At 43.1% G+C, this 72,089-nt stretch overlaps 1 protein-coding gene across 1 annotated transcript; it reads left to right on the top strand.

Moving 5' to 3' along the window:
- The first annotated feature begins 14,656 nt into the window (after positions 1-14,656).
- Positions 14,657-54,192, top strand: LOC130120530 (5'-AMP-activated protein kinase subunit gamma-1-like). The gene is made up of 13 exons (XM_056289103.1): positions 14,657-14,992; positions 27,782-27,830; positions 28,492-28,625; positions 29,074-29,155; positions 43,121-43,179; positions 45,365-45,410; positions 45,623-45,677; positions 46,133-46,259; positions 47,278-47,443; positions 49,753-49,790; positions 50,516-50,662; positions 51,313-51,406; positions 53,731-54,192. Exons 1-13 carry the CDS (start codon positions 14,909-14,911, stop codon positions 53,760-53,762), a joined length of 1,113 nt encoding a protein of 370 aa, XP_056145078.1. The 5' UTR covers positions 14,657-14,908; the 3' UTR covers positions 53,763-54,192.
- Positions 54,193-72,089: the final 17,897 nt, after the last annotated feature.

Below are 72,089 nucleotides of genomic sequence, written 5' to 3'. Positions count from 1 at the left end.
ACAAGAAAGACATAAAACTGGTGCGTTTGGGTTTTGTAGTTGAACAAGGGCACATTCAGGCCCTCATGTCACCCCTACTGAAGTGCCTTTCAGCAAGCAAATTATTCCCTACCAGTTCCAGGAATACTGTTTTCACTAACCGTCTGACCTTCCTTTGGGGAAGAGCAGAGAAAAGATCATCTCCCTTCAGGAATCAATAAAGTGTAGAATTGTTTTATGAAAGAGCTCCAGAGAGAGGTAGAAAGATATTTTGGGCAGGAAGAGGGAATTGAGTTCAGGTGTTAGGGGAGAGGAGATCTGGAAAACATGGTGATTGGTGGTGTGATTGGTGGATGTTTGAAGTGGCCATGTCCCCCCATATCCTGGTCCAGGTCAGACCCTTACGTTAACAGCCTGCTGAAGATGAACGTTCGCTCCGCCTACAGCTGCCACGAGCTGTTCGGCTTTGACATCATGCTCGACGAGAACCTCAAACCCTGGGTGTTGGAGGTCAACATATCACCCAGGTAACGCACACACACTGGGTGTTGAAGGTCAAGTAATGTCTCAAGTAACATACTTTCACACACCCTGGGTCCTAAATGTCAACGCATCACCTAAGTAACCCCGAATTTACACACACACACACACACTCACGAAGGGTATAATGGTACACATATTCGTACCGGAAATGTCTGGTGTGGGTCTTTCAGTTCGGCACATATGCGTACTGAACGAATGCAGCATTGTTTTAACCATGCACTTGCAGAACTTTTTTATATGTGGAATTTGATTTAAAACTCCGAGTTTGCCCACTAGCAACTTTCTCAAAGGGCTGGATGTTGTATGTTCAGTCACCCCACTAAGCATGCACACCAGTGATGTGCGGCAGGGGGGCAGTGCCTCACCCAGGCTAATAAGAAAACAAAATGAAATATCATGATAGTTACAAATTTATTTATTTTTACTTAAATTTGTTAAGATTGTTGTAAAAATAATTAAAAAAGAAATCATGTAAAACTTGTTTTATCAATAAAACGCATGCCCTATTCAGGATGGCTTGTTCCCAAAGCTAGCATTCGTGAATGCAGGCTGCTGAGGCAGAGTCTGCTTGTGCCTCTCTCTGGCACAAATAAATATAGCTCACTGCCTACCCAGCCATGGACCTCACTGCACGTTACTGATGCACACTCGGGCACGCCACAGAGAGGCTCATATTTATGGCAAACACAGATATACTAGAGCTTAGTGCCAGCAGATCTGCCCTTTCTGCAAATAACGTAGACAAGTTAATTTTTCTGAAAAAAAAAAAGAATCTCAGTACAAGCTGGGACTGTTTCACCATCCTAATGTGAAGCTGAAAGCTGCTTATGTTATTACAAGTACAGTCTAAATGCTGCACCTTAATGTATTATTTTTATGACATTTTTTTATTTTTATTTTATTTATAAATAAATATCCATCCATCCATCCATGGCCTGGCGGCCTGTCCAGGGTGTCTCCCCGCCTGCTGCTCAATGACTGCTTGGATAGGCTCCAGCAACCCCATGACCCTGAGAGCAGGATAAGTGGTTTGGATAATGGATGGATGGAATTATAGATATAATTATTATAAATACATTTTATTTATTTATTTAGAATTTTATTATTTTTTATTTAAGAGTATTTATTTTGATTTACTTATAAGTAAATTTTACTTTATTAGTAGGTTGCAGCAGTATTGACAGACTTATTTTTTTATTTAAGAAAGACAGAGCCATAGTTTGTTCAGTAAACCACTGTTTAATAAGAAAATAAAAAAAGGAGCCATTTTATGTTTTGCTTCTTTTCCCCCCTCTGTACTGAAAATGTACCGAACCGTGACTTCAAACCAGGTACCTACCAAACTGTGATTTTTGTGTACCATTACACTGCTAACACACACACACACACACACACACACACAAAGATACATCGAAGGCCTTGAGTTATTCTGAATGTGACAGTCTTTGTCTGTCCAACAGTCTCCATTCCAACACAGCGCTGGACGTTGCAATTAAGGGACAAATGATCAGGGACCTCCTCAACCTGGCCGGCTTTCTTCTTCCTCAGAGAGAAGATGTGGTGGCTTCCTCCGGCAGCAGCGCCACCAGCTCTACCAGCAGGTACGGTGGAGGTACTGCAGTATGGAATGGCTGCTTTATTTGCGGATGTTGTCAGATACCAGACCATATTTTCATTTACCTAATCCATCTGGAAAATAATAGATCAGAATAGAATGAAACTGAAATTGAGGGTTTTCATTTGGCTATACTTTCTGTCTGGTATGTGTGCGGGCGTGCTTGTAGTTTAAGTGGGGGGAGCAGAGATAGGACCAGACCTGAACTCTCCGTTGATGAGAAGGTCAAACGAGCCTTCTACCTCACACAACGCTTCGCAGACCAGGTAGGTACACTCACTCATTTACTCACACACTTACTGGTCTGGGATTCAGTAGGGGAAAGTGAATCTCAAATTCTCCCCTTTCCTTCAACACCTGCTGTTAAAATTCCCTTGGGCAAGATCCTTTACCTCTGCTTGTCCAGCAGAGCTGCTCAACCTGCAATAGAAGTCTGTGGTTGCACTGAGCACACCCCAGTTTCCGAAGGTAGGAGTCTGGTTGTATTGGGCAGCTACCAAAGACTACCGGTAAAAGTCCGTGGTTGTACTGGGTAGCTGCTAAATGTAAATCAGAATGAAGCAGAGATGCTCACAAGTCATTTTTTGCATGTCCAAGTCAAGTCTCAAGCCTTTTTTTTTTTGTGGATTTTTTCTCCATTTCTTCTCCCCAATTGTATCCGGCCAATTGCTCCACTCTTCCAAGCTGTCCTGATCACTGCTCCACCCCCTCTGCCAATCTGGGGAGGGCTACAGACTACTACATGCTTCCTCTGATACACGTGGAGTCACCAGCCGCTTCTTTTCACCTGACAGTGAGGCGTTTCACCGGGGAACGTAGCACGTGGGAAGATCACGCTATTCCCCCCAGTTCCCCCTCCCCCCAAACAGGCGCCCCCACCGACCAGAGGAGGCACTAGTGCAGCAACCAGGACACACCCACATCTGGCTTCCCACCCGCAGACATGGCCAATCGTGTTTGTAAGGACGCCCGACCAAGCCGGTGGTAACACAGGGATTCAAACCGGAGGTCCCTGTGCTGGTGGGCCATGGAATAGACAGCTACGCTACGTGGACACCCAAGTCTTTGAGTTAGAGTCCAAGTCAAGTCTCAAGTCTTTGGTCACAAGTCCAAGTCAAGTCTCATCAGTCAAATATCCACAGACACAGTGTCTGTCTTTTCTAGTTTGGATTTTATCGTGGGCTCTTTGTCTGCTGCTAGCTCACTCAGATGTCTGGTTATGGTGCTTTGACTTACTGGACAGTATCTCTTTACCACTGACATGAAATTCTTTAAGCTAGGCTCGTCAATCAAAGACAGAGGCAGCTTGCATGAAATGATGAGGTCCTGTATTATAGATTCAGTAATGGCCTTGTGTCTGGGATTGCCCTGGTTGTATACTTGCACACCTCTGGCCTGAGTCAAGAAAAAATCAGTGCTGCTCTAGCCCTCTGCACTGGCCCCCTTTTATTTATTTATTTTTTGCTTTGTTGAATTCAGTAAACCTGTAGACAAACAACATGGAAAATTAATTAGGTTGCTAATTATAGTACTAAGATCTGGATGATATCGCTAACATTTTTTGTGTAGCAAAACCTATTTGGAACCACGGGGTTCTGAGAAGAACTGGTCCTAAGCTAATGTTGCAGGCTATATCGGTCTTTTTTTCTGAATGTAGTGAGGGTGGCTAAAAATTGGATATAGACTAACGTTACTCAGGGTAACAGGAAAATATTGCTAACATTATTAGGCATGCAATAATAATTGTAACATAATTTTCAATAACAGTTAAGAGTGCAACCATATTGTATAATTACACTGGGTCTCCCAACTAATGAAAGCTTTTAATCTACTGTAAATTAACGCATCCCTCTAGCATCTCAAACCCAGTGTAATGGTAAACTAATAAGCTTGTAACGTTATGTGGTCAGCAATAAACCTGCAACCTGCCTGCAGCCGACGTTAATAATTAACGTGGTCTTTCTCTCTGTTTAACGTTAGCCAGCAGATGGTAGCAGCGGAACGTGGATGGTTGTTACTCGACCATTTTTAGAGTCATGGCAAAGCCAGCACTCTGTGCGAACAAGTGTGGAAAGCAAACAAACCCTCACTCATCTTTTCAAAATATTCAGCGAACACCAATCTAATCAAGTTAAACCTCCCTTACCTACAAAGCTAGTTAGAAACTAACGTTAGATAGCTGATGCTGAACTAACATGTTTGCTAACCATCCATAGGCACTAACGTTAACTTGTCTTTCACATTACCAAGTGACGGACTGACCCATCTGGGTGTGTTTTGAGGTGCCTGATAAAATTTGATGTGGTCGATGCTTTGTTTTGATACCGCACACCTTGCATTTAGCCATTCTTTTATTTGGGCTTTGTGTGAAGGCATTATAGCCAAAGGTTATCACAAATGGCACAGCAACTACAGGTGTGCTCGCCATGGTCATGGTGTTGCTCCTGCAGCTTACAGTCGTCTGTGGCCGCGCACATGCGTAAAGTTACGCATGATAATAAGGGAGGGAATGACATTCAGCTCGTCAGACATTTCCTTAATGTTAATGTGCCAAAAAATAAAACAAAGATTCTTCACGAGTCACAAATCTTGAGTTGAAGTCGAGTCTCAAGTCTTTTGAGGATGAGTCTCAAGTCAAGTCTCAAGTTGCTGTGTGTGTGTGTGTGTGAATTAAGTGCAAATCGAGTCCAAGTCACAAACTCGAGTCCCCGTCTCTGGAATGAAACTGAAAAGGGAAGATGCATTCACTGGAGCACTGCTACCAAATTTACTTCTACTGGTAGAAAGCATGCTATTTTTACTAATCCTAATAATGATAACAATCATAGCACTAATATGAGTGTGTCCATGTCAGGACTTCAAATCCACTGTGATGGATATCCTGACTCCAGACGACGTGCGTGTTCTGGCAGAGAGCGAGGATGAACTCAGTCGCAAAGGAGAGTTTGAGCGAGTCTTCCCTTCTGCATCTTCCTCACGATACCTCCGCTTCTTTGAATGTCCCCGATACCTCAACATACTACTGGACCAGTGGGAGCAAAGATACTGTAACGACAGGACCAAGGGTAGGTCACAGAGAGGAGCTGTGGTGGTGGATTTGCATATTCTTCCTTAATATTGGAATTGCTATACGAATTGTGACATATTGTCCAAACACACTGTTTTATTAGTGTGCAGAAATGTCCCTAAAATTGCTGTCAGTGAGATGTTTTAGTTTAATCATAATAATTCAATTGTTTTTTTTTTGTTTTTTTGAATAAAAGTAAAGATATTTATACTGCCTTGTAAGTTAGTGTACTCTGGGAATTCTCAAACATTACCCTCTGAGGAAATATTTTGATATGGAAATTTCCTGAAGTATTGCTCCATTCTGATCATTTTTTTTTCAATTTATTGTACTGCTTCTGCTTCTTTACTGCTTCAGAATGCCTATCTCTGGAGAGCTCAGATGTCTGCTGTGTGTGTCTGTGCACGCACGTACGTGCGTGTGTGTGTTTGTGCGTGTGTGCATGTGAGAGAGAGACAGGCAGTTCACATTAGGGCTGCACAATATTAAGAAAACATGCGATATACGATAATGTTGTTGAATATTGCGATGACGATATGACTCGCGATAAATAAACAAATATTGAAGTATACAGTTTTAATGTCTTTCTGCTTTAGGTTTGCTGCTAACATAGACCCCCAGACAATGAACAGCCTATGCACACTGAATAAAAAAATGAAATGCATTATTTCCTTTCCAGCAACATAGTTTTATTGAGAGAAAAAAAATGCGCCTGGCTACAGACACAATATTGACAATGAACAAATACCACCAACTTAGTTGCATGGCAATACAGTTTCTTCATCACGTTAACAGAACATCTGGGCATATTTAAAGCAGCTACTAGGAGTTTATATGATAAATGATTACGTAACAGTCTCCGTTTAAAGCTGATGTCTTACCAGTTATGCAGAGTGAATAACTAATGTTAGAATTTTATTTTTTACATTATATTTTGTTACTGAGGCAGAATCAGCCAAGTTTTGTCCAGAAGGGGGCACCAAAGTCAACCCAAACTGCATATACCATTTATCGCAGTTCACTCTGTCTTTTGCGATATGTATATTGATATCGCGATGAAGGTGACATTTCAACATATTGTGCAGCCCTAGTTCACGTCTTGGTGTATATCCTTATGTTTATCTCTTCTCAGGTATCAATCTGCTGATGACTCTCTGTCAGAGAGGAGTTCACCTTGGAACTACTGACCCTTCACACATTGTAAGGAACTGGGAAAAATGTGTCCTAAAGGGAGGAAACCGAAAGGAGTCACATGACAACAGCACCACTATGAGCCTGGCTCTGTGTAGACACTAATCAGAATTCATAGAAATGTAGTCAGATTTCATTAGCAGTATTATTATAAGTCTTTTGGAATGTTGTGCTTGATGTCAAACTGCTGACTCAAAAAAGGTTGAATCGGTTCATCTGGAAACAACATTTATTGACAAATATGTTTCATCACTCATCTAAGTGACCTCTTCTGTCTAAACTGACTGCTGGTGTCCCCACTCCTTATAACAATATAGCTGCATAATGACATAAACCAATGATCAGTTTCATATCCAAATATGGGCATGACCATTAACTAATGTTTCAGTGGCCATGTGTACTATTCACAGAGGATTTGGGAATGTTTGCAATCACAGCATTGTAAGATGGCAACAGATGTACTCGTGGGCCCCCCTTCGGTTCAGGGATGGTTGTTCCCTCTTAACGTAGATGGCCTCTTTGACTCCCCGTTCAAACCAGCGTTTGAATGGGGAGCTAACACATCAGGCCAGCACTCCACAGTCTACACCCATCTACAGGTCAGTGGCCACTCTTAAGGATGAGGATGTGCACATCCTTGATAGGGAGGAACACTGGTTTGAATGGGGAGTCAAAGAGGCCGTCTATGTTAAGAGGGAACAACCATCCCTGAACTGGGGGGGGTACTAAGAGTACATCTGTCACCATCTTACAATGCTGTGATTGCATACATTCCCAAATCCTCTGTGGATAGTACACATGGCCATTGAAACTCTAGTTAATGGTCACGCCCATATTTGCATATGAAACTGGTCGTTGGTTTCGGCCGTTATGCAACTGTATTGTTTATAAGAGGTGGGATACCTGCAGTCAGTTTAGAATCAAGTGGTCACTAAGGGCCCAAACACACCAAACCGGCCAGCGGCGACGAAGGTCGACTGTTGCGTTGCCTCATGTCACCTGCCGTCTGGGCCAAAAAGTAGCACTTGAACACACCGCAAAGACTACAGCCAACGGCCAGCTAGCATGTACGTTCTGCACTGATTCGCTAAGCTGAACGGCCAGTCAGAGTGATCTCTCTCACCGACGGGCTCCACCATCAACATACTGAATCGGCCGAAAAGCTGCCGACAAGGGTCCGACTAGTGCTGACAGTGCAGGACACGCCGCAAAAACTAGGGTCACAGACGCTCACCGACAGCCCGACATTGGCCGAAGGTGTCGGCCTGCTGTTTCAGGGCCCTTAGATGAGTGATGAAACGTATCTGTCAATAAACTTTGTGTCCAGATGAACTGATTCAACCTTCTTTGATTTTCTTACTTGGATTATTGAACATGCATCAAGATAGATACTGCAGTGACTGTTTGCCTTCTTGTGTCTAGTGGTCCAAATGCAGCTACTTCTCCAGGATTGAACCCAATACACAGGACATCAGTGTCAAAGCCAGATCTGGGTATATGCACACATACACAAAGTACAAAGATACAGCTATTTTTACGGTATTTTTGTTTTTTCTTTAAGGCTTTTCTCGTAGAGGTTAGGGTCAGGGTCATGGTGCTGCAGTGTGGTTTTATTAAAAGCAGGGATTGTGTGGATGTTGCTCCTTTTCATTCTTTATGTCCTGGTTTTAGTGCTGCTGATATTATTACATTGAGATTAACCTGATTAATTGTTTGACATTTGTATTTGATTTAGTTTTTTTTTCTTTGTTGTCATGTGGTTTTGGCTTCCATTTGTTTCTAAATGTGTCCTTATTATTACTGAAGTCTTCTGGGGTTTCTTTGATTCAGAGGAACAGCTTTCCTCTCATTTATCTGTTCTCTCATGCCTTCACACACAAAAACTAATTTTTTTCTCTGTCCTTTCCTTTGTGTTTCTCCAGTGTAGTGGTCAGCCAGCAGTGCCAGTCCCCTCCCGGGGATGAGGAGCAGGACTGTTCGAATAGAGACATTCAGTCCATCTCCTCCAGCGTTCCCGGTAATAGCCTGCCTGCTTCCCCCAGTCCTGGCTCCAGCGCCGCCACCAGCTGCTCTAACAGCCGCTGCCCCACCCCTAACCCCAGCTGCAGTCTCACCTAAAGCCTCCCCCAAGGAGAGTTTGTTTAGCTCTGAGGAGCCAGTTCAGTAACCACAGCAGACCCCAGATCTGAGGTTCTGTAGTTTTGTCTTAACCCTTCATCCAGGTCCCAGAGCTAGCCTTATTCATGGTCTAATTCCTAGTAATATAGCCTATATCCAATGTCAAAGAGTTCTCAAATTTGTTTTCTGGACCAGTAATGCGCCTGAAAATGGGGGTGTAGCCTGAGCCCCAGCGTTAACCCTTGTTCCTCACCCATGACTTTGGCTGGAAGCTGCCAGTCCTCTGACTTTAAGTCAAACTCAAAATTTTTATGTTTCCTAAATGATAGTTTCAAAACGGAACCAGTGGGTGTCCGGGTAGCGTAGCGGTCTATTCCATTGCCTACCAGCATGGGGATCGCCGGTTCGAATTCCTGTGTTACTTCCAGCTTGGTCGGGCGTCTCTACAGACACAATTGGCCATGTCTGCGGGCGGGAAGCCAGATTGTGGGTATGTGTCCTGGTCGCTGCACTAGTACCTCCTCTAGTTGGTCGGGGCGCCTGTTTGGGGGGGAGGGGGAACTGGGGTGGAATAGCTTGATCCTCCCACGTGCTACATCCCCCTTGTGAAACTCCTCACTGTCAGGTGAAAAGAAGCGGCTGGCGACTCCACATGTATCGGAGGAGGCATATGGTAGTCTACAGCCCTCCCTGGATCAGCGGGGGGGTGGAGCAGTGACCAGGATGACTTGGAGGAGTGGGGCAATTGGCCAGATACAATCTGGGAGAAAAAGGAGGCAAAAATAGAAATCAAAAATGGAAAGAAAAAAAAAACAGCCAGTTGCTGGGGGCTTAAAGTCTAGCTCTGGCACGCACACACAGGACCCTGTAATGGGTTAGCCTGGTTAATTTCTGTTGCTCTCCCTGTTGACAAAAGTGTCAGAATGTGTGTAATGAAAGGCAGTATCCTAGGGTCAGAGGCTATTTTAGTCCTTTGGGTTTTTGGCTGAAGTTTGACAACCTCTTGTCTCAATTTGTAAATTGTAACAGTAGCGTAAGAGCAGGGCTTATGATAACTAACTAGTCGTTTTAATTTGGCTGAATTATCCTTACCAGATTGAACATAGATCAAATGTCCTTGGTTTCTTTGAGCTGTGTAAGGATAATTTGGTATTCTAAGGTTTGACAACAAGAATAATATATATGCCTTAAAGAAATATCCCTATTTAAAATGGTGTTTGCTTAGACTATCTATGCGTGTATTGTTGCACTGTGAACCTATACAACCTGGTGTGGTTTGGAATGGAACTGAGTAGTATTGTGAGAAAGATCCTGGTATCCCGGTCCAGCCTGACCCTTGGCCCACGCTAGCACCTAGAGGCTCTTACGAGGTATTCTGTGAACTCGTACAAATGGTGAACAATTTTTTTGTAGAATTCTGGATGCTGAGTGGTCTTAAGAGCGATCAGGTGCTGATTTCAGTGGGTACGGGTTCATCACTGATGACTACACATGTTGGCTTTCTTCACAACATTGGGCACAAAATAACCTGTGTGTGTGCGTGTGTGTGTGTGTGTGTGTGTGAGAGAGAGTTTGAGTTCTTTAACTCTTCTGCCTGCCAAGTATAACAGTGCTAAAACTACAATAACTAACAGTTTCCCAGTTGTTAGAAATTGGAAGCTAACTGCAACATTCCTACATGAGAGAACTGTGGGACAGTGTTCAGATTTAACATGGTGTGGTCTTTACTCATTAGACGGAGTGAAATCGATGTGGTTTGTCAACCTGACAGCTGAATTTAGTGTCTTAGGGCTTCCAAACAAATGATTGCACAATACTCACATTCCTGCCTTTTGGGAAGTGTGTGTTTGTGTGTGCGTACGTCTGTATGTTTGTGAGACAGAGTATATGTCTGTGAGTGTGATTAATCCTCCATAAACAAGGTTGAGAGGCATACCCCCCCTCCCCTATGTCTTTCCATGTGTAGAGAGAGCTGGATTGAGCGATGGGTGAAGGGGGAGGAGACATAGAAATGGATGTTGAGTAGTGGATGTCTGACTAGCAGACTGTTTGCCACGCTTGCCAAATTGCTGACAGTCATCTTATTGCAGAAATTTGTCTGTGTGCATGAAATAAATAGATTAGGGGAGAAGATGAGGGTGTGGCATGTAATACAGGCTCGAACAACCTCTGACTTTGTTCAGAAGGAGAAAAGCGCACTTGAAAAATGATCGTCTGATCAAAAGGTTTTTACCATGTGTTTAGACTTCCAGTTTACAATACTGTTGTGTAATTTGTGTAATTTTGTCAGCTCATTTCAATTCATTTGCTTCATACAACGTAATTTATACACATAATAATAATAATAACAATGTTAATTTGAAAATCGGCCCTGTGATGGCCTTGCGGCCTGTCCAGGGTGTCTCCCTGCTGGCTGCCCAATGACTGCTGGGATAGGCTCCAGCATCCCCGCGACCTTGAGAGCAGGATAAGCAGTTTGGGTAATGGATAGATGGATGGAACAAATATGTGTATAAATAAATAAATAAATAGTTATGTCATAACTATATATATATTTATGAGTATCTTTAGTAAACAGTAATATGATTTATTGAAAGTGGTGAAATCTGTGTTCAGTATCAGAATTTGACTTCAGTTTCATCCATCCATTATCCAAACCGCTTATCCTTACTCAGGGTCGCAGGGATGCTGGAGCCTATCCCAGCAGTCATTGGGCCTTCAGATATGACTTCAGATATGTTGGGAGAAAATGCTGTGTAGATCTGAATACAAGATAAAACCTTTTGGTCAGATGCGCTTAAAAAAATCCCTCTGTTGAGAGACTAAAACCGTTTTTGGTTTTTTTTTCATTGCTACTCTTGCCTTAGGGATGTATTGGCCTGAATTGTTGTTTGCGGGTGTTCAAAAATGGTCCTGAGGTTGACCCTGTTAAACCTGGGCCTCTGCATCCTCTTGCCTGTGCAGTAAAACTAACCAATCCAGGATGGCTTTCTTCGTTAAACTATTCCTATATACAGTAGCAAAAATGTGCTTCTTTTCAAACGGTATTGTCAGGTTGGTTGTTTGAATAAAGCATTTTGTCCAGTGACGCTATCTTTTCCTCAGGAAGAAACTCCTCCACCTCAGAAAATTATCATTTTCAACATATCTGTTTGATACGATCGCACACTGGGACAGAAACGCCAAACTACTTAAAGTCAAGAATGGTAGTAACCCTGATGGCCGCACCTCATACAGGCAACGCCTCACGTTTATCAGGCCTCTGGGAAAAGGAGTGCTACCCTCAGTGCGGGTGGATACTCAGACCTGTATCCACTCCCAGAAAGTTAAATCAGTTCATGTGGACACAACATTTAGTGGAATGAACTGATTCAACTTTCTGGGATTTCCTGACCATGCATCAAAACATCTGCATCCACTGTTATGACCAACTCACAAGTGGAGCTGGTGTCAGATCGGTGCCACGTTCCGTCACATGGAAACTTGCCTCCAAAAATCAATACGGGTTTCCTTGTGGCCACCATGCAGTTTATTTTAACGTTTACAGATTTCGCCATAGCAGGAGTTTCACTTTGCTAAACATCTGCTGCACTCTAGACTCATCCCCAAAGAGGTTATGAATGAGACTTTATTTTCTTTTAAGCCATCAGAACCAAAAGCAGTGGTTTGATTGAAAAGACATAAGGGATTTATTTACAATAAATGGATACTTAAACTGTTGTATTCAACGATATTTGGAGAAGAGCTGTGTAGCACCAGTGCAGGGTAGCTGCAGGATAAAGAAGAACGTCTGTAATGGCTCTGAAATACTGTGACAATGAATGGCCTACCATTGTGTCAAAGTGATTTTGTGGTCGTCGGTATCATGAAACTCTGTCGGTACCTGATTGATTGTGCAGTTTTCCAGTTGCAGTGGAAAGTTTGGGAGGGGAGTAGTAATGTGAGCTGGCGGTAGCTGGTCTTTGCTCGGAGGCGTTTGGCTAATGAGTGTTTACGCTGTAGCCAGGCTACAACTGAAGAACTAGTTAGCTTCTTTTTTTTTTAATGGTACTTTATATATTACTAACAACAATTAACAATACCTTTTGAACTTTTAAGCATAACTGAAGTTGTAATAATTGTTACAAAAGTTAAGAATTGTTACAAAGAGATGTTTTTTGTATGATAAAAACGTGTCACTTCCTTCAAGGTAAGGGCTATATGAACAACTGCTCAGGTTCATAAGAATTTAATAATAAAAGGTGATATTTGAAATACTAATACTCTTGTTCATGAGTTTTATTTCATATTTATATGGCTCTGGCAATTCATAGAATAAGATGGAATAGCTGCTTAATACTAACTGCAAAAATAAGAGCCTTCTATTGTTGCTATTTGAATGAGTGAACGTTAATTGTATATTTATAATGGACAGTTAATAGGCGGCATGGTGACCCAGTGGTTAGCACTGTTGCCTCACAGCAAGAAGGTCCTGGGTTTGAACCCCAGGCTGTCCCAGGTCCTTTCCGTGTGGAGTTTGCATGTTCTCCCCGTGTCTGTGTGGGTTTCCTCTGGGTGCTCCGGTTTCCTCCCACCATCAAAAAGACTTGCATGCTAGGGTTAATACTCCTGTCTGTGCCCCTGAGCAAGGCAATGGAAAGAAGAACTGGAGTTGGTCCCTGGATACTGCAACTGCTCCTATACAATAGGATGGGTTAAATGTAGAAGACAAATTTGTTGTAAACAAAACAACTGTACAATGACCCCAGAAAAAAAAAAGTGGCTTTGTTTTCTAAAGTGTGGATGAGCTTCCATATCCTGTCAGAGTTGTTGGCGCTGTAGTATCCAACATGTCAGTAACCTGAACTTAGGTTTGAAATGTAACAAACCTAAAACATAAATGGGTCAGTGTTATGTGTGCCATACTGTGGGCCAACAGACGGTCTGTGTTGGGAATGAGCCCCCTCACAAACAGACATTCACACACGGTGCTGTGGAGCGACTACTAGCAGCTCTGCTGGGGTATTTATGGAGAATGGAGGCTGTGGTATTCTGCATGCCACCACACTGTTATACACTATTAATATCTAGTGGTCAAAGCGATGGCTTAAATTAGCCTTAAGGCTTTAAGCCTGTCTAACTACAAGCTAAAGCTAGTTTACAGCTAGTAGTGGTAATTACATTGGTGTTTGACCACAGAATCCTAAAAATCCATTCAAAATGTAACCCAAGTCCGCGGTGCACCTTTCCAACCTGAGCCCGTTGTATTATCAGTTGGTAGCGGCTCTCTGAGCATTATCTACCATATCCTCTTGTTAGCCACTGCAACTGAGCTTCTTCAAACACTGACTTATTTTGCCACATTTGGCTGCAATGATGTTAAACGTCACAACTTGCATCATTGTCATGGGCCTTCGAACAATAAAAACAATAGGCCGGCCCGACTCCTGTGTTTTCAAATGCAGATATCTGCGGTGGCGGCCCTCGATTATCTTTATGTTGTTACTGACATCGCCAACATTTACAGCAACCCCCTACTGATATTGACAACTCTTTTTCTATTTTTATTTTACTTATTGCACCTCTAATATGCTGTTTAAGATGACAGCATCAGATACGTATGTTTAATGTGAGGCCATTGTGTCCCATTAGTGGATTATGAGGCTGCAGCAAATGCACTCAGAGGAGTGTGTTGTGTCACTGTGTTAAGTGCTGGTGTGTGTATAAATAGTCAAACACATAATGGTTCGGTGAAACCTTAACACCTCCCAGAGCAGGCTAGGAGAGGAGCACTGCCAGGGTGCTGCAGACCCCGACTGGACGCCGCTTTCTCCTTCCTCCCCATTTTTTTCTTGTCCTGCTCTCCGTGTTTCCTTTGTGCAGTTGTGTTACTGGTTTAGTTCCTAGCTTGTATTTGCACTTGCTGAACACACACACACACACACACACACATATATATATATATATATATCTTCACTGTATGCCACCACCACCCACCTCTTTAGTTGGGGGCTGACCAGAAACCCGGAGACCACACCTGTAATAGATCTCCCTCTCCCTCTCACTCTTATTTCACCACTCTGCCCTCCTTTCTCCTCCCACAGTTTCTGTCTGTCTCTCTTTCTCTCTCTCCCCCCATTAATGCCATAGTCTTCAACCCTCTTTCCAGATTTAGCGAGCTGGCCTTCCTAGACACTGAGACCCAGTTGAACCTCCTCCTATTGCCCAAACCCCTCTTTCACCTCCTTTGTTCCCTGCACTACCTTTTCTCTCTCTCTCGCTCTCTCTCTCTCATTTGGACCCTTCTACACCCCCAGCCTGCACCCTTTCTCTCCTACCTTCTTCTGATGTGATATATAAACTGTGTGGATGGTGTTGTTGGATTGCAGCAGTAGTCGGTCGTAGTCCTGGCTTTGATGGCAGTCCCCCCGTCCGCCGATTTGGTCTCAAAGAGGCTGGCCCCCTTCACCTCCTGCCCAGACATGGAGCCTTATCCTGAGGTAAGACAGTCTTTGTTTGCATTGCTACAGTGAGAAAGTAGGTGACCAAGTAACATGTCTTCCCATGTGGTGTTTGTTTCTGTGATTGATAAGGTATAAGACTAAACTGACCCCTAGGACTGTAAAGCCTTAAGTGTCCAGAAAGGAACTAAAGGTCCAGTTCAGTTGAAGTCATGTATGTTGACTGATTTTTTTTTTTTTTTTTACATTGGTGGAAGGTTTTGTTGCCCTGGTTGTCAAGTGCACTTCCATAGATTTTGGTTAATGATGCTTTTTTACAATCAAGGAACCCTGTCATGCAAAACAAAACAAATACCAAATAAACATACATTTGTTAATAAATGTATATTCAGATTTGCCCTGAATCAATGAAGGCTTTAAGAATGTCAACATGCAGTAGATCACTGTGCCAGCCTGACAGACCTACCTCTGTTCATCTGTACATGAATGACGCCTAAGCAAAGTGTATGTGTGTGTGTGTGTGTGTGTGTGTATGTGTGTCTCCTGTGAGTTAAGATGGGGCATTGTGAGATGTGTGATTGGTGCTTCCCTATAGTCTACTGTATGTTAACATCAGACCACAGCAGCCTACAGGAAAACCCTCAGGTTACCACCTGAGGAAACTAATACCAGGTTCAGCATTCAACTGTCTGCAACAGGGTGGAGAGTAGCTGAAAAAGACAACAAAAAAAAACAACCTACATTCAAATGTTTACATTGACAGTCACACTCTCTCAACCTCAACCTATAAGGATTTATAGGCTTTAATCCGTTAGCATTTGCTACGGAGTCAATGTGTGTGCTCTAAGTGCTAACAATTAAAATTGACTTGACTTTATATTGGTCTCCATAATGAGCTTATATGAATTATACCAGTTATGATATGGTCTGTTCTATAGATTACATCTTCATAATAGTTTTATATAGATTACACTTATGTCTGTAGCATCTGTGAGATATATAGAGGCTATATAGAGGTTGCATAGGTCATATATATATATATATATATATATATATATATATATATATATATATATATATATATATATATAGCCATCCATTATCCAAATCGCTTATCCTATTCAGGGTTGCAGGGTGCTGGAGTCTATCCCAGCAGTCATTATATATATATATATATATATATATATATACACTACCGTTCAAAAGTTTGGGATCACATTGAAATGTCCATATTTTTGAAGGAAAAGCACTGTACTTTTCAATGAAGATAACTTTAAACTAGTCTTAACTTTAAAGAAATACACTCTATACATTGCTAATGTGGTAAATGACTATTCTAGCTGCAAATGTCTGGTTTTTGGTGCAATATCTACATAGGTGTATAGAGGCCCATTTCAAGCAACTATCACTCCAGTGTTCTAATGGTACAATGTGTTTGCTCATTGGCTCAGAAGGCTAATTGATGATTAGAAAACCCTTGTGCAATCATGTTCACACATCCGAAAACAGTTTAGCTCGTTACAGAAGCTACAAAACTGACCGTCCTTTGAGCAGATTGAGTTTCTGGAGCATCACATTTGTGGGGTCAATTAAACGCTCAAAATGGCCAGAAAAAGAGAACTTTCATCTGAAACTCGACAGTCTATTCTTGTTCTTAGAAATGAAGGCTATTCCATGCGAGAAATTGCTAAGAAATTGAAGATTTCCTACACCGGTGTGTACTACTCCCTTCAGAGGACAGCACAAACAGGCTCTAACCAGAGTAGAAAAAGAAGTGGGAGGCCGCGTTGCACAACTGAGCAAGAAGATAAGTACATTAGAGTCTCTAGTTTGAGAAACAGACGCCTCACAGGTCCCCAACTGGCATCTTCATTAAATAGTACCCGCAAAACACCAGTGTCAACATCTACAGTGAAGAGGCGGCTGCGGGATTCTGGGCTTCAGGGCAGAGTGGCAAAGAAAAAGCCATATCTGAGACTGACCAATAAAAGAAAAAGATTAAGATGGGCAAAAGAACACAGACATTGGACAGAGGAAGACTGGAAAAAAGTGTTGTGGACGGATGAATCCAAGTTTGAGGTGTTTGGATCACAAAGAAGAACGTTTGTGAGACGCAGAACAAATGAAAAGATGCTGGAAGAATGCCTGACGCCATCTGTTAAGCATGGTGGAGGTAATGTGATGGTCTGGGGTTGCTTTGGTGCTGGTAAGGTGGGAGATTTGTACAGGGTAAAAGGGATTCTGAATAAGGAAGGCTATCACTCCATTTTGCAACGCCATGCCATACCCAGTGGACAGCGCTTGATTGGAGCCAATTTCATCCTACAACAGGACAATGACCCTAAACACACCTCCAAATTGTGCAAGAACTATTTAGAGCAGAAGCAGGCAGCTGGTATTCTATCGGTAATGGAGTGGCCAGCGCAGTCACCAGATCTGAACCCCATTGAGCTGTTGTGGGAGCAGCTTGACCGTATGGTACGCAAGAAGTGCCCATCCAACCAATCCAACTTGTGGGAGCTGCTTCTGGAAGCGTGGGGTGCAATTTCTCCAGATTACCTCAACAAATTAACAGCTAGAATGCCAAAGGTCTGCAATGCTGTAATTGCTGCAAATGGAGGATTCTTTGACGAAAGCAAAGTTTGATGTAAAAAAAATCTTATTTCAAATACAAATCATTATTTCTAACCTTGTCAATGTCTTGACTCTATTTTCTATTCATTTCACAACATATGGTGGGGAATAAGTGTGACTTTTCATGGAAAACACAAAATTGTTTGGGTGATCCCAAACTTTTGAACGGTAGTGTATATATATATATATATATATATATATATATATATATATATATATATATATACTTTGTTAAAAGAAACAATGGTAGGGAAAGTGCTCAACAAATAAGGAGCAAAATAATCAAGTGAGTCAACTAAATTCTTTATGAGATAGTACAAGCCTGTTCATGCCATAAGCAATCATCATCTGTCAAATTGACAGCTGATGATTTATATATATATCAATATAGATGTAGGTTACAAAATTTTTTAATACATAGCAGACAGTATGTATTTTAAAAAAAAGTATGTACTGCTATGTATTAAAAATTTTTCCTACATCTACATTGATATTCCGCTCCTGATTAGTTGAGCACTCTTATCAACACCATTGACGATTTCTGGAGGAAAAAAAACGCTATTTCCGCTCCTTACCCTGTTGAGCACTTTTGAGACCACCATGGACCCAGTGAACTGCTATGTATAAAAAAAAAAAAAGAGTCCTACATCTATATTGATACTCCGCTCCTCATTAGTTGATATAGCATTTTTTTCCGGAAACTGTCAATGGTGTTTTTATAAGTGCTCAACTAATGAGGAGTGGAATATCAACACCGATACAGGAAAAAAGTTCTAATGCATATATATATATATATATAGCGGGTTTTTTTTTTTTCGGAAACCGTCAATGGTGTTGATAGAAGTGCTCAACTAATGAGGAGTGGAATATCAATATAGATGTAGGAAAAAAAACTTTTAATACATAGCAGTACAAGCTTGTTTTGTGTGTCGCTCGCTCATCAGCTGCTAATGTGATTCAACAAAGTATTATTTCTTTTTTTTCTTTTCTTTTTTTTTTTCCAATACATTTATTTCTAGTTTTTCCCCTTATCCCACCCGATTAACCCAATGGCATATGGCCGGAACTCTTGTCGAATAACTCCCCTGACTCACGTTTCCACAGGAAGGAGATAGTCGTTACACCAGCTTCCTTAAAACTCGTGTCGGCTGCTCTCTCTATTTCACACGCTGAAGCCTCACATTGATTGCATTACCTTCAGGCCGCGAAGGCGGCATAGGGAGAATGCTTTCAGTTGCTTGGCTGCAGGCGGCTGGGTGGGCCAGAGGGGTCGCTGGAGAACGACGAGTCCCCGAAAACTACACTGATCTACACCCACTATCCCTTGGGTAAGGGTGGCCTAATGAATGCCTTACCCCGTGGATACTCTGGCCGTGACCAGTTACGGCGAGTCTGGGATACGAACCTCCCAGCCGGTGGCAAGAACGGCGGTTTATTCCACTCAGCCACCAGAGCAGCCAAAGTATTATTTCTAAGGTTAGAACTGGTACATACAGGCCTTAGAAATGGTACATACAGGCCATGCATGAAGCTCAATAATATACTGCAATACATCCACAGAGAAAGCAATCATCCGCCCTCTATCTTGAACAATATCCCAGTGAGCATAAATAAGACTCTCATGTTTATCATCCAGCGAAGCCATCTTTAATGAAGCAGCCCCCCCCCCATACCAGGAAGCCTTACAAAAATGAGGATATCATTTCAGGCTGAAGTACAATCCACCACCAATTAGCGACAGCCAGCAACAAAAAAAGCACAGCAGAAAGCAGAACATCACCTGATATAATCCTCCCTACAGCGACACCGTGGCCTCTAATATTGGAAAACTATTTTTCAAGCTTTTGGATGAGTGCTTTACCCCAGACCATCTATTGAGGAAAATATTCAACAAAAACACAGTCAAAATGAGCTACAGCTGCATGCCAAATGTCCAGCAGGTTATTTCATCCCACAACACAAGCATCATGGCCAAGGCACAGACCCCCTCACCGCAACCAAACACCTCCAACTGCAAATGCCGTGTTAAGGCATCATGGCCTCTTGAAGGAAAATGCCAGACAGAGGGAGTCATCTACCAGGCATCGGTGACAAGAGAAGACAACTACAATATGGACACTTACGTGGGGTTAACAGAGGGCCCTTTTAAAATGAGGTTTAACACCCATATGAGTAGCTTCAGAAATGACCATGCAAAAAATGCAACGGCCCTAAGCCACCACATTTGGTCATTGGTAGACAAGAATATCGGTTACTCTATTTCATGGAAAATCCTTATAAAGAGCAATGCATATTCAATTAGCGGTAAAAGATGTGACCTGTGCTTGGCAGAAAAGTATTTTATTATTTGCAGACCTGATATATCCACCTCGAATAGTAGAAATGAATTGGCCACCAGCTGTAGACACCGAAAAAAATATCTCCTTTGTAATTACAAGTAAAATGTCTTTATTATTCTCTCTCTCCCCCATTAGATGATACACATTTGGCATTTATTAGATGTTGTATTTTTTTATATTTTAACTGCCTGCCCTTCCAACTGTGCCCCAACACCACCCCACTATATGATTTACATAAATTACCTTGTTATATTCTAAATGTATGCTATTTCAGCAGTGCCCTGGTCATTTAAATGCTTTTTCGAAACAAGCCCCAGCCCCTTACCCCATTGGTTGTAATGTTTTCTACCCCACCATTGGTTGCTGTGCATCGTAACTACCTACCCCATTGGTTGTAATAGTTCAAATGTTTTCTCCTCTGATTGGCTGCTGTCCACCGAAATAAGGGGCGTGACGCGGGGAAACGTATATTGTGTGTTTTTAGTGAGGGAAAGTTAGCAGGAATTTGACCAATCTGGGAAGTAAAGTGTTACCAATAAATTTCTTCACCAATGTGTTCCTTAAGGTGTATAGTAACATGTATTAAAATGTTGAAATTCAACTCCCGGGGGTAACCTCCGAAAAAATTGCTCAAAGTCAGGGTACCGATAACAGATTTTCGAAAATTGAAAAAAGCTTAAATTGGACTTAACTTACGTTTGAGGAGTCAAACTAGGAATTTGTCATGATTCTAAGTTGATTGCAAGCATTTATTTTTCACCAAGACCCTGGTAGAAAAATATTCACATCCACTTTCCCACTCATCATCCCCCCCCATGCCGTAGAGGGCACCCGACATGTTGAAGCCATTTACATCCTTTTTCTCTATTGATCACGGGCTGACTGAATATACTGCTTTCAACACCTGATACGTACGTATTCTCAACAATTTTTCTAACAAGCTGAAGTGTTTCTCTGCACAACACTGATGATTCTCATTTGTTACATAAAAGATATAACTTTGCTTGTTCTTGTTAGCTAGCTAACAGTAAGTAATATGATCGGCTTACGTAAATGTTAACTTCCACTAAAAGTTGTCATTACTAGCTTAACAATACTTGTTAGCTGGCTCATAGTTGTCATAAGTTGTCTGACTCTCATGTGTGTACTATACTCCAAAACCTACATCTGATTTATTTATTTAGTTAAATGCTAGCTGTCTGCTCCATTAACTACCTAGCTAGGTTAAAGTGGTGTAGCCTGTACTGCCTCAGATTTTTTTTTTTATTTATTGTTACGGTTAAGCAAATCTATTCTTTTACACCTCAGTACAATATTTCAGAAACTATATATAATTGTGTAGGCTATGGGTCTTCAGTAGGCTAATATGGAAGATGATGTGAACCCACCTCTGCTCAAGTGCTTCTTCTGTGAAGCCCTGGAAACGCCAGGTGAGAGGCTTTTTCAAGGAACTTCTGAAGGCTACGCTACTTTATTGAAACATGCAGAAGCCATGGAAAATGCTACAATTTTGGAACGTATGAAGAAGGATGAAAATGAAGGAAGACTTAGATACCACATAGTGTAAAGATTATTTGTACAACAAGTTTGTCAAGGTCACCAAGACGTCAGCTCAAGCATCAAAGGCAGAGGAAGAGACAGCAAAGCTGAAGCGAAGGCGCACTTGCTCTGAGTTCAGTGCATCAACTGCATGCACCTCTTCAAGTCCCCGGTCCGTTCAGCTTCTGTACAAGAATGTATGCATTCTTTGCAACCAACCCACTCATCTCTACGAACATAAACCAGCAGACGCTAGAAAGAAATATTGAGTGCCTGATAATGTGACTGCAGATAGACTAAAGGCAAGCTTGCTGAAGATAGCAATGACTTAGTAGCAGAAGAAACCTCGTATCATTTGCGCTGCAAACTTCTTTTTGAAAAGGGTAGGCCTTACTCCAAGACTGCAGATGAAGGACCAAGGAAGAGAGGACAAAATAAAATAGATGACGAGCGAGAGGTTGTTTTTATTGAATTATGCAAATGCCTAGACACAGAACTCGAGCATGGGGTGATGACACTTGACCAAGTCCACGAAAAGATGCAGCAGTTTGATCAGTCACCCGATAAGAGCCTCTCTTATTCAAAGAAATGGCTAAGGATGAAACTTCAAGAGAAATATCATGACACACTGTACTTCACATCACAATCGAAAAGGTCAGATGTACTCTGCCTCAAACATAACACAAGCAACATTCTGCGAGAGCATCATGCTAATCTTCAGCAAGGAGATGAGAAGACATAAATCATAAAGACAGCACTAAAGTTCATATGCAACGACATCGCCATGATTAATCTAGATCCAAAGTCATACCCCACTGCATACAGTATGGCTGATATCCAGAGTCAGCTGGCACTTGTTCCTGAGAGCCTCCAGATGTTCTTGAGACCAATAGTGAAGACCAATGAAAGAGTAGCTGTGGGGGCAGAACTTTATCAAGGCTCGTTGGCCTCGATCAGGAGTATTGCCATACCAAATGGGGCTTGCCATACAACTTGATCATAGATTTGGGTCAAAATGGATGATCGACAAGTTACACCGGCTAGGATACACTGAGTCTTACTCAGAGACACAAAACTACAAATACTGCTTCCTCAATGACAGGAATGGAGATGGCATCCCAGATACATCTGGCACACTTGATACCATTGTAGAAGAAACTGATGACCAGATCAATGACGAGGCTGCGATTGATGCCGCACTTGAGGATCCAACGGTTCCGACCGCCAGTGAAAGTGACAATCAGGTGGTCTCCGTGGAGGTTGCGGAAGCAAACAATGCAGTCACTCAGTTCGTTGGGGACAATATACATTTAAACATTGTCTCTGTCAGTGGAAACACCCCGTTTCATTCAGTGGTTTGAAGAGAACAACCCATTCGACCACGATCGAGACAAGAATATGCTTGTATCTTTCTCTACAGGATTCACAAGCACGGGGGATGACTCAGTCAATGCGGAGAGAGCAGCTGAAGTAGGTAGAGAGATGCAGATAAAGCTGGATGGACAGTCAGCAACATCAACCATGGAGGTGAAGTCAAATGTACAAGCCCTGTCATCACTCAGAAAGATTCCCAAGGTCAACGAGAAGAAGATTCATCTTGACTCACTCAAGTTGTTCAACCGACTGATAATTTTTGCTCAACGGGATATGACAGTTGAGACAAGCTTGGAGTATGAGCTAACTCCCGTCCCATTGTCCCTTTTTGAAATATCTTTAAAAAATCTTGAAATGCACTTTTTCAGGGTTTGTGCAGGGGACATTGATAAACATATGGACATCTTCATGGACATTCATGCTACTAAGGGTGCAGTGGTTCAGGCTGGAACTGCGATCTTCCAGTATATTTACAATGGACCAGGTACTACTCTGGGTGAAATTCGGTACACCATGTTCTCATGGAGGGCAGCGGCTGGGCTGATCAAACCAGAGACTTCACCTCCAACAGAGGGTGCGGCTGCACAGCATTCTCTCCGTGCCTACCTACAGACCCGGGACTGGATTCTTCTACAGAGCATGTCTCTGGACCCCAGTGACTATGGATGGACATTCGGTGTTCATGGTTATGAGCCAGTTCCAACACTAGACCCAATGGCTCCTGAGGAGCTCCTCCAGTTCGCAAGCTGTAATTGTAATGGAGATTGCAGCAGCAGGCGATGCAGCTGCAAGAAGAATGGTGTCAAGTGCATCTCAGCGTGTGGAGTTTGTAAAGGCATTACATGCAAGAATGGTATTCATGATGGTCTTGAAGAAGACTCAGACATTGACTTGTGAAGCATTTGACATGGATTTTCTCTGACTATTGCAACTATTGTAATAAATGCAAAAAAATATATATGCAAAAGTTGGCATGGCAGTTATTCCACTAAGGAGTAGATCTAGAGAAAATTAAATGCCAGCAATCAACTCAGAATCATGAAAAAAAAACAGTAAGTCTCTACAGCATTGCTCTGATTTGTTATGATAAAAAATGATTTATCTAAATCTTTTTCAAAAAATCACCCTCACCCGGACTCCCCCCCCCCACCACTTCCTCTCTATTTTACTACAATATTTTCAAAACAAAAAATGAAAATAAAAGAATAGATGAATTAAAGAACAAGGGTCTCTCACTGGGAGGGGGTGGATGGAAAGGGCCTTAAGAACGGGATAAAAAAATAAAAAGAATAAAAAATAAAAAATCTTTTAAAAATCATAAAAAATCACACGAGTGAGTTAGAGACTTACCCCAAGAGACTTTTTTGTTCAGAAAATGATGTACAAAAATGTTTTGGTAGCCTTTTTTCCTAAACTGGAAGTTGATTTTTTTTAATACTGGTGTCAATACCCCAATTTTGATCAGGTTTTTTCAGGGTTTCCCCCTGGAGTTGAATTTCAAAATTTTAATACATGTTATTACACACCTCTATGAACACATTCATGAAGAAATTTCTTGGTAATGCTTTACTTCCCAGATTTTCCTAACTTTCCCTAACTGTTTCTTTGTTGAATCACATTAGCAGCTGATGAGTGCGCGACGCACGAAACAAGCTTGTACTGCTATGTATAAAAAAAAATGTTCCTACATCTATATTGATATTCCACTCCTCATTTGTCGAGCACTTTTATCAACACCATTGACGGTTTCTAAAAAAAAACACTATATATATGTGTGTGTGTGTGTGTGTGTGTGTGTGTGTGTGTGTGTGTGTGTGTGTGTGTGTGTGTGTATAAAAGCATTATGTGGCTTGAACCTATATACCTGATTCTACAGTCATGTAGTTCTACAGAGTTGTGTAAGATGTGTTGCTGTGCAGTTTATTTTGCTCACAGGGATCATTAAAGACAATAATACACAGTTTCAATTTTTCTCTGCCCAATACATACTTTTCAAAAATGTTTGGGTCGGGGAGCGAGGTGGGAGAAATGGGGTGTGTGTTTAAAACCAAGGATGTGGCTATGCATCTCTGACAGTAATCTTTATTTAGTTTGTGCTCACTGACATCAGACTGCCTCAACGTCTCTGATATGCATCAGCATTAGGCGGTGGGGATGGCAGTGCAGCGTGGGAGCAAATGTCAACTGTAAACATGGCACAACTTCCTTTCTTTTTTTGGGGTAAATTTATCTTGGCTGGTGTTGAAAATATGTCCAGCGTTGATAGGTTTCATCAGATAAAAGGCATGGAGACAGTCCTAAAAGCTGTGGTTTAGGGTTTATTACCCTCTAAGGTTCGCTGTCCTTAACATGTGCACTGTATCTTGTATGGCTCATGTGGGGGTGTATGTAATAGCAATAGACTTACATGACTAATAGGAGAGTTTTTGGACTGTTCTTACCTTCTTTTTTTATTATTGGTGAAAAACCAGCAAATAATAATCAATACTGCGATTACAGGTCACCGTTTTTCATATTTTCTTTTCCCCACCCACCCACCCAACTCCTGCACCTCAACAAAAGCACACAATACAAAGAAAAAAAATATATATATAAAAAGGGAAGACACCGATAACACTGTTCTTACCTGACAAAGATCCTCAATAAGGAGAAATGTTTGTAGACGAAGGAGAAATGTTTTTTTTTGTTTCACTTCTACTTTATCATTTCCACTAACACTAGCATCAAGCAAGCATCAATCTGTCATAAAGATGTAAAATTTCAGGGTATTAAAAGGTCTCGGTCGCAGGGAATGTTCTGACCTAAAACCCTTTGTGACCTTACTGGCCACTATAACTGTACACCAAAGCCCCAGCAACCTTATCAAATTCCCCATCTAGCTCTGGAGGAACACGTTCTGCCGTGTGAAAACAAGATGTGCCTGGTTTTAAACTTGGACACCCTGCCAACAATGTAGACTGGTAAAGGTGTAAATTGACTCAGACTATCTAAGCCGGCTAACTGCTGAAATGCAAAACCATGAGGGAAGTTTCACACACCAGGGAGGAACTAGTCTCCAAATCCAACTGAACACATTTAAATCCTTCTTCTGTCTCTACAACACGTCACCTCTGTCTAACACCTGTGTCTCAGAACGCTCAGCTTTATAGTTTCTGTCTCAACTAAACTCCACTCTGTTTTGCTCCTTCACTAAATTTGCTCATGGTGAATATGCACATCTTTATACTCCTACTCTATCTCATTGCATTTTTAAAACTTTAACTACTTTTCACAGTTGTCTAGTGTATATAGTATGTTATCCTGATATATACCTCTTTCGTCTAGTGTTGATACGAATATTTACTGTGTGTTTACTGTTCCTGTGCAATGCTTGAATAACCTGCTGCTGTAACACAAGAATTTCCCTATTTGGGATCAATAAAGTACATCTATCTATCTATCTATCTATCTATCTATCTATCTATCTATCTATCTATCTATCTATCTATCTATCTATCTATCTATCTATCTATCTATCTATCTATCTATCTATCTATCTATCTATCCATCCATCCATCTGCTATTACAAGACTCTTAAAATTGTTATTGCAGAAACGAGCTTCAACAAGGTGTTTGTTAAAATCTTTGGTAGTGTTTTAATACACTCACTTATTTGCGTTGAGGGCAAAAGTGTGTGGTGACAGTTATCTGGGTGTTGGAGTAGATACGTAGAGCCAGTGTTGTAGTCGAGTCACTAAACCTCGAGTCCGAGTCGAGTCTCGAGTCCCCAGTGTTCATGTCCGAGTCCCCAAAGAAGAGTCCAAGTTGAGTCCGAGTCCAGCCCCCATTACCTGAGTCTGAGTCCGAGTCATCAAGGTTGAGTCTGAGTCGAGTTCCAAGATGGGCTCCAGTGCTCCACTCTGGCACCGTAAAAAAGCTGACATACAAATAAAAAAGGTCTACATTAAACAAAAATGACACAGCTGTCACCACTTCAAAGGGAGTTTCTTTGCTTTGTGACACAATAGCCAAACAAAAAACTTAACAAAGACAAAAAACAGTCTTTACCAATTAACAAGTCCGAGTCCTCATCTCCAACTTCCGAGCCCGAATGCAGTCAATGCGCGAGTCCAAGTCTGGGTCATCAGTGCTCAAGTCCAAGTCGAGTCACAAGTCCTGAAAATCAGGACTTGAGTCGGACTCGAGTCCGAGTCCTGGACTCGAGTACTGCAACACTGCATAGAGCATTACATATTCTAAAATGAAATAAATGACTACAGTACATCTGACAATCATCATACAGGGACAACAGGGCATCCAACTGTCTGACAAATAGCACTACAGCACATACTGTTGCTCATTGTGCTATTTGGTGATCTGTTTTTTAACAGGTTTGTTGACAATTCCTAGTTTTTTATTTAGCCAACTGTACTGCTCATGGTCAGTGACCTTGGCTCTGACCTTCAACCCCTAGTGTTTGACCCACCAGCACCTCCTCTTGCTCCTCTGTGTACAGGATCCAACTCAAAGACTGACAACAACAAAAAACCAAAAACAACATATCGAGCTCAAACACATTTTACACCTGGACTTCTGAATCTATATCTCGTAGTCTAACCTTGCAAGATGATCACCAAGCTGTCTGGCCAGTGTGGCTACATAGGACACATCCAGCAGAAGTTTTAATGTGCTGCAGTCCAAACTATGATTCTGGGCTGTTGTTTAGACTATCTTGACTAAACTTACCCTGTTTTTTGCACTCTAACATTCCTCTTGCTCACCCCTCCCTATCTGTTGTAAACATACTAGAATTACACTTTTGGTGTTTGCTGTGAGTGGCTGAACCTTGACCTCATGCAGTGAATAGACATTACCCAATTCCACCTCGGGATGAATAAAGTATTCTGATTCTGATTATAATGTAGAGTGTCAATGTGCTCGTGTTCCTCCTTTCTTCTCCCAGGTCCCACTCTTTGAAGAGGATGATGAAGGTCTCACATTCAAGAGCAGAGGTAACTAATGGACTTGGTAGCTTTCAGTTTATGTGTGTGTGTGTGTGTGTGTGTGTGTGTGTGTGTGTGTGTGGCTACATTTACTCATTTGACAAACACTTTAATCCAAAGCAATTTACAAGACATCTTAGCAGCTAGATGGGAAGAGTGTATTTCCCTGCCTGTGTGTGCATGCATCGCTGCATCTCTCCTGCTTTCACCCACCTGTTATTTTAGCAAACATCGTAAAACCTGAAGTGAAATCATTTGGCTTCCTAAATGTAAAAAACAAAAACAAAAAGCAGCTTCAGAACAAATTCCCCTTTAATTAATTAATTAATCCATTTCCATGGAGGAAAATTAATCTAAGGATCCTGTTTCTATTGAACCTGTCTAATAAGATAGCTCTTCGAACTTGTTGAAGTGTGCCTAGTTCCGTGTGTGTGAGTGTGTGTTTGTGTGTGCATGCATCTTATTGTAGTTGCGTGCCTGGAAACATTTCTGCATGCATACGTGTGCATGCATGTGGTCTGACTTGCTCATAGATGCATCATTCTGTGTGTATCTGTGTGCACGTACACTTCTCTATATAGATGGTTTTGTGTGCTTTTCTTTTGTCAAAGCAGACTGACAGACCTGTAGCAGGGTGTGTGTGTCTCTGTGTTTCCCTTCTTCCACTCAGGCCACTCAGGTATGGTGCCCCCTGTAGGACAGGACCCAGATATCTTTGTCTACATGAACTTCATGAAGAGCCACTGTTGCTATGACGCCATCCCAACCAGCTCCAAACTGGTTATCTTTGACACAACGCTACAGGTGCGGAATACACACAATCATACACACACATACAGAAACACACACACACACACACACACACATACTCACACACGTGTGTACATACTTGTGCGCAAGCACACACACACACACACACACACAGTTAAGCACAATCAGAACACTGGAACATGTCCAATGTAATAGCATGTGAGTAACTACACAACTCGCCAGGCCTTTAAAATGGCATGTAAATTTGATGCTCAAATATCGGATTTGAGATCCATCCATATTTCAGCTGAATGACAAAATACGTAGGGGTGTAAAAGGATTGCCTCAAAGCGATTAGCAAACAGGAAAGAATAGTTACGGATCTACCCCGGAGGATTCAAATCAACATCATCCCTTTAGTGGACTAATTGATGGATGACCAAATCTCAGCCTTACACGTCCATTAAAAGCTTTGTGCTGTTTTTTGTGTCTTACTGTCCAGGTGAAGAAGGCTTTCTTTGCTCTGGTGGCTAATGGAGTGAGGGCAGCCCCACTGTGGGACAACAAGCGGCAGTGTTTTGTAGGTGAGTTTACAGGTCATCTCTTTTATCTGTTTCTGTTATTCTCTGTTAATCTTCGCTCAGTCATGGCCACTTTACTGCTGCCTGTACTGAGCTCTAAGCTACATCACTGTCCGCTATCATAACAACAATGATTTCTCTATCAAACCACTTTGTGAAAAGACACTTTATATAAACCAGGACCCATAAACAGGCACAGGCCTGTTTATGGGTCCTGGTTTTAGTGGTTTGGGTTGTGAAGTTGAGGAGAGCCAGCCTGTAATCCCAGATGTGTTTTGCAGTAAAGGCTGAACCTGAGTGCTGAGAACTGGATTCCAGCCCAGTCTGTCTGCTAACCTTTAGAGAAGAGCAGGTCAGCTATGAGGCTGCTGGAGTCCCATTACAAACACTATCCTCTCTATAAACACAGTGTCCTGGTCACCACAGTCCTGATCAGTACATCTCGGATCAATGGCTTAGGTCAACGCAGCCCCAGTGCCCCACTTAGAGAGGTCCCTTTGCATTCATTTTGTGTGTGGGAACAAATCTAAACTATAAATAAGATTTATTGGAAAAAAAAGATCATAGGGAAAATTCACTTCTGCCAGGGTAATCCACTTTTGCAAAGGCTGTAACTTGGTTTTTGATGTACTCTGTTTCCCAGAAGGGATGTAAGAAAATACTGATCCGCTTGAGTATCACGATACTATCTTTGCCATTATTGTATCGATTTTCAAAAATGCTGCATTGATTATTAGGATTACACACGCAGAGACGTTGTTTACACCTCTGACCACCAGGTGACAGGTCAGAACCACAGTACCAGCAGGTGTTGACAGAACTGCGTCACTCTGATATTGAGGCGTTTACTTTATGATGTTTCGCTAAAATTTTGAAAAAATATTGCAATGTATTGCTGTGTTTGTAGTATCATAATATATTAAATCGTAACACATAACATCATTACTCTTGACCGTACACCTCTAAGCTCCCAGTGTGGCACAGAAAAGGAAAAGGGAATTTTCTCTTTGAGGATCCATAGACATTACCATCACTCACAGAAGACAGAAAACCACAATCTAGCTAACATGGAAGGAATCTCTGTCTGTCTGTCTGTCTGTCCTTCAATTCTCTTGACAACTGTTTATCCAATCGACTTCAACTGGCGGTTGATTTGCTGAGGACCCAAGGAAGTGCAGTGTGAAGTTGTTTGGATGAGCGGTTGTCGAGAAAATCGAAGGGCAGACATACAAACACACTGAGGACAGGAAGAGATGGAAATGGATGAGCCACTGTGGCGACCCCTACTGTGCTTTTTAACCGAATGCTTCCTTGAGCAGGTTTGATCGCTTGGCTGAAAAATGAACAAGAGAATTTCGTGCAACGTCACAGCAGTCATGTCTAATTACACCAATGCTGCTATCAGGTGTAGTAAACCCAACAGAAGACAGCTAAGTTATAGTGATGGGATTCTGGCTCTTTTTAGTGAGCCAATTCATTTGGCTCAGCTCAGCAATAAGAGCCAAATTATGTATGATAAATGATGTATGCTCCTTTCTGAGTCTGCGCTTGTTTTCAGCAGCACAGTGGAGCGCCCAGCACCCTCACGGACAGCCAGTCTCCATGCCTCCTTGTTTTTTGCTGCTTGTTAAGTCGATGCCAAACCTTTTGATGTGGGTCTTGATGTTATCTTTACATCGCTTTTTTTGTCCTCCTGGGGCACAGCATCCTGTCACGAGCTGAGAGTGAAGGATTTGTTTCGGGAGGCGAAAGTCAGACATGTGGAGGACATGATCAGTCCATCTCAGCTGTTGTTGCGCGATGGTGGGAGTTATAGTAGTCATGTTGGCCTCTGCGAGAACGCTGAAGTTGGTGCGCTTATCCTCCCAGCTGATCTTAAGGATCTTCCTGATGCATCGCTGTTGGTATGCCTCGAGTGCCTTCAGGTGCCTGCTATATGTGGTCCAGGTTTCTGACCCATACAAAAGGGTGCAGCACTACCACTTTTTACACCAGAAGTTTTGTTCTGGACTGAAGGTCATCGTTTTCAAAAACCCTTTTACTCAAGCCTTGAGAAGGCTCAGCTGGCACAACTGAGACAATGGTGTATTTCAATGTCAATGTTGGCTTTGGAAGAGAGAAAGCTGCCAAGATATGGGAACTGGTACACATTTTCAAGTCTGGTATTGTCTACAGAGATGGATGGGGGCAGAGCAGGCATATTTCTGTTGGTTGAGGGTTGGTAGAGGATATGGATCTTTTTTATGTTAATGGCCAGCCAAGCTGCTTGTATGCCTTTACAAAGATAGATAGATAGATAGATAGATAGATAGATAGATAGATAGATAGATAGATAGATAGATAGATAGATAGATAGATAGATAGATAGATAATTAAAATTAAAAGGTGTCCAGTATGCTCTGTAATTTCTCTTCTATGAGGTACACTAAGGCGTTGTCATCGGCGTACTGCAGCTCTATGATGGATGTGGTGGTGGTTTTACCTTTAGCACTGAATATGTTACTATTCAGAAGATTCCCATCAATCTTGTACATGTTTATGACTCCCTTAGGCAGATTGGGACCCATGAGGTGGAGGATGGAGGCAATAAAGACAGAGAACAGGATTGGGGCAATGACACAGGCTTGTTTAACTTCTGTGTGGACCTTGAAGGACTCTATCTCATCTCCATAACTGTTGAGTACTCTAGCTGACATATTATTATGTAGTAGCCATAGTACTCTGATATATTTGTCAGGGCATCCCATTTTTGACAACTAGACAGAGAGCCTGATGGTTTATAGAATCAAAACTTTGGTTAAGTCTATGAAGGCCATGTACAATGGTTGATCCTGTTCCTGGGCTTTTTCTTGGAGTTGGCGAGTGGTAAAAATCATGTCCAATGTACCTCTGTTAGGATGAAAACTGCTCTGGGATTCTGGCAGAATTTCGTCTGATATAGGAAGGAGTCTGTTGGCCAAGACCCTAGCCAGGGCTTTCTTTGTGGGGGAAAGGAAAGAAATGCTATAGTAGTTTCCATAGTCAGCTTTGTCCCCTTCTTAAAGATAGAGACAATGAATGTGTCCCTAAGTTACATGGGGATTTCCTCTTTTTCCCATATATTAAGTAGCAGGGCATGGTCTGAGGAGTGTAGGTCCACCTGCCCTCAGTACTTCTGCCGGTATTCCATCAGGACCAGCAGCCTTGTCGATTTTCATCTTCCTGATGGCATCCTGGACTTCTCTTAGTCTAGGTGTTGCTGCCATGTCTTCTTCTTTGGGTTGTTTAGGGAGTTGTTGGAGGGCATCCATCTCAGGACTAGAGTCCCAGTTTAAACGGTCCTGGTAGTGCTCTTTCTGCCTCTCTTTGATTGACTCATTATCTGTTAGTAGTGTGTGCCCATCTTTGTATTGAAGTGGGGATCAGACGGTGGTGGCTGGGACTGTATATGACTTTGGTAGCATCCAAGAACCCTCTGGTATCCCCAGAGTATGCAAGGTGCTTGATCTCAAGGGCCTTCTTCATCCACCACTGTTTTTTCAATTCCCTGACCCAGCTTTGGATGGCCGACTTTGCTCTTGCATGGGCAGCTCATTTATTTTGGCAGTTGATGTCATTCTGCCAGATGGTAACGGCTTGCCTCTTGATAATGATAACTTTAACCACTGGATTTCCAGGTTATTCTCATCAAACGAATTTTTGTGGTTCTCCATCTTATGTCCAAGAGTAGTTTTACAGGTGCCAGTGATTGCAGTCCTGAGCATATCCCAGTGGCTTTCAATATCATCTGGATATGCTTGGGTATTGATGTACTGCACATGGCCTGGAACTGTTGATGGGAGGAGGTATCAGTAAGTCTTTTGAGGTTGAGCTTTGGTCGGCTCTGCTTTTTTTGCACCTTTCTTTTCCAGTGAAGTTGGATGGACAGGGTGGAGCAGATAAGGCAGTGGTCAGTACAGCAGTCATCTGCACTGATCATCACTCTGGTGTTAAGTACCTTGTGTCGGTCACTTTGATGGATGATAATGTAGTCAATGAGGTGCCATGTGTTAGAACGAGGGTGACTCCAGTTGCTTTGAATTTGTTCTTCTGGCAGAAGAGTGTGTTGGTGATTATTAGGCTGTGTTCTGAGCATGTTGTTAACAGCAGGATGCCATTGGAGTTTGTGTTTCCAACTCCTTCCTTGCCAATTATACCTCTCCACAAGTTTGTCCCACTCTGGCATTGAAATCTCCAACCAGGATCAGCTTATCCTCCTTGGAGACTTTGGTGAGAACATTGTCCAGGTCAGCATAGAAGGTCTCCTTTACTTCATCTTTTGAGTCAAGTGTTGGAGCATATGCACTGATGACAGTGATACTTTGGTGGCTTACAAGCACCAGTCATATTGTCATCAGGCGTTTATTGGTGCCCAGAGGAAGCTCAGCAAGGTGGCAAATGAGGCTGTTTTGATGGCAAAGCCAACACTGTGGATTCTGGGCTCATCAGCTGGTTTTCTTTTCCAGGAAAAAGTATAACCACCCTTCTCCTCTTTCAGCTGCCCTTGTTCAGCCGATTGGCTTTCAGAGAGTGCAGCAATATCAATCCGGAATCTTCTCAGCTCTCGGGCAATGATGGCAGTATGCCATTCAGGTCGATTGTTGGATTGATTTCGTGAGGGTTGGTAAGTTCCAGTTTCTGTTTCTGACCGCATGGTTGGGATCCCTCTGGATGCGGTGATCCAGACAGGAGGTATGAGGCAGACTATGTTTAGGGAACCTTTTCTAGCCCCCTCCCCAACGGGGGTGAGGAGAGTGAATCCTAAATAGGGCTGCTCAGTTGTGGGTGCAGCAGCAGGGAAGTCACTCTGCCTCAGTCCCAAGGCTTAGCGACTGGCCTGTGTGCCAGGTTGTGGCTAGGGGCTGCCAGACTTCACTGTCCTTTCCCCCCGTCACCTCTTCCTGATTGCCACAGGACGTTGACCCAGGATGTTTATGGGCTGATCCTTGCAGGAGGACGCCTGCACATGACAGCTTTTTATGTGGAGAGGCTGATGCACCTGCAGCCATCACATGGACCTTGGCAGAGGGTGGCCAGAGTCCAATGGCATAGAGAACCAAGAAATTTTGGGAACATCTTCTGTTGCAGCCTTCATCCACCTTCACTAGCATTGTAACCTGAAGACACCTTCTGCCAGTTCCACCATTGAGGTCTTTATTGGATCATGCTTTTGTCTGGAACCTTGCCACCCACATTGTGGTCGGAGGAGAATTACACCCAAGTGGGCACTGCACTAGTAAGAAAAAAGAAGGAAAAGTAAATTAAAGGGAAAATCCTGTCCCCATTTGTTCTCACCCTTGTTTTTTCTCATTTGTTCATATATTTATTTTCTCCAGCATCAGACAGGCCGTTGTGGAACCATAGAGTTTGTAAGATGTAAGGAAAAAGGAGAAAAGAAGGAGAGGAGAGGAGAGGAAAGAAGAGGAGAAGAGAGGTGAAGGAGAGCCAGTAAAGGAGTTATAATGGTTGACTCTTGTGGAATGTGCAGACTCAGTGTGACTCATTTTAGCAGCAGTGGTCACTGCTGGAAAGATGAGCAAGTGGACAGCACAGGACGCTGTCTGTCTCTACTGTCACTGAGACAGCAGGGGGCTGAAGTGAATAGGGGGGCAGATCCTTCAACTGAAAAGATCGGTGGACACAGATTATATACTCACCCTGCTGAAAGGACCTTAAAAAGTCACTCAATTCCTTCCAGACTCCTTGGTCTCTCTCTCTCTCTCTCTCTCTCTCTCTCTCTCTCTCTCTCTCTCTCTCTCTCTCTCTCTCTCTCTCTCTCTCTCTCTCTCTCTCTCATATCCTGGTTCTATGTTTAGTTGGTTCTACAGGGTCCAGTGGGGGACTTTGCAGCAGTGAATTTAGTAATCCCCCTGCACCCTGGCTCTAGTTATTAATACACACACGCACACTCACACGCACACACAATAATAATTTTAATAATAATAACTTCATTTATATAGCACTTCTCTAAAACAATGTCACAAAGTGCTTTACAAAAATAAAACCAGACAAGGCAAAAATAAGAGAAAGACCAAATAAGTAAGAGTAAAAATAAAAAACAGTATATAACAGTAAATAAATAAGAACAAATATCAAACATTTGGAAAAGCTTTCATAAAAAGAAAAGTTTTAAGACAAGATTTAAAAGAAGCTAGAGACTTGGTTTGTCTTAGTCCAACAGGAAGAGCATTCCACACTGTAGGGGGCTCTTAACAGCAAAAGCCAGATCACCCTTTGTAAAAACAAAAAAAACGAGACCTGGGAATAACCAGCAAGGCTCCATCTGCAGAGCTTAATGGTCAAGGGGGCATATACCAGGCCAATAAATCAGAAATGTATGTAGGAGCAAGACCCTTTAAAGCCTTAAAAGTGAACAATAAAATTTTAAAATCAATTTGAAATATAACAGGGAGCCAGTGTAGGGATGCAAGCAAAGGAGTGATATGGTCATGCCTCTTTGTCCCTGTAATGAGCCAAACAGTGGCATTTTGTACCAACTGCAGACGGTGGAGGGAGCCCTTGCTAATACCAGAATAAAGTGCATTACAGTAGTCAAGCTGAGGATAGATAAAAGCATGTACAACTTTTTGCAGATCGACAATTGATAAAAATGACCTAATTTTGGAGATTAGCTTGAGCTGGCAAAAGCATGACTGAACAACATGTTTGATTTGATTGTCAAAACTGAGGTTAGCATCGAATATTACCCAAAGATTCCTAGCAGCCTGCTTAAGACTACCTGACAGACGACCAATATTAGTAACAAAAGGGCTGATGGAATTTTTGGGACCAAACAGAATGACCTCAGATCATTAAATTTGAGAAAATGTTTGGACATCCAGGATTCAATGTCAGAGAGGCACACACACACGCCTACTTGTCAATAAACATCTTTTAAGATAACATCTTTGCATACTTGCCGATGCACCACAGTGGTCACATACTCCCAATCAGCTACAGTTACACTCCGACCTATCAATCCTCCAGTAAGTTGTGAGATTTGCTAGAGTGCTAGGATCTGTGGGTTTTAGTAGCATGTATAACTGGGTGTCGTCAGCACAAAAATGGTAGAGCACATCGTGATTTTGAATGACCTGGCCAAGCAGCAGCATTTATATAGAAAAGAGAAGGGGGCCAAGAACTGAGCCTTGAGGGACACCACAACTCAACTGAGCCACCGAGGAGGCAGAGTTACCTAGAACAACAGAAAAAGTTCTGTTGGTGAGGTAAGAACGTACTAAGCTAAGAGCCAAGCCCTTGATGTCAACCCAAGTCTCATTCTGATGGTTCTGGATTTTCAAAGTTTAATAACTTTGTGGGGGGAAAAATACGGACCTGCTGCTCCCTGAATGCTCCTAAAATTGCATATATTTGCATTAAAATGAGTTTTAGGTCAATTGCACAAAAAAATTACAAGATCTACGTAAAATGACCATGAATGGTCAAAATGACCGCTCGTAATTTGCGCGTCATCGTTCTGGTCATGTCACTATTTATGATGCGTTAGTCGCATCATTTCCTTTGTGAAGTTCGTTGCTCTGTCCTAGAAACACACTCGCATTCTCCAGTGCAAAGTAATAGTCTAAACTTGATTTTTGATTATTGCCAACATGTCTTGGTACAGCCGCCATTTCAGACGCACTATGACTACCACCGAGGCGTTGCAGTATTTACAGCCGTTGGCCAGCGAGGATTTTAAATTGTTTGAAAAATAGTATTAGAGTTGTTAAAATGTTAATTTGGGTGTCAGTCATTTCTTAACACACATACTAATACATGCAATGCATTAATATCTCAATTGGGTATTTATCTTGACAAAATATAGATTTTAAAAACCGTGGGCAGTCATTTTTAAACACCCATAGTCGTTCTAGTAGTTTTTAAGTTCCAGTCATTGTGTGGGACTGTTTCAATTGTTGTTTTCAGTTCTTTTTTTGCATTTCACCTTTTATAGGCCTTGTTACATTTGTTAGATTAGCAATATCTGTTTTCTGTTTTGTTTCTGCGGTAATATTTTCAGTTTTTCAATTTTGCTATTCGAGTTTGATCATGTCTCTCTGAAGTTTAAATTGTTTAAAAATAGTATTACAGTTGTTAAAATGTTAATTTTGGTGTCAGTCATTTCCTAATAGAAACACTAACATATGCAATGCATTAATATCTCAATTGGGTATTTATCTTGACAGAATATGGTTTAAAAACCGGCAGTCATTTTGATGGCCCATGGTCATTTTAGGTAGGAGTGAAATCCTGGTCGTTGTAGTGTTAAGTGTTGTAAGAGGATGTTGGGATCGATTGTGTCTATGGCAGCAGAGTCTAAAAGAACTAAAATCGAGCAGTCACCTCTGTCTGCAGTCTGCAGTGGGTCATTAGTGACCTTAACTACAACTGTCTTGGTACTATGAAGTAGTACCAAGTAACGGATGCTCTCCAGACACTTCAGGAGTTCAATATCCAGGTCCGGGTGGACAAACGGGAACAGATGGAGAGGGAGCTATCCCGCTGCAGGTGGAGCAACGCAGGAGGGAGACGAGGGAAAGACCCAGTGGTATTATCGGGCACAGATGTCAAGGCTTTCTTCAATGGAGCTGAGTGATCTCAGCGCACGCCCAGTTTTATTTTGTGGAACTCAAAACAACCAACGTTAGGATTGGGACGACAACTCCAAGTCTTAATGCAACGGACGGAACTTAAATATGAGCCGCGAGTATAATACCCGCATTTCGAGCGGCGACCGCTCCACGAGCCGGACGACTGACAGCAGCACCGACACTGTGTGTGATTCCCATGGAGGAACACTCACACTCCTCTGTCATGTTGTTACACTTTTGGCTTACTTGACTTTATATGTCTTTGGATAAAACTAAGAGGGGCGTATACTAACCAGTGTAAACCAACAATACATGGATAGTGTAAATTGTATTAGTTATAATGTTAAGAGTATAAGCAGTCCAATTAAGAGAAAAAAAATATTCAGTCAACTTAAAAAACTACATTGCTCTATAGCAATGATCCAGGAGACCCATTTGTCAGAAAAGGAAAATTCAAAACTAAAAAGGGAATGGGTGGCTCAAGTGTATAGTGCTTCTTTTTAAAATGGGAGGAAAAGGGGAGTTGCTATCCTATTCAATAAATCAGTTTACCTCAACCATGAAAAAAAATTGATGACAAAGAGGGTAGATATGTGATGGTAATAGGGACTATTGGAGGTACTAAAATAACAATGTTCAATTTATATGCCCCAAATGAAGACTGTACAGATTTCTTTAAAAACATAGCGTCTTTATTAGCAAACAAATCACAGGGTACTATTTTGATAAGTGGAGAATTCAGTTGCATTTTGAGACAAACTATGGATAGGCTCCCAGCAGAAGTAGGCTCCTTGTCCAAAAAAATCTACTACTCTGTTAGCAATGACGTGTGAACTGGGCTTGGTGGATATCTGGCGCCACTTACACCCCAGAGAAAAAGACTTCACTTTCATATCACAGGTGTGTGGCAGTTACTCTAGGCTGGATATGTTTGTGATATCTGGAACAGACATCTACAGGACTAGTGACTGTACTATAGAACCAATAACTATATCAGACCATGCCTTAAAAATAAAGATAGGACCAAATAAACAGTTTAGATACTGGAGACTTAATGTGTCATTGTTAAATGACGAAGCAATTCAACAAGAAATACATAAAGATGCCACATAATATTTTACCGCTAATGATAATGACATTGTCTCTCCCTCTATTCTCTGGGAAGGGGCCAAAGTAGCGATGAGAGGTAATATTATTGCTATTTCTTCAAGATTAAAAAAGCAATGGCTTGCCCAACAAGTTGAATTGGAGAAGGAAATCAAGAAACTAGAGACAGAGAATCAACTATCAAAAAAAACAAAATATTGGACTTATTAAAAGAAAATAGACAAAAATTAAATAATCCATTAACCTATAAAGCAGAGGGGGCACTACAATTCATAAATAAGGAACACTACGAAATGGGTAACAGAGCAAGCCACCAACTGGCTTTCCAGCTACGTAAAGCCCAATCCAACAGAGCAGTGCACAAGGTAAAATGCCCAAACAGTGACCAGATGCTAACCCAACCAAAAGATATTGCAGAGGCATTTTCTACTTACTACAGAAAGTTTTATAAAGAGGAAGGTGAGCCTCATAAAAGAGAAAAGATTGAATCCTTTTTTAATTCAATCAATCTGACTAGATTAACAGCAGATGAGGCCAATATGATGACATCTCCTATTAAAGAAGAAGAAATCAAAGAGAGTATTCTCAAACTTAAAAATAATAAATCTCCAGGGGTAAATGGCTTTCCTGGAGAATACTACAAAACATTTGTAGACGAGTTAACCCCAGTTCTATGCAGAGTCTATAACTATGTCCTAACAGAGGGGAAACCGCCTGGGTCATGGTCAGACACAGTAATAATTGTTATCCATAAGGACAATAAAGACCTGACTCAAGGGCTTATAAAAGATGGGCTGAAAGTGGGTTGATGGGTTGAAGACAATCAACTGTTTGATGGGAATACATTTAAATCTTTTCCACAACTCCAAGACAAGTTTGCTCTACCCTCAAGTGACCTATATAGATATTTACAAATTAGACATTATATCACAGAAAATACAGACCGAGATAATATTAAAAGAGAACCAATAAATATAGAAACCCAGTTCATACAGCTGTTTGAACACCATGTATTAACTACTACTATTACTTTCGGCTGCTCCCGTTAGGGATTGCCACAACGGATCATCCGTTTCCATCTCTTCCTGTCCTCTGCCTCTTCCTCTGTCACACCAGCCACCTGCATGTCCTCCCTCATCACATCCATAAACCTCCTCTTTTCCTCTTCCCTGGCAGCTCCATATTCAGCATCCTTCTCCCAATATACCTAGCGTCTCTCCTCCACACATGTCCAAACCATCTCAGTTTTGCCTCTCTTGCTTTGTCTCCAAACTGTTCAACCTGAGCTGTCCCTCTAATATAATCATTCCTAATCCTGTCCTTCTTTGTCACTCCCAGTGAAAATCTTAGCATCTTCAACTCTGTCACCTCCAGCTCCTCCTCCTGTTTTTTCATCAGTGCCGCTGTCTCCAAACCATATAACCTAGCTGGTCTCACAACCATCTTGAAAACCTTCCCTTTAACTCTTGCTGGTACCCTTCTGTCACAAATCACTCCTGACACTCTTCTCCACCCACTCCACCCTGCCTGCACTCTCTTTTTCACCTCTCTTCTGCACTCCCCGTTACTTCAGACAGTTGACCCCAAGTATTTGAACTCATACGCCTTCGTCACCTCTACTCCTTGCATCCTCACCATTCCACTGTCCGCCCTCTCATTCATGCATAGGTATTCCATCTTGATCCTCCTGACTTTCATTCCTCTTCTCTCCAGTGCATACCTCCACCTCTCCGGGCTCTCCTCAACCTGCACCCTACTCTCGCTACAGATCACGTCATCCGCAAACATCATAGTCCATGGAGACTCCTGCCTGATCTCGTCGGTCAACCTGTCCATCACCATTGCAAACAAGAAAGGGTTCAGAGCCGATCCTTGATGTAATCCCACCTCCAAGTTGAACCCATCTGTCATTCCAACCGCACACCGCACCACTGTTACACTGCCCTCATACACAACTCCTACATACTTTTCTGCCACCCCTGACTTCCTCATACAATACCACACCTCCTCTCTCGGCACCCTGTCATATGCTTTCTCTGTATCTACAAAGACAATGTAACTGCTTCTGGCCTGCTGTACACTTCTCAATCAACATTTTCAAAGCAAACATCACATCTGTAGTGCTCTTTCCTGACATGAAACCATACTGCTGCTCGCCAATCGTCACCTCTCCTCTTAATCTAGCTTCTATTACTCTCCCATATCTTCATGCTGTGGCTGATCAACTTTATACCTTTGTAGTTGCTACAGCTCTGCACATCGCCCTTGTTCTCGAAAATTGGTACCAGTATACTTCTTCTCCACTCCTCAGGCATCCTCTGACTTTTCCAAGATTGTGTTAAACAATCTAGTTAAAAACCCCACTGCCATCTCTCCTAAACACCTCCATGCCTCCACAAGTATGTCATCTGAACCAACTGCCTTTCCATTCTTCATCCTCTTCATAGCTGCCCTCACTTCCTCCTTGCTAATCCACTGCACTTCCTGATTCACTATCCCCACATCATCCAACATTCTCTCGCTCTCATTTTCTTCATTCATCAGCCCCTCAAAGTACTCCTTCCACCTGCTCAACACACTCTCCTCGCTTGTCAGCACATTTCCATCTCTATCCTTGATCGCCCTAACTTGGTGCACATCCTTCGCAGCTCGGTCCCTCTGTCTCACCAATCGGTACAAGTCCTTTTCTCCTTCTTTAGTGTCTAACCTGTCATACAACTCACCATACGCCTTTTCCTTTGCCTTTGCCACCTCTCTCTTCACTTTATGCTGCATCTGCTTGTACTGCTGTCTACTTTCTTCATCTCTCTGACTATCCCACTTCTTCTTTGCCAACTTCTTCCGCTGTATACTTTGCTGTACTTCCTCATCCCACCACCAAGTCTCCTGTCTTCCTTCCTCTGTCCAGATGACACACCAAGTACCTTCCTAGCTGTCTCCCTCACTATTTCTGCAGTGGTTGCCTAGCCATCCGGCAACTCTTCACTACCACCGAGTGCCTGTCTTAACTCCTCCCTGAACATTACACAACAGTCTTCCTTCTTCAACTTCCACCATTTGATCTTCGGCTCTGCCTTCACTTGCTTCCTTTTCTTGGTCTCAAAAGTCATCCTACAGACCACCATCCGATGCTGCCTAGCTATGTTCTCCCCTGTCACCACCTTGCCGTCTCCAATCCCTTTCAGATCGCGCCTCCTACATAAGATATAGTCCACCTGTGTGCACTTTCCTCCACTCTTTTATGTCACCCTGTGTTCCTCCCTCTTCTTAAAATATGTATCACCACAGCCATTTCCATCCTTTTCGCAAAATCCACCTCCATCTGTCCTTCCACATTTCTCTCCTTGACACCATACCTACCCATCACCTCCTCATCACCTCTGTTCCCTTCACCAACATGCCCATTGAAGTCCGCTCCAATCACCACTCTGTCCTCCTTGGGTACCCTCTCCACTACGTCATCCAACTCACTCCTGAATTCTTCTTTCTTGTCAATCTCACACCAAACTTGTGGGGCATATGCACTGATAACATTCATCAATACACCTTCTTCCAGCTTCATACTCATCACTCTGTCTGACACTCTCTTCACCTCCAGCACACTCTTGACATACTCTTCCTTCAGAATTACCCCTACCCCATTTCTCCTCCCATTCGCACCATGGTAGAAGAGTTTAACCCACCTCCGATGCTCCTGGCCTTACTCCCCTTCCACCTGGTTTCTTGCACATACAATATACCTACCTTTCTTCTTTCCATCATATCAGCCAGCTCTCCCCTTTTACCAGTCATAGTGCCAACATTCAAAGTTCCGACTCTCATCTCCACACTCCTACCCTTCCTCTTCTCTCGCTGCCTCTGGACATGCCTTCCCCCTCTCCTTCTCCTTTGCCCAACAGTAGCATAGTTTCCACTGGCATCCTGCTGGCTAACAGTACCTGTGGCGGTCGTTGGTAACCCAAGCCTCGACTGATCCAGTATGGGAATCTTATTTATGATCCGCATATTTGATTTGGCAAAGATTTTACGCAGGATGCCCTTCCTGATGCAATCCTCTCCATTTATCCAGGCTTGGGACCAGCACTAAGAATGCACTGGCTTGTGCATCCTCAGTGGCTTGGTAATTAACTAATTGCAGATATTTATTTATTTATTGCTTCTAATGTGTGTGTGTGTGTGTGTGTGTGTGTGTGTGTGTGTGTGTGTGTGTGTGTGTGTGTGTGCGTGCGTGCGTGCGTGTGTGTGTGAGAAGGTATGCTGACCATCACAGACTTCATCAACATCCTCCATCGTTACTACAAGGCTCCTCTGGTGAGTTGAGTTCTTCTTCCTCTATACAAGAAAAACCTGCTGCACTCACATCCTGTAAGTCTACCAGCACCACCTTTCTTTTGAGGCTGAAAAATGACTTCAGAGTTTATCTCCAGTCCTGACCTAAATTAAAAATATTTAGACACATTTTTGCATATTTTTTGCACAGTCATAATCTTTGATTTTTTGCTTGCTACCGAAAGGCAATGATAAAAAGATAAAGACGAATCCATGTGGCTCAGAAGGTGTAGCTACATACGACACCCCTCTTACAATCTTATAGGCTCAACCTTGCCTTACATTGTTTGTCAAACCTTATATTCCCTCTTTTTTGCATCGTCCCTGTGTCTTTCATTCAGGAGATATACACTGATGTGCCAAAACATTATGACCACCTGCCTAATGTGCTGTTGGTCCTCTGTGTGCCGCCAAAACAGTGTCAACTTGCTGATGCGTGGACCGCGGTATCTGACACCAAAAAATTAGCAGCAGATCTTTCAAGTCCTTTATTTTGTGAGGTGGAACCGCCTTGGATCGGACTTGTTTTTCCAGCACATCCCACAGTTGCTCAATCGGATTGAGATCTGGAGAATTTGAGGGCCAGGGCTAAACCTTAAACTCTTTGTCAAGTTTCTCAAACCATTCCTGAACAATGTGTGCAGTGTGGCAGGGTGCGTTATCCTGCTGAAAGAGGCCACTGCCATCAGGGAATATCGTTGCCATGAAGGGATGTATTTGGTCTGCAGCTATGTTTAGGTAGGTCAAAGTAACATCCACATGAATGGCCAGACCCAGGGTTTCCCAGCAGAACATTGACCAGAGCATCCCGCTCCCTCCACCAGCTTGTTGTCTTCCCACAGTGCATCCTGGTGCCATCACTTCCTCAGGTTAATGGTGGACACATACACGGCCATCCATGTAATCTAAAAGAAAATGGGACTCATCAGATCAGGCGACCTTCTTTCACTGCTCCATGGTCCAGCTCCGACGCTTACGTGCCCACTATAGGTGCTTTCGACGGTGGACAGGCGTCATCATGAGCACTCTGACTGGTCTGCGGCTACGCACACATTCCTCCTGTAATCATCATTAAAATTTTCTGTGACTTGTGCCACAATAGACCTTCTGTCGGTTCGGACCAGAGGGGATCGCCTTCGTTGCTCCCACTCATCGATGAGCCTTGGGCGCCCAACACCCTATCGCCGGTTTGTGGTTTGTCTCTCCTCGGACCACTCAGTAGGTGCTCACCACTGCTGATCCGGAGCACCCACAAGCCTTGCCGTTTCAGAGATGCTTTGACACCGTCATCTGGCCATAACAATTTGGCCCTTGTCAAAATCGCTCAGGTCTTTACTCCTGACCATTTCTCCTGCATCCAACATGTTTACTACAACAACCGATTGTTCGCTTACCATCTAATCTACCCAGACTTGACATGTGGCCTTGTTTGGAGGTGATCAACATTATTCAGTTCACCTGTGAGTGGTCATAATGTTCTGGCTCATCAGTGTATATATCACAAGCAGAACTCTGTAACAGTAATCTGTGCTTTAGAAAATAAATATCTTGAACACAGCTTCCAACATGGTTCAAACGCAACTTGGAAATGGAACAAAGATGAGCTCACTGATTGTTTTGTTAAGTGAAAGGACCCAGATGAGGTCCTGACCCTGATAATGTACTGACTCTGAAGAGGCACCGCTTGAAAGAGGAGTGAGCCACTTTTAAACGGTCACAGAGGACTCTGCACACTCAATTGATTACATTTGTTTTGACAAAGTAGCTTTTAATATCAAGTCTAGGAAATAGGTTGTATTGGAGACTTGGAGGGAAATTTAGGCATATGGGTAAATATAAGTATTTCGTAATTCAGTGTACTCATGGTGTATTTTTACTCTAGTGCCTGCTAGGAATATGACAGTCAGGAATGACAGGATGTTGCCATAGTCACAGAGCAAAATTTTAAATTTTGTGAAGCTGTCTTCAAATTAGAGATCATATTTGATATGTGGACAGAAGGTATGTGAGACAGACTTTCAATGAGCGCAGCTCAGTTTCTAGATAATGTATAAGTCCATATAGAAAATGTGTAAATGATGCCAGTAATGTTCAACAATCGTTTCATGAATGAGGTCCCTGAATTGAGAGGGTGGTGGTGATGATGATGATGCTGTGTTGTCTCCAGGTACAAATCTATGAGCTGGAGGAACACAGGATTGAGACATGGAGAGGTCAGTCCGACACAAAGGAAGCTTGGTTTACATTCAACCTCAAAGCACACGCCCACCTTAGACAGAACTACACACTAGATTCTACTGTTGTGTGATTGAACTGAAACGGCCTCATTGATGTGTGTGTGAAGTGTACATTAAACTGTGCAACAGTGACATCCGTCTCCCTGTCCATCTACCTGTCTTGTCTATCTGTTTGTGTGTCCTGGCAGAGATCTATCTGGAGTACTCTGTCAACTCTCTGATCAGCATCACTCCTGACTCCAGGTAAGACCAGTCCAGACAGAACAAGACATTCTGTAGACAGACATGTTTGCAGAGATATAGGCTGACAGAGATATATTTTCACCTGGAATCTCCCAATACAACCTCTATCTTCTGCAGATCTGGGGCAGCTGGGGGCGTTATGCCTTGCATAATGAGAGGGTAAATGCTCAATGTTGAAGGAAGAAAAAGAGCATTCGGATTCTCTAAACTTCCATCAGTTTAATGAATGTTTCCAGGTGTATGCGAGCATTGACAATCCCACCACCGAATCTCAAACCATATAACATCGAGAAATCTCTCAAGGCTTCTTGTGCTCTGCAATCTGACGCACTATGTATTGGTGTGTCTGATCCTGCTACGATAGTGGTATTACATTGTTTCAGGTCATTTACTGATTAGTACTACTGCTATTAATAATAGTGATGATGATAGCAGCATTTCTGTCCTCTCCTCAGTCTGTTTGAAGCCATCTACTCCCTGTTGAAGAATAAAATTCATCGGCTGCCAGTGATTGACCCAGAGTCAGGCAACGTTCTTCACATCCTCACTCATAAACGCATCCTCAAGTTCCTCCACATTTTTGTGAGTTAACCTTCCCTAAAAACTAGCACTCTAAGCTATCCTATCCCTAAACACCTTGGACTGGAAAGAAAGACTTGCTTAAAGCCTTCAGACTCTAAACCAAACCCTCTGGAAAGGCCCAGGACGTCTATCAGGAGGAGACACAGATGGAGACTGGAGTCAGAAATGGGACCGGTCCAAACTGTGTAAAGATGTGCATCTCTTCCACAGATTGGGACACATACATTTTAGCTAATCCACACACCGGTCTTACCAATATAAAACAAAACAGACATATAACCCAAAGCACTTATACAATGCATTGTGTTTCATCAACTTTTGAATTAGGCCTGTTGTCAGCATGCACCAGCCACCGTGGTCATGTCTGCATTTCAATGCACGGTGTCAAACAATTGGTTTCTTATTCCGAGGTAAAATTCATTAAAATGGAAATACTAAAACAACGTCGTCTGCTGAAGCCAGGCTCCATCTATGTTCTGGGAAGAGAACCGATTTTTCCAAATAGTTTTGAAGAACTGTTAGTGGATTTGATCAATTCAATCTAAATATGAGTTGATTAAAGTTAATTAAGGGTGGCGCAATGGTTAGCGTGGTTGCCTCACAGCAAGAAGGTCCTGGGTTCAAGCCCTGTGGTAGTCCAACCTTGGGGGTTGTCCTGGGTCGTCCTCTGTGTGGAGTTTGTATGTTCTCCCCGTGTCTGTGTGGGTTTCCTCCGGGGGCTCCGGTTTCCTTCCACAGTCCAAAGACATGTAGGTCAGGTGAATCGGCTGTACTAAATTCTTCCTAGGTGTGAATGTATGGGTGTGTGTCGGCCCTGTGATGGCCTGGCGGCCTGTCCAGGGCGTCTCCCCGCCTGCCGCCCAATGACTGCTGGGATAGACTCCAGCATCCCTGCAACCCTGAGCAGGATAAGCAGTTTGGATAGTGGATGGATGGATGGATGGATAAAATCGATTACAACCTTTTCTGTTGTATTGAGCTCTACTTTATTCTCCTCTTCTCTCCTTTCCCCTGCCAGGGCTCTATGATCCCTAAGCCTCGGTTCTTGCAGAAGCGGATGAGTGAGGTGGCGATCGGGACCTTCAGAGAAATCGCTACTGTCAAAGAGACGGAAACTGTCTTTGATGCTCTGTCCATCTTCGTAGAGAGACGTGTGTCTGCTCTGCCGGTGGTCAATGAGCAAGGTGCTCACAAATCACATGACCACACACACACACACACACACACACACACACACACACACACACACACACACACACACACGCTGCAGACATCTGAGCTCTCCAGAGAGATAGACATTCTGTCTGACCATTAATGGCTAATGTAAATGGATCAGTTTTTTAACTTGACATCAATGCAATTCAAAGTAACAGATGAAGTGATTGTGAAGGTAGGGTTGCATCTAAGAAGTGGGCAGCAGACGGAGAGCATAGGAGTGATGCTTCATTGCTGGCCAATAGCTGAAGCTGTAAGTAGCTTGATAATCAACAACTGGAGTTGTCGATTATTTCTCTGTGTGGTTGTGGTGAAAACAGGAGCAGAGTTTGACCGGACACAAACAGGCACACTTGCTGTTAAAAAATACAAAATCAGGACCTCTGAATAATATGCTCTTCATATTCTAACGTCTGTGTCTCTGGACAAAGCCCTGGCCCTGGTTTTACCACAGGCAGACACAGAAATTAACTGATCCTACCATTTCAATCTGCTGCCCACCTTCTGAACACACCCCACCTCCACACATATACAACTGTTTCAGTGATTCAGCTCATTATAACCGATAACTTTATTTATTTTACTGGTAGTAATTCAGTATTGTAAATTTAATATTTCATGACATTATCATTAATATAAGTTTGAAATACTAGATTAGCAGTATCCTATAGGTGCTTCGTCTCATCTCATCTCATCATCAGCCGTTTCTCTGGGGTCGGGTTGCGTTGGCAGCAAGCTAAGTAGGGCACTCCAGATGCCCCTCTCCCCAGCAGCGCCCTCCAGCTCCTCCTGGGGGATCCCAAGGTGTTCCCAGGCCAAATTGGACATGTAGTCCCTCCAGCAAGTTCTGTCTACCCCGGGGTCTCCTCCCAGTTGGACGTGCCCGGAAAACCTCCAAAGGAAGGCACCTATGAGGCATCCTAATTAGATGCCTGATCCACCTCAACTGGGTCCTTTCGACGCGAAGGAGCAATGGCTCTACTCCGAGCTTCCTCCAGAGTCTGAACTCCTCACCCTATCTCTAAGGCTGAGCCCAGACACCCTATGGAGGAAACTCATTTCAGCCGCTTGTATCTGTGATCTCACCCTTTTGGTCACTACCCAAAGCTCTTGACTATAGGTGAGGGTTGGAACGAAGACTGACTGGTAAATTGAGAGCTTTGTCTTCCGGCTCAGCTCCCTCTTCACCACAACGATCCGGTACAATGTCCGCATTACTGCTGATGCTGCACCAATCCGCCTGTCAATCTCCTGCTCCATCCTACCCTCACGTGTGAACAAGACCCCGAGATACTTGAACTCCTTCACTTGAGGTAATAACTCATCCCCAACCCATAGGGAGCAATTCACCATTTTCAATAGAGAACCATGGCCTCAGACGTGAAGGTGCTTACTCTCATCCCGACCATTTCACAATCAGCTGCAAACTGCCCCAGTGCATGCTGGAGGCCGTGTTCTGATGAAGCCAACAAAACCACATCATCTGCGAAGAACAGATGCAATTCTGAGGTTCCCCAAATGGACACACTCCTCACCTTGGCTGCGCCTTGAGATCCTGTCCATGAATATCACAAACAGAATCGGAGACAAGGGTGGAGTCCGACACCCACCGAAAACGTGTCTGACTTTGTGCCGAGAATGCGGACACAGCTCTCACTTTGGTTATACAAGGACCGGATGGCTTGTAGCAACTGCCCCGGTACCCCATACTCCCGCAGTACCCCCCACAGAGTGCCCCAGGGTACATGGTCGTAAGCCTTCTCCAAGTCCACAAAACACATGTAGACTGGCTGGTCAATCTCCCATGTGCCCCCCTCAGCACTTCTGCAAGGGTAAACAGTTGGTCCGTTATTCCACAGCCAGGATGGAATCCGCATTGTTCCTCCTGGATCCGAGGTTCAACAATTGGTCAGAGCCTCCTTTCCAGCCCCCTAGAGTAGACTTTCCCAGGAAGGCTGAGCAATGTGATGCCCCGATAATTGGAGCACACCCTCTAGTACTTTCAAAATTTGCAGTTGTTTTAAATATTTATTTAGTAACTGGGCTGTCTAATATAGTGTTCGAGCATTTTCTGTAGTGTACACACTCACTGTTTAATCTGTAGTCTACACTATGTTAAAAGCATGCAATAAAATTGGCCTGGATTGTCAGACAGGCCATAACAATATCTATCTTTTTAATGCCAAAGTTATTTTTGTCTATCTATTTCTGCATCTGTCTCTCATTCTTTTCTGTTTTTCTGCCCATCTGTCCGTCTGTCCATTCCTTCTCTCTCCAGGCAAAGTGGTGGCTCTTTATTCCAGGTTTGATGTCATTGTAAGTTAAGTTACTGAATATGACATTTTCACAGTAGTGCTGTGGTAACATTACTATGGCTGTTTGGTTTGTATGTAAGCTAAAGCACCACTCCTACATGTGTGTGTGTGTTGGGGATGCATGGGACTGTCATGTTAGATTCAGGTACTATCAGTCATGCCCACTAGGCGGCAGTGACTAGCTCTCAAAAAGCACATTGCAGGAAAGAGAGGGTACATGGACCCAACTCTGTTTCTTGTACCTTAAACATTAAAATCTAAATTAACATTATGAGTCAAATATATGTTTCATCCCTATTTGTATCAATTCAGTTACTGAATTATTATTAATATCAATTCAGTAATTGATACTGTGTGTTTCTGGTAATTTCTCATTGTTGGTGATATTAATGATGTGAATGACATGGTTTTATTTATTCTCTTTTGTTTGTTCGTTTTCAGTTTTTTTTTCCTTACACATTTCCAGTTTAAATTTCCTCTTGTGCTGTAATATTCTCTTAAACAGAATTTAAAAATCCAGTGAGAAAAAATACAATATCTTCTCTCACACCTGAAACACTGCTGTAATGTCTTGTATGTAGTATCTTAGATTGCTTTATCCAGCGTTATTGGTTTGTACACGGGACCTGCCGTTTAACCAACATTCATGTAACGAGTTGTCAGAGTGGGTGTTGAAAGGTTCTCTGGGTGTAACTGAAGTGAATTGATGTCGTGTATGTTGTAAAGAACCTGGCGGCCCAGAAGAGCTACAACAACCTAAGCATCACCATGAGGGAGGCTGTGGAATCCAGGGCCTGCTGTATGGAGGGGGTTCTCAAGTGTTACCCCCACGAAACCCTGGAGACCGTTATAGACCGCATCGCTACAGCTGAGGTACCACACACACCGAGAAAACACACACGTAAAACGACCATTTATCACTACTACAATAGTCAAGATACCACACACACACACACACACACACACGCACACACACACACACACACTAACAGCACATCAATACAATCACACAAGCATAACTTTTTCTTTTTTGAGTAAATGTTTTTTTATTGAAAATGGTTCACTTACAACACAAACTAAAGGTAAAAAAGAGAAAAAAACAATAACATAACCCCCCCCCCCATCCCACCCTGGGTCATACTACAAGAGGACAATTCATCACCAAGGCTGAGACACAAATCACATGTCATCATATGCTTATGGATATCAGGGATTCAGCTGCTGAAAGCCATAACGACAAGTTTTCCTCTTCAGCTCCATTAATGCAAGATGTTGATTGCTTCCTTTCAATGATATCAATTAATGTAAATATCCTCTGTCTGACTGTTAAAGTGTGTCGCAGCTTCTACCGTACCACTATCATCTTTGAAGCCTCCTAATTCTTGATATCTATGGGATACAAGACCTCTAGACCTTCTTCACCTACTAATGAAGTCATGAAGTAAAAGTGTCGGTAATGACTCACCCTCTCTCTCTCTCTCTCTCTCTCTCTCTCTCTCTCTCTCTCTCTCTCCCTCTCTCAGGTTCACAGGCTGGTGCTGGTAGACAATGAAGATGTGGTGCGAGGTATCGTCTCTCTCTCTGACCTCCTGCAGGCTCTGGTCCTCACCCCCGCAGGTATCGATGCACTCTTCTCCTAACTCAGCCCCTCCCTTCACCCCTCTCTCTCCCACCCTCCTTCACTTCGCCTCCTCCTTGTCCAACTTGTTGGACCTGCGCTGTACTGTACCTCCCCTCGCCTCCTCTGGGACCTCCTGTTCCTACCTGCCATCTGAACACAACCTCTGAATCCTTGTGCGTCTACCAGTAAGCCAACCCCTAACCCCCCAACCCCACCCCACTCCCCTCCTCTTCCAAAACCAGCCAGCTACCTTCTTCTCCTGCTGGTCCTACCCACCATCCTCCTTTTGAAACCTTACCAATTATCCAGCATTCTCCATCATCCTCTCCTTGTGTGAAGTCGCCAAGTACTCCATCGCCACGCTGCTGCTCTGCAGACCCCGGCCCCAGGTAGGAAACTCAAACTAGGACTAGTGATGGCCATCCACCAGCCTGCTTGCCCTGGTGTGACCCCTCTTGCCTTGTCTGGCTGTGGTCCCATGACTGCTGTGCTGCCTCAGATGGTCCATGTGAAGGTTTAGTCAAGGGATGATCTGTGGAGACTTATAAAGGATTCAGGTCAAAGCTTTGAATGCAAATCAAAATGTGCGTCTCCTCCTTTGTGTTGTCGGAGGGACGATTTGGCAAAAAAAAAAAGTGCTCCTGGTTTCAAATTATCATGCTTTAGTTGGGCAAAACATCAGTTTGAGCTATATCTGCACATTTTATGTTGATAACGCGATACAGTTGTGTTACTGTATGCTTTCGTTATCATACGTCATGTTGAACCAAACTACACATAGGTGTGGTGAAATAACATGCCTTTGGTTTAGAGTTGTGGTTTAGTCCCAAGTTCCCCTCTCCTCTGTGTTGGTACTGTTGGCCATAATGAGTTTCTAGTAAACCTCTATGGCCCCAATACACAACTTGCTCATAGCCATATTTTATTTATCGACACTGCATTTGCAGTGGTTACAGGAAACTTACTTGTTTCCTTGTTAGAAACCCAATAGCCCTTCCTCTGGGCTTCCCCCACAGGACCAAAAGTTCTCTTTGAGCCAATCTTTGTTTGAGAAAGTGTGAAACGGAGGAATGAAAGCTGAAGCACCTGTTTCAATCCACCTCCCTAGGTTGTTTAAGGTAGTGGTTCTCAATCACGTCCTCTTCTGGTTATCTATTCTGCCAGGTAGTTCATTAAATGTACTTGTTGTACCTGGCCAAGGTGATATATGTGACACAACAAGTAATGCAGTGAACTACCTGGCAGAACAACTCAGACATTGTAAATTCCCATCTCAGTTCTTTGGGTGTGTGTGTAATCCAAATTTCTTTGGGATTAGATCCAAACCTCAAACCTCTCTGGTTCATCTTTTGCTTTATACCAAAACTAAATGCAGGTTCTGCCATCTTAACATTGAGTTTGGAATGGTCCATCATGGAGGATACATTCTTGTTGCATCTGTCCCTCTGCCTGGCTTTCTCTGTCATGTCTGTCTGTCTGTCTGCTGGCCTGTCAGATAGACAGGTTCTTTCTACAGCCATATGTTAGACATAAAGCCAGGTCACACCGTGACCCCTCTCTTGCCTCAGTCCTGCTGTTATTTGAATGTATAAATATGTCCAAGAACCCAAACATCTCCATCCTGCTGGGTTTAAGGACCATCCAAACCAAGAATCTCCTCATCGCTGTGACTCTTGACTTGTGGCAGCATGTTAGAGTCAAGTTTGAGTCTCGTTAAACAGTGACTAGGTTTGAGTGTGAAATAAGCTGCCTTTTACATTAGACTGTGTGCCAGCTCGTCTGCCAGCTGTAGTTCTGTTGTCAACTTGAATGAAGCATGTTGTAGTATGTGTACTGCACAAGCCTTGTTCGTCCAATATATTAACTCTTCCAGATGGGTTATCTTTCAATTTGCACCAATATATAAATATTTGTTATCATCCATCCATCCATTATCCAAACCACTTATCCTGCTCAGGGTCGTGGGAACCTATCCCAGCAGTCCTAAGGCAATTATAAATCATTTACACACAGGAGGTGATTTCAAATAAATCTGCTACTACTTTTGGCTGCTCCCATTAGGGGTCGCCACAGCGGATCATCCATTTCCGTTTCGGAGATGATTTCAAATAAATATACTTTTATGCTAATAAGAGTCCACATTGGAGATATGAGGTTCCTGCAAGGTGCAGACCATCTGTAGATGTGGCTGTGCTACCTGACTGCAAAACAATACCGATGCCCTTAAAGAAAAGCACATGCTGTAAGATGTTTCCACCTAGATTTCATTCAGACTTGACTTGCGGTTTTCTGATTAGGCATTTTACTTTGTATTTTACAGATATATCTGAAAGGTCATGCTGCGGAGACTGAAGAGAACAAAACAGAGCCTGTTCCAGAAAAGGACTGTGAAGAAGAGTTTAGCGAAACGGGCTTAAGACTAGTTCCTACGTACCAAATTCTGGGAAAGTTACAAACATCAGGACAGGGAAAGTGAACGTTAAACACGCTCATTTGTCCTGACTGTATGCTGTCAACATGCCCTTGAACAAGGCATCGATGCTCAGAGACGATGGATATCCCAGGCAGCTTCCAGTTTGATAATGGAGTGGTGTGGAAAAAGGAATACGCATCAGCAGTTAGCTTTCTTTTGCGTGAACAGTTGCCAGAAAATATGTCTGATGTCTTGAAATATTTTGAAACCTGATTTTCTAACTTACAGCAGTGGAGATGTGGTCCTTATTTCATCATTACAGAAACAACTTGGATGTAGGCATATCAAAAGACTTTGTTAGCGAAAAGTGAGTTGCGTGTCGTAGATATCTAATGAAATTACTGAAAAATAATACATCATGGTTCTTCTCAAAGGGGCTAAAGACAACAGTGGACGAAAAACCTACACCATGTTTGAGTGTGTAAATTAAGAGACATCGAGTGGTGAACTTTTGTGATTTATTTTTTTTTGAGTGCATATAGTACAAACAAATCCATTGTAAGGGCTCTACTTGAATAACATTTCCATTTCTACCGGTGTTGCCTGCATCCTGTTCCAGATGTTTCCTGCTAGGCAAATTACATGTAAAGTGTCCTTATGGGATGTAAGGAGGACTACTCAACAAGTCATTCTGATTTGGAAGAGGAAAATGAGAGCATCAAATCAAAATGGCTGCCTATTTGAGACTTGAATGAGCTGTAAACAGATGTTTTTGCTTGAATAATGGTTGGAAGGGGAAAATGAGAGCATCAAATCAAAATGGCTGCCTATTTGAGACTTGAATGAGCTGTAAACAGATGTTTTTGCTTGAATAATGGTCAAGGTTGTCAATAATATTAGAGAGGTCATAGTTATGTCATAGTTATGAGGTTTGGGATTGAGTGAACAAGTTGTTTTATCCCCCTACATTGCTCAGTGCTACATTTACAAAGATCTGCTAACTACTACTAGCTGCTTAGCATCTTAACATAGATGGAAAATAAGCGGACAAAAATCCAACCCTCTCTATTTTGGTAAAATACTTGCTTGTTGTTTTGAATGAATCAGGGTGTGGTGAATTCAATCTCTTTTAAAACCATTGTGCCATAACCATCATAAATCAAAGGCAAGCTCCTCTTGTGTGCTATCAAACTTAACAAAAGTGGATGATAGTTTTCCACAGATAATTCTTCTTAACTGAACTGGGTACTTATGGAGGAAAAAAAGAGCCAGAAGTTGTATAAAAGTTCAAATTTAGCTAATCCGTTTGCTGTTTAAAGTCAGGATTTACACTTCATTACATCTGATGTGCTGTTGCTGACAGCAGAATCTGCTCATTTAGAACCACCTCAGTGTGGATTATTATGGATAGGTCTGGATTAAAAGGGAAAGCAGACAGTGGATTGAGAAGCAGGAGACTTTTCCTGGTCCTACCTGCAGACAGTCTCAGCCTTCTTCCTCCTCCTCCTCTTCTTCCTCCTTCACTACATCTACCTGAGAGAGAGAGAGAGAGCGAGAGAGCGAGAGAGAGAGAGAGACCTACACACAGAATTGTGAGGTTTATACAACATTTCCTCAGGCTAAACATCAATTGACAATAATGCATGTGTTTGTTGTATTCAATAGTGAAACACCCATGCAAAACATGTCATCTTACTGGGGCACAAAAATGAATATGCCAAGAGGACTAACTTTGTTGAGGCTGGTACTGTAAATAAACAAGGTCTTATTTTGTCACCTTTGCTTCTCTTCCTTTCTCTCAAGCGTGGTCCGACTGTTACCAGTTCATACAACCTGATTCGAGTCACTTGGCCAAAATGCCTCTAAAGCATGTCAGCAAATTACAAGCTACGGTAGAGAGGAAGGCTAGGATGAGTGAGAGACATAGGACTAAAGAATGAGAAGCAAAAACGAGAAATGAGGGCGAGCAAGAAGAGAACTGGTATTTACACACAAGAACACTTCCAAAAAAGTGTTCTTGTGTGTATGAACACATCCACATGCGCACACATGCAATTGAAGACGCATGTTATGGCTGCGTCTCATTACCCCAGGGATGTCCCCTACATGCATATGCACACGCGTACACACACACACACACACACACACACACAATTATCTCAAGATACACACAACATATAAAAAAGTAAAAGAGAGGAGAGAGAGAGATGGGGAGAAATGATAATGCAGTATCAGATTCGCTCGGTGTGCAGTCAAATCCTATTGCTGTCGAGGAGATAGGAGACAATCAGGCACCATAGAGCTCTCAGAGCAGCAGGCAGGGAAAGATGATACTGGACATCTCACGGCTGCAGCAGCCGACCAGGTATCATCACCACTCATCAGCCACTGCTGTTATTTACAGATGTCGGTATACTGACTGATCATGATGAGTTTGTCAGTGACCATCATCATCATCAGTAATTAGTTACTGTTAACCATCTAACAGATAATTTCAAAATTTAGCTAAAAGATAAGTAATTTCAGGGGCATATCTCCGTTGGTTATCAATGTTTCTGCCTGTCTGTCTGCTTATACATCTGCAAGTCAGCATGTCTGTCAGGTGCTCCGTCCTATCTATATTTCAGTCTTTCATCAGGGTGGCTCAGGTTCACACAGATCTCATGATTAAATGTACATAAAACTTAAGGGTCCGATGGGGCCTTGTGTCCGGTGGGCTGAGCTTATGTATGTGTGTGTGTGTGTGTGTGTGTGTGTCTGAGAGAGAGAGAGAGAGGCATCAGGTAGTCTTTCAACAGCAGAGGAATCTCTTTCTGTCCAATACATAGTCTGTATATTTCTTTTATTTAGTCCTTTTTTACATTTTTAATACACACATTTATTCCCCTTTAACTGACGCATAACACACGGATGAAGAAATTGACATAATCGGACACATAGACGTGGCCACACACACATACATTCACATATAGGCCTATACGTGCTATATGTGCATATATATACACACTAACAAGGAGGAAATTAATGAGGGGTGTTGATTCTGGGCAGTCAGTCACAAAATTCCAAGTGCCACCATCATTTTGCTTTCCATCATCTCTGCTTTCCCACACTGTCAAGATCGGTCCGTGTCAAAGCTCTACGCCTATCACTAATTCTGCGCACCATCACAGCTAACCAATCGCCTTTTTGATGAGATCATAAACAAAATTATTTCTTCAACTCCAGCTACTTCTGCAGATCCTGTCTTACCAAAGTCATATACGTATATACAATGGGTCACTTATAGTCCCTGTATTAGTTTTTGAGACTATCTCTCTCAATACTTTGACTAAGCTTGTGTCAGCTTCTAAATCAACTACTTGCCTACTTGACCCCTTACCAGCAAAGCTTTTTAAAGACCTCTGGACATTCCTGGGACCTACAATGCTACACATTGTTAATTTATCACTTACTGCTTGACACCATTGATCACTGTATACTTATCCAAAGGAATTGAATCGAGTGCAACTGGACTTGGTATATATCCGTGAAGACATTTCGCCTCTCATCCAAGAGGCTTCACCAGTTCGTGCCTTTCTGACTAGACCAAGCTAGTCTGACTGGCTGGTGATGAAACTCAGATATTTATCCTCTTTGGAGTCATTGTCAGAGCTAATGATGTCCATGGCTCTTTGTGTTCCGATGTTTAGCAATGCCCGTTGTTATCAGAGGTATTGATATGCATGGCTCTTTTGTGTTCCGATGTTAAGCAGCGATGGTCGTTGGGGGTGTTAGTTTCGACTTCTTTGTTCAGTGGTCATGAGAGTCGTTGGAGCCGTTAGTGACCGACTGTTGTTCTTGGAGGCTAGGCTTCTTGAGTCTCCTGGGTAGAGATGAAAGGACGGCATTGTAAGTGGGAGATAGGTGGTGTCGCAGACCTCCTCCTCTGTTGAGGGATGGTTTTTCCAGTTTCGCATAGATGGCTTCCTTCACCCCTCTTTCAAACCATCTATCTTCCCTGTCCAAAATGTGTACGTTGCTGTCCTCGAAGGAGTGTGTCTTCTCCTTTAGGTGTAGATAGACTGCTGAGTCTTGTCCTGAGGAGTTTGGCCTTCTGTGTTGGGCCATCCGTTTGTGTGGTGGTTATTTGGTTTCTCCTATGTATAGGTCAGTGCAAACCTCATTGCATTGTACAGCATACACCAGATTGCTTTTTTGGGTGTGTGGTACACGGTCTTTGGGATGAACCAGTCTTTGTCGGAGTGTGTTGCTGGGTTTGAAATATACCGGGATGTGGTGTTTGTTGAAAATTCTCCCGAGTTTCTCGGAGACCCCAGAAACATACGGGATGACTGTGTTATTCCTTCTGTTCCTTTTCTCCTCATCGCTCATCTGGTTGGTCTTTTTGGAACGTGTTGCAGTTTTCACAAAGGTCCAACTGGGGTAGCCGCAGGTTTTTAAAGCTCCCTTCAGGTGTTTGTGTTCTTCCCGTTGGGCCTGAGTGCTGCTGGGCACATTGTCAGCTCTGTGTTGCAGAGTTCTGATGATGCCCAGTTTGTGTTCCAGAGGGTGGTGTGGGTCGAAAAGTAGATATTGGTCTGTGTGTGTAGGTTTCCTGGAAACCCCAATGTGGAGGCTCCTGTCTTCCCCAATGTGGACGTCACAGTCCAAGAAGGGCAAACTGTTGTTCTTCACGTCTTCCCTTGTGAACTTAATGTTCTTGTCCACTGAGTTGATGTGTTTGGTAAACGCTTGCACCTCTTGTGTTTGGATTTTGACTCATGTGTCGTCACATACCTGAACCAGTGGCTCGGAGGTGTTCCTCTGAAGGAGTTCAGGGCCCTGTGTTCTACCTCTTCCATATATGTATAAGTTGGCCACAATGGGAGATACTGGTGAGCCCATTGCACAGCCGTGTTTCTGTCTGTAAAACTGGCCCCTGAATTGGAAATATGTAGTGTTCAGGCAAAGGTCCAGTAGTTGGCAAATCTAGTCTGGGCTGAGGTTGGTCCTATCGTGGAGGGTGTCGTCCCGTAGCAAACGTTGCCTCACAGTTTCCAAAGCTTCCATGGTTGGCATGCAGGTGAATAACGAGGTCACGTCGTAGGATACCATGGTTTCATCCGGTTCCAGTTTTACGCCTTGGACCTTGTCCATGAAGTCAATGGAGTTTTGGATATGGTGAGGTGTTTCACCCACTAAAGGGGTCAAGATGTTGGCTATATGTTTGGCAATGTTGTACGTGACCGAGTTTATGTTGCTGACGATTGGCCTGAGGGGGGTTCCATCTTTATGGGTCTTAGGGAGTCCATATATGCATGGAATGTTATCTTGTGGGTAGAGACGGTGGGATTGTATCCGATCAATGGTTCCTCCTTTCTGTAGTTTCTGTAGGTATTCTATTATTCTCCTCTTGTAACCACTAGTAGGATCGCGTCTCAGAGGTTCATAGGTGTCGGTGTCGCTGAGTAATGACGTGATCTTGGCATAGTAGTCTGTTGTGTTGAGGATAACCGTGCATCTCCCCTTATCTTCTGGAAGGATAGTGATGTTTTCATCCTTGCCCAGGGCTGTCACGGCTTTCCTTTCCTCAATGGTTAGGTTGGAAGGAGGGAGTTTCGCATTGGAAAGAGCTGCTGACACCTTTAACCTAAGCTGTCCCGCCTCGGTTTCCGTTATATTGTTTTTCCTTATGGCTGATTCTGTGGATGTGATGAGGTCAACTATAGGTAGTTGTTTGGGTGTCATGGCGAAGTTCAGTCCTTTGGCTAAGACCTCCTTCTCTGATTGTGAAAGTACCTTGTCCAACAGATTCTTGATCCATCTGTTCTGCGTTCCGTTTTGTGTGGGATGTTCTGTCTTTTGTCTCCAGGTAAGTATATCTGCTTGGCTAGTGTTGTTGGTTCTTCGCTGTACGTTTTGAAACTTCCTTGTCTGCCTTTCTTTGGTTTTGTGGTGTTGAGATAGTTGGGCTTTCTTGGTGAAATCAGTGATCCTCTCCAAGACTGCGCCAGGCAAGTGGGATGTTAGTTGCTGGAGTAGTTGGTCAGATTTCTCCTTCAGCCCTTCAATAGTGAAATGGACCTGTCTCACTCTTTCATTCAGGAGTTGATTCTGTGCCTTCTCTGTGATTCTGTCTGCTCTATGTCCTTTCATTGTGGTACACAGGCGCAGGCTAGTGGGTATGAGCCTGTGTTGTCTGCATCTCAGATTGAATCACAAGTGGTTTCTGTAGTCTGCAATCTTCCAAGCCATCCTTTCATATTCCCTCACCATTTTAAGGGTGTCAGACCCAAATTGTTCCGCAATATGTCTGGGAATGTTCTCATTCATCCAGGGCTCATTCTCATTCATACCAAGTCCAGTTGCACTTGATTCAACTCCTTTGGATAACCATGACCTGGATGAATGAGAACATTCACAGACAGGCTGTTAAAGTTTAGTATTGTTTGGCTGTATTTTACTTTCTTATTCAATGGTTATTTTGACATTTTTGCAGAAGCATGTTATCGCAATATTGATAGCTAGCAGAGCTGACGTTAGCTAAGTTACTGGCTCAAACAGACAAACAACGCAAACACACATCATTTTATTGGTTGCTATGTAGGCTACAATGCATTTGATTTGTGTTGCAATGTACCCTTTGATTGGATTAAAATGTGAATATTTTTCCTGATTTATGTCTGCGTGCTTTATTTGACCTAATTTCTTAGAGCGGACAGGAATGATTGAAACGTCTTATTACCGTATAGGGGCATTGGGATACAGGGATTCCTGACTTTAAAATAATGTGGAAAGAGGGTAAAAGTGTGTGTGTGTGTGTGTGTGTGTGTGTGTGTGTGTGTGTGTGTGTGTGTGTGTGTGTGTGTGTGTGTGTGTGTCCATTCCGGTGCCCCTGGTTTTGTAACATATTGCGTTTGCATTCCGTAGCAGCAGTCTGTTCTGTCCCTACACAGCACCCGTACCGCTGTTCACATTGCGCAATAAACAAGATGGCTCCCCACTGAGACGCGTGTCCCGTTTTAAGTACATTGCATGGTGTCAGAAGTCTGTCAAGAACAGAAAATTAAGAATAATGGCATATTCGCAATTTGAACACCCCAAGATCGTCTGGGAGGCTCCTGGTTTATATCAAGAGTTTGAAAGATTCAGGAGTCATGTGACGTTCGTCTTCGATGGTCCTCTCTGAGCTAACGGCTAAACAGCGAGCCGGTTGGCTAGGCACGTGGATCGGCGAGCAAGGTAGAGAAATCTACAAGACATTAAACTGGGCTGATGGGGAAAGCCAGATGAGGATCCCTCTAAAGTTTTGGATAAGTTTGTGTAACCAGGTTAAAATTAATGTTTTTATTTTATTTTGTTTGAGTATGAAATATCACCAAATCCTGTCTGTGTGCTGTTATTTGTGTTTACTACATTTTATTTTATGTCATTATTTACTTTTATGTGTTTTACAACGACCGTCATATACGTGTACTGTCGCTTTAAGAGAGAGGTCTTATGGGTACACAGAAGAGGGAACGCGGGAGAGGCCATTTTTGTTTTGTGGGAGGAGTCTCAAGCAGCGATCGAGCCGAGCCACGCGTGTTTCTTACCGTAGGACAGTTTTGCTGGTTGAGGAGAACGTAACCTTGAGTATCCCTGTAAGAAGATACTGCAAGCTGTGGGATAAAATACTTGTTTATCCTTTCTTACATCGGAGTCCCGTGGACGGTTTCTCCTTCTAACGCACACGAGTGAAGTCCGGGCAGTGGTTGAACTTTGACCCCCACGTCCGTAAGAAACACCGCTCCCGCTGGAGGACTGGACGTTTGTCGAAGGGTTTGAAACCAAAAGAAATGGCAAGGTGAGCCAAATAGAGTCCTGTGTGTCCCCCTCCTTCCTTGATCATCATGATGATGATGATGATGATGAGAGACTGAGGGCCCCCCACAACATCTGGGACCCCACCGAAAATAGAACACAACGCAGAGCTGATGATGGAAGTGACGGGCGTGCAGCAGGCTGACCAGCAAAAAACAGCATAGGACTGCCCCCGTTACATTTGCCACCTAACATCAGACCGAGGAAAAAATAAGCGAATAGCCAGGCATCGTTTCAAACAAAGGAAACAAGGACCAAGTGAAAGTGTTGATAACTTTGTCAATGATTTGAGACTCATACTCATGGATTGTGAGTACGCTGACCCAGATGACATGTTGATTGACGCCATAATCGCGGGAGTAAGAGGAAAAAAGGGTCCAAAAAAGACTGCTGGACAAAGGTGAGGACCTGACACTACCTAAAGCTATAGAGATTCCTCGAAAGTTTGAATTGTCACAGAAACAAATAAAAATCGTCGGAGAGGATGATTCACAAGTATCAATAGTGTCTGCCAAAGCACCTAATATGATAACATACAGCAAAGGACAGTCAAAACCCACACATCAGAGGCAGGCATCAGTCAAGCAACCCAAAAGCTGCCCAAGTTGTGGAAAAGACCCCCAGCAGAAGTGGAGCAAAGGAGAGTGCCCAGCTAAAGGCATAGTATGTTCCTACTGTAAAAAAAAAAAAAATCACTGGGTGGCTGTGTGTCACAAACGTGCAGTGAATTCAGTGAGTGTGGAACCAAGTCAGGATTCACTAGATGAGGAAATTCTGCACATAAATATGACACAGACTGATAGTCCTGCAGATGACAAATGGAAAGTAAACTTGGAAATTCTGTCTCAGGAAGTGCACTTCAGGATTGACACAGGTGCCAAATGCAATACGCTGACCCTAGACAGATACCAGTTCCTCATACACACAGGGAAGTTAAAATGCTCTAGCACAGTACTTCGCTCTTATTCCAACCACAAGTTAAAGCCTGTTGCTGCAGTTGATCTACTGATCAAACACAAGAAGTGTGAAGTGAGCGCAGAGTTTGAAATTGTGGCCATTGCACAGGAAAATGTACTCAGTGGTGACACAGCTGAGGCTTTAGGCCTGATTGTTCGTCTGGACTCACTAAAAAACACTACTGAAAAAAACAAATCGAGCAGTACTGATGTCGCCATTCCAACACAGAGTGTACCAGCTGAACTTGATGAGTTCCCAGAACTGACATGCACCACCGGAACCCTCCCAGGTACCGCCGCCAACCAACCGCACTCAGAGAAAAGATAGTGGAGAAACTACATGAGATGGAGAAAGATGGCTACATCACCAAAGTTGACCAACCTACAGAGTGGGTGAGCTCTGTGGTAGCCGTAGTACATAATGGCAAGATAAGAATCTGCATAGATACAAGTGATTTAAATAAAGTCATAAAGAGGGAGCACCATCCCATGTACACCATAGAGGAGGTTGTTTCCACCATACCTGGTGCCAAAGTCTTCTCAGTCCTGGATGCTAAATCTGGATTTCTTCAGATAGCGCTGGATGAAGCATCATCCTTTCTCACGACCTTCAGTACACTGATTGTAAGGTACAGACGGCTGAGACTCCCATTTGGACTAAAATACGCACCGGAAGTTTTCCAACGTATCATGGACGAAATGCTCGAGGGCATCGGAGGAACCGTCAGTGTGATGGATGATATAGCAGCCCCCACAGTGGAGGAGCGTGATGCAATCCTGTGCAGAGTAGTCGAGAAAGCAACAAGCTACAATCTGAGGCTCAACTTCAACAAAAGTCACATTCGTCAAGCCAACAGAAATGCCAGAGCTGCCATTTGAGGAAGTGGCATCAGATCTGTTTGAGATTGAAGGCAAACAGTATACCGTCCTAATGGATTACTACACAGAATTTATTGAAGTTAATGAACTGAAAGACATGCACAGTCGCACCACCATAGAGACTCTGAAAGCTTAGTTCAGCAGACATGGCATCCCTGCCACTACGGACAGACAACGGTCCACAGTATTCCTCAGAGGAATTTAAAGACTTCTGCAAGAGTTATGGTATTTCACACAAGACATCTTCACCACACACGCCACATTCAAATAGTGAAGCAGAGCGTGCAGTGCAAACTGTGAAGAGGCTTTGGAGTAAAGCACCAGACAAACACTGCACTGCATTGCGCTGTTGGACTACAGAACTACTCCACTTGAGTCAGTAGGACTGTCACCAGCTCAACTCCTCATGGGCAGGAGGCCACGTAATGAGCTGCCTACTACTCGTGTGCTACTCATACCAACAGCCTATGACCCTCTCAAAGCATCTGCTGGACATCCAAAAGTTCTACTATGACTGCAAGAGAGCAGGCAAACCTTGTGTTGCCCTTAAGCCTGGGGATGAGGTTAGGATGCAGCCCTATCCTGGCAACCTCAAATGGTTCCCAGGAGTTGTAGTTAAACCACACAGTGCTCCGTGGACTGTGGGAACAAGGAGTACCTCCGCAACAGCCAATACCCCCGCAAAAACACTGCAGCCACCAACCGTCCACGCCACTGGGTTCGGAATGAACCTTGGACTGAACTATCAGATCCGCTAACTGAGATGGAGCCACAACCTCCAGCTGTTCCGGAACTGCCACACTCACCACCTAAAATACCTTTGAGCCCCACTCAAGCCCGGCCAGCTGAACAGCTTACTAGTAGGCGGAGCAGAGTTGTGAAGCCTCCTGATAGAGTGAATCTATAAGTGTTTGAGTTTGAGTTGAGTTTGATGTTTTGAGTTGTTTTCTCACCTTGAGAAAGTGAAGCGCTGGTAAACACTCCTTCCAAGTTATTGTGCGTAGAATCACATTTAGACGTAAACAGGTGTTTTGTTTATTGACACAAGTAAAGTTCAATGAATGTTTATTTTTGTTTAAGAGGGGAGATGTAACATATTGTGTTTGCATTCCGTAGCTGCAGTCTGTTCTGTTCCTACACAGCACCCGTACCTCTGTTCACACTGCACAATAAACAGGATGGCTCCCAACTGAGACGTATGTCCCGTTTTAACTACATTACAGGTTTGACTTTGTGCCGAGAATGCGGACACAGCTCTCACTTTGGTTATACAAGGACCGGATGGCTTGTAGCAACTGCCCCGGTACTCCATACTCCCACAGTACCCCCCACAGAGTGCCCCGGGGTACACGCTCATAAGCCTTCTCCAAGTCCACAAAACACATGTAGACTGGCTGGTCAAACTCCCATGCCTCCCTCAGCACTTCTGCAAGGGTAAAGAGTTGGACGGTTCATTTTTCCACGGCCAGGATGGAAGCCGCATTGTTGTCCGAAGTTCAACAATCGGTCGGAGCCTCCTTTCCAGCACCTTACAGTAGACTTTCTCAGGGAGGCTGAGCAGTGTGATTCCCCGAAAATTGAAGCACACCCTCTGGTCCCCTTTTTTAAATTATTCATATTAATTTTCATATTCTTCATATATTTTATAATTCCATCATAATTCTGTTCTCTTCTCCTCTTTCAATGTTGTATTCTTTAAATTGTGTAAACACAACATCCGTTGCATGTCTGTCCATCTTGGGAGATAGATCCCTCCTCTGCTGCTCTCCCTGAGGTTTCATGCTTTATTTTTCTCCCTGTTAAAGGTTTTTTTTTTTAGGGAGTTGTTCCTTCTCTGATGCGAGGGTCTAAGGACAGGATTTTGTGTTGCTGTGAAGCCCCTTGAGGCAAATTTGTAATTTGTGATATTGGGCTATACAAATAAAATTGACTTGACTTGACTTTCTGCTGCCCTCGGCTATTTAATCAACCACTGCATGCTGAAATTTAAAAAGTCATTGCTAATCTGTCTTTCTTGGTTTGCAGAACCCTATGCAGTGCAACCCACATCCACCCCCTGTCACTTTCTTAATAAAGACTTCATTTATCCTGGGTATCCACAAGTGCAACTGTAAAAAGAAAAAAAAAAGTTAATGATGCCTGGATCAGAGCCATGGTGTCCTACCAGTATGATTTACAAAACAGCACTGAAAGAATCTGCTATACAGGAGGACACAAAAAGCTCAAGACAACAGCACAGTGATGACTGGTAAGGATGATTTCTTGTTGTTTTTTTACAGTTATACAAATGTGTACATGTACAATTTAGTCAATCAAAATATGTAAAAATGGAACAGTGAATTAAATAAGGTACCATGGCAATGTTACAGGCTGAATATAGGCTTGTGGCACATTTTAATGTGCTCCTATGCATAAACATGTCACCATACACAGTCATGTGACTATTTTTAAATACTATGCGTCTATACAAAACATTTGATGAAACCCGAGTCTGTTATCTGTCTGCTAACAATATGAAGACACTCACCTGAATACACATAAAACAAAAACACGCATCATTTAACAAAATCATCAGAAGAAGAGGAAGAGCAGGAGACAACGAAAACGAAGTGGGTTCATACTCTGGTATGAACAGGACTATATCCTCTTGAGACTGACTGAGAGAAAAGGGGTTAAAATGAATAATCTATTGATCGAGTCTGTCCAGGTGGATGAAGCATAATCACCAAGTGTAATCAACCAGTCGGGAGTCGCACTGTTGCGCCAGCTGCATGTGGGCACCCATTCACACAGGCATGTGGAGGACAGACATATATTTATATCACTTATGTCAGATAACAATGTACATGGTTGTATGTGTGTGTGTGTGTGTAGGATAACACACAAGAGAAATGCAGTTAGAGGCTAAACCACACATTGCCCTTTCAAGTTTGCTTCACAGTAGTGGCTATGTGTTGCCACAAAGGTTTGTGTGTGTGTGTGTTTGTATGGAGAGGGTTTTGTAGAGAGAGAGGAATCTGATTCCTTGGAAGCCTGAGATAACAGTGACATGTTTGCTAGGTAGGAAACGACTGTGTAACGGACTGTCAACATACACCGATGATCCAAAACATTATGACCACTTCCTGATAAGCCAAAACATTATGACCACCCCCTGATAAGCCAAAACATTATGACCACCTCATGATAAGCCAAAACATTATGACCACCTACTTAATATGTGGTTGGTCCTGATGTGACAAAACATTATGACCACCTCCTGATAAGCCAAAACATTATGACCACCTATCTACGATGTGGTTGGTCCTGATGAGCCAAAACATTATGACCACCTCCTGCTCAGCCAAAACATTATGGCCACCTCCTGATGAGCCAAAACATTATGACCACCTATCTACTATGTGGTTGGTCCTGATGAGCCAAAACATTATGACCACCTCCTGCTCAGCCAAAACATTATGGCCACCTCCTGATGAGCCAAAACATTATGACCGCCTGCCTAATATGCGGTTGGTCCTGATGAGCCAAAACATTATGACCACCTACCTAATATGTGGTTGGTTCTGGTGAGCCAAAACATTATGACCACCTCCTGATAAGCCAAAACATTATGACCACCTACTTAATATGTGGTTGGTCCTGATGTGCCAAAACATTATGACCACCTACCTAATATGGGGTTGGTCCTGATCAGCCAAAACATTATGACCACCTACCTAATATGCGGTTGGTCCTGATGAGCCAAATCATAATGACCACCTACCTAATATGCGGTTGGTCCTCTGTATGCCACGAAAACATCACCGACCCATGAAGGCATAGACTCTACAAGACCCCCAAAGGTGTCCTGTGGTATCTGGCACCAAAACATTAGCAGCAGATCCTTCAAGTCCTGTAAACTGTGATTTGGAGGCCAGGGCAACACCGCAAATTATCATGTTTATCATGTTCCTCAAACCATTACTGAACAATGTGTAGAGTGTAGCAGGGTGCATTATCCTGCTGAAAGAGGCCACTGCCATCAGGGAATACCATTGCCATGAAGGGGTGTACCTGGTCTGCAATGATGTTCAGGTAGGTGGCACGTGTCAAATTGACATCCACAATAATGGCCGGACGCGGGGTTTCTCAGCAGAACATTGCCCAGAACATCACACTCCGCCCACCAGCTAGTCATCTTTCCACAGTTCATCCTGGTGTCATCACTTCCCCAGGTAAACGGCGCACACGTACATGGCCATCCACATGATCTAAAAGAAAACAGGACTCATTGGACCAGGTGACCTTATTCCACTGTTCCATGGTCCAGTTCCGACGCTTGCATGCCCACTGTAGGTGCTTTTGACGGTGGACAGGGGTCATCAAGGGCACTCCAGTCTGCAGCTCCACAGCTCCACACACAGCGGGGTGTGATGCATTGTGTGTTGTGACACATTCCTCCCCTAACCATCATTGAAATTTTCTGACTTGTGCCACAGTAGATCTTCTGTTGGTTTGGACCAGGTAGATAGCCTTTGTTGCCCCCACGCATTGATGAACATTGGGTGCCCAACACCCTGTCCCCAGTTTGTGGTTTATCCCTCCTTGGACCACTGTCGGTAGGTACTCATCACTGCTGATCGGGAGCACCCACGAGCCTTGCTGTTTCAGAGACGCTCTGACCCAGTTGTCTGCCCATACCAATTTGGGCCTTGTCAAAGACACTCAGGTCTTTACTCCTGCCCATTTCTCCTGCATCCAACACGTTGACTAAGACAACTGATTGTTCGCTTACCATCTAATCTACCCAGACCTTGACATGTTGCCTTGTTTGGAGATGATCAACATTATTTGGTTCGCCTATGAGTGGTCAGAATGTTCTGGCTCATCAGTGTAGCTGAAGTAGAGAACACACAAACACACACTCATGCACAGAAGGTTTTATAGAGAGAGAGGAATCAGATTCCTTGCAAGCCTGAGATAACAGTGACGTGTTTGCCAGGTAGGAAAGGGCTGTGTAATGGACTGTCAATATACACTGATCAGCCAAAACATTATGACCACCTACCTAATATGTGGTTGGTCCTGATGAGCTAAAACAGTATGACCGCCTCCTGATGAGTCAAAACATTATGACCACCTATTTAATATACGTTTGGTCCTGATAAGCCAAAACATTATGACCACCTATCTAATATGCGGTTGTCCTGATGAGCCAAAACATTATGATCACCTACTTAATATGTGGTTGGTCCTGATCAGCCAAAACATTATGACCACCTACCTAATATGCGGTTGGTCCTCTGTATGCCATGAAAACATCACCGACCCATGAAGGCATGGACTCTACAAGACCCTAAAACGTGTCCTGTGGTATCTGGCACCAAAACATCAGCAGCAGATCCTTCAAGTCCTGTAAACTGTGATTAGGAGTCCAGGGCAACGCCGCAAATTATCATGTTTATCATGTTCCTCAAACCATTACTGAACAATGTGTAGAGTGTAGCAGGGTGCATTATCCTGCTGAAAGAGGCCACTGCCATCAGGGAATACCATTGCCGTGAAGGGGTGTACCTGGTCTGCAATGATGTTCAGGTAGGTGGCACGTGTCAAATTGACATCCACAATAATGGCCGGACGCGGGGTTTCTCAGCAGAACATTGCCCAGAACATCACACTCCGCCCACCAGCTAGTCATCTTTCCACAGTGCATCCTGGTGTCATCACTTCCCCAGGTAAACGGCGCACACGTACATGGCCATCCACATGATCTAAAAGAAAACAGGACTCATTGGACCAGGTGACCTTATTCCACTGCTCCATGGTCCAGTTCCGACGCTTGCATGCCCACTGTAGGTGCTTTTGACGGTGGACAGGGGTCATCAAGGGCACTCCAGTCTGCAGCTCCACAGCTCCACACACAGCGGGGTGTGATGCATTGTGTGTTGTGACACATTCCTCCCCTAACCATCATTGAAATTTTCTGACTTGTGCCACAGTAGATCTTCTGTTGGTTTGGACCAGGTAGATAGCCTTTGTTGCCCCCACGCATTGATGAACATTGGGTGCCCAACACCCTGCCCCCAGTTTGTGGTTTATCCCTCCTTGGACCACTGTCGGTAGGTACTCATCACTGCTGATCGGGAGCACCCACGAGCCTTGCTGTTTCAGAGACGCTGTCGTCTGGCCATAACAATTTAGGCCTTGTCAAAGACACTCAGGTCTTTACTCCTGCCCATTTCTCCTGCATCCAACACGTTGACTAAGACAACTGATTGTTCGCGTACCATCTAATTTACCCAGACCTTGACAGGTTGCCTTGTTTGGAGATGATCAAGAGTGGCCATAATGTTCTGGCTCATCAGTGTGGCTGAAGCAGAGAACACACAAACACACAGAGGGTTTTGTAGAGAGAGAGGAATCTGATTCCTTGCAAGCCTGAGATAACAGTGACATGTTTGCCAGGTAGGAAAGGGCTGTGTAATGGACTGTCAATATACACCGATGAGCCAAAACATTATGATCACCTACTTAATATTTGGTTGGTCTTGCTCAGCCAAAACATTATGACCACCTCCTGATGAGCCAAAACATTATGACCACCTACCTAATATGCGGTTGTCCTGATGAGCCAAAACATTATGACCACGTATCTACTATGTGGTTGGTCCTGATGAGCCAAAACATGACCGCCTACTTAATATGTGGTTGGTCCTGCTCAGCCAAAACATTATGACCACCTACCTAATTGGCAGGTGGTCCTGATCGGCCAAAACATTATGACCACCTACTTAATATGTGGTTGGTCCTGATCGGCCAAAACATTATTACCGCCTACCTAATATGTGGGTGGTCCTGATGAGCCAAAACATTATGACCACCTATCTACTATGTGGTTGGTCCTGATGAGCCAAAACATGACCGCCTACTTAATATGTGGTTGGTCCTGATCGGACAAAACATTATGACCACCTACCTAATTGGCAGTTGGTCCTGATCGGACAAAACATTATGACCACCTACCTAATATGCAGTTGGCCAGATGAGCCAAAACACATTGGGCTATACAAATAAAATTGACTTGACTTGACTTTCTGCTGCCCTCGGCTATTTAATCAACCACTGCATGCTGAAATTTAAAAAGTCATTGCTAATCTGTCTTTCTTGGTTTGCAGAACCCTATGCAGTGCAACCCACATCCACCCCCTGTCACTTTCTTAATAAAGCCTTCATTTATCCTGGGTATCCACAAGTGCAACTGTAAAAAGAAAGAAAAAAGTTAATGATGCCTGGATCAGAGCCATGGTGTCCTACCCGTATGATTTACAAAACAGCACTGAAAGAATCTGCTATACAGGAGGACACAAAAAGCTCAAGACAACAGCACAGTGATGACTGGTAAGGATGATTTCTTGTTGTTTTTTTACAGTTATACAAATGTGTACATGTACAATTTAGTCAATCAAAATATGTAAAACTGGAACAGTGAATTAAATAAGGTACCATGGCAATGTTACAGGCTGAATATAGGCTTGTGGCACATTTTAATGTGCTCCTATGCATAAACATGTCACCATACACAGTCATGTGACTATTTTTAAATACTATGCGTCTATACAAAACATTTGATGAAACCCGAGTCTATTATCTGTCTGCTAACAATATGAAGACACTCAACTGAATAAACATAAAACAAAAACACGCATCATTTAACAAAATCATCAGAACAAGAGGAAGAGCAGGAGACAACGGAAACGAAGTGGGTTCATACTCCAGTATGAACAGGACTATATCCTCTTGAGACTGACTGAGAGAAAAGGGGTTAAAATGAATAATCTATTGATCCGGTCTGTCCAGGTGGATGAAACGTAGTCACCAAGTGTAATCAACCAGTTGGGAGTCGCACTGTTGCGCCAGCTGCATGTGGGTACCCATTCACACAGGCATGTGGAGGACAGACATATATTTATATCACTTATGTCAGATAACAATGTACATGGTTGTATGTGTGTGTGTGTGTGTGTGTGTGTAGGATAACACACAAGAGAAATGCAGTTACAGGCTAAACCACACATTGCCCTTTCAAGTTTGCTTCACAGTAGTGGCTATGTGTAGCCACAGAGGTGTGTTTGTGTGTGCGTGTGTGTGTGCGTGTGCGTGTGTTTGTATGGAGATGGTTTTGTAGGGACTTTCTGTCCCTGTCGGTAGGTACTCATCACTGCTGATTGGGAGCACCCACAAGCCTTGCTGTTTCATTGACGCTCTGACCCAGTCGTCTGGCCATAACAATTTGGGCCTTGTCAAAGTCACTCAGGTCTTTACTGCTGCCTATTTCTCCTGCATCCAACACATTGACTAAGACAACTGATTGTTCGCTTACCATCTAATCTACCCAGACCTTGACATGTTGCCTTGTTTGGAGACGATCAACATTATTCGGTTCGCCTATGAGTGGTCATAATGTTCTGACTCATCAGTGTAGCTGAAGCAGAGAACACACAAACACACACTCACGCACAGAGAGTTGTCGGTGCCAATGCAAATGCCTATGTTTATATGATAAAAAAACATCAATTTACTTAGTCATTTAGATCCTTTTTAAGCCACTTC

The sequence above is a fragment of the Lampris incognitus genome, chromosome 11, assembly GCF_029633865.1.
Source record: "Lampris incognitus isolate fLamInc1 chromosome 11, fLamInc1.hap2, whole genome shotgun sequence".
Taxonomy (NCBI): Eukaryota; Metazoa; Chordata; class Actinopteri; order Lampriformes; family Lampridae; genus Lampris; species Lampris incognitus.
Note: the sequence above shows the minus strand (reverse complement) of the source record. Positions and strands in the feature narration are given on the sequence as shown.

Coding starts and splice junctions, on each gene's coding strand:
- LOC130120530 (XM_056289103.1), top strand. CDS start 14,909: ATGGCAGTCCCCCCGTCCGCCGATTTGGTCTCAAAGAGGCTGGCCCCC. Junction 50,663..51,312: donor ACCGCATCGCTACAGCTGAG/GTACCACACACA, acceptor TCCCTCTCTCAG/GTTCACAGGCTGGTGCTGGT. Junction 51,407..53,730: donor TCTGGTCCTCACCCCCGCAG/GTATCGATGCAC, acceptor TGTATTTTACAG/ATATATCTGAAAGGTCATGC.